Genomic DNA, 72089 nt, shown 5'->3' with positions numbered 1-72089 from the left:
TCGGTTTGTCGAGTCTTTTCTTGAAAACTCTCAGCTCACGTGGTGTATACATTCGACCGTTGGTGATGGTCGCTCCTCCCTTTGTCCCCGTGTGCATTACACCAAAATGTCTAGCTAGCACACGGGAACAAAGGAGAAGCGACCCCCACGACAACAGTCGGGATTCTTCGTCCTCTCATATATATATGGTGGAACTCTCCCTCACTGATTCCTCTCTGACATTTGCGACCGTCGGTGATGCCACCACACCACCCCGCATGTATGAGGGCCCGGTGCGACGCTCAGGTGGCATTGCTACCCGCCTAGGGCCCCCGTCCCGCCTAACCCTGTAGCGTTTGACCACGGGATCTAGGCCTTTGACTTTGCACTGACGGGCTTTGAGCAGTGGACCTATCCACCCGGTTGTGGTAGGTCAGCCCATAGGAACACTTTGGAGCAACATCCGAGCCAGACCCACAGCAAGATCCCCTCCGTGTAGACCCGACGCGTCCGTTTCCCCCCTCCAGGTGCCGGCGGTGGCGCCGTCCGTGAGGGGGGGCACACCCCGGAGACGCGTGCCGGGCGTTTGCACCCGCCACAACACTTCCAGACTTGTGGGAGGCCGCCTACGCAAGATTTGGCGGCATGCTAGCCCCCAGAGGCCGGCGGACACAGTCGTAGACACGCGAAGAGCAATCCGCGTAGAGGGAATTGTTCAGATACTACTCCATCATGAACAATTATGAAAAATTACCATCAGTCCTACAGCACATGAGCCCACGTCGTGTAAAAACCTCATGATTTTATCGCGCTCTGAGTATTTAATAATATTCACGCCGCATCGTTATCGCAGAACGTCTACTACCGTGTCATCGCCGTTCGTGAGGGGGGGCACACCCCGGAGACGCGTGCCGCCTCTTCGGACATGCCAGCACACCACCCCGCATGTATGAGGGCCCGGTGTGATGCTCGGGTGGCATTGCTACCCCCCCCCCCAGGGCCCCCGTCCCGCTAACCCTGTAGCGTTTGACCACTAGATCTAGCCATTTGACTTTGCACGGACGGGCTTTGAGCAGTGGACCTATCCACCCGGTTGTGTTAGGTCAGCCCATAGGAACACTTTGGAGCAACATCCGGGCCAGACCCACAGCAAGATCCCCTCCGTGTTGACCCGACGTGTCCGTTTCCCCCTCCAGGTGCCGGCGGCGGCGCCGTCCGTGAGGGGGGGCACACCCCGGAGACGCATGCCGGGCGTTTGCACCCGCCACAACACTTCCAGACTTGTGAAAGGCCGCCTACGCAAGATCTGGCGGCATGCTAGCCCCCGGAGGCCGCCGGCCACAGTCGTAGACACGCGAAGAGCAATCCGCGTAGAGGGAATTGTTCAGATACTACTCCATCACGAACAATTATGAAAAATTACCATCTGTCCTACAGCACATGAGCCCACGTCGTGTAAAAAACTCATGATTTTATCGCGCTCTGAGTATTTAATAATATTCACGCCGCATCGTTACCGCAGAACGTCTACTACCGTGTCATCGCCGTTCGTGAGGTGGGGGGGGGGCACACCCTGGAGATGCGTGCCGCCTCTACGGACATGCCACCACACCACCCCGTATGTATGAGGTCCCGATGCGACGCTCGGATGGCATTGCTACCCCTTAGGGCCCCCGACCCGCCTAACCCTGTAGCGTTTGACCACAGGATCTAGCCATTTGACTTTGCACGGACGGGCTTTGACCAGTGGACCTCTCCACTCGGCTGTGGTAGGTCAGCCCATAGGAACACTTTGGAGCAACATCCGGGCCAGACCCACAGCAAGATCCCCTCCGTGTAGACCCGACGCGTCCGTTTCACCCCTCCAGGTGCCGGCGGCGGCGCCGTCCGTGAGGGGGGGCACACCCCGGAGACGCGTGCCGGGCGTTTGCACCCGCCACAACACTTCCAGACTTGTGGGAGGCCGCCTACGCAACATTTGGCGGCATGCTAGCCCCCAGAGGCCGGCGGCCACAGTCGTAGACACGCGAAGAGCAATCCGCGTAGAGGGAATTGTTCAGATACTAGTCCATCACGAACAATTATGAAAAATTACCATCAGTCCTAGAGCACATGAGCCCACATCGTGTAAAAAACTCATGATTTTATCGCGCTCCGAGTATTTAATAATATTCACGCCGCATCGTTACCGCAGAACGTCTACTACCGTGTCATCGCCGTTCGTGAGGAGGGGGGGAACACCCCGGAGACGCGTGCCGCCTCTTCGAACATGCCACCACACCACCCCGCATGTATGAGGGCCCGGTGCGACGCTCGGATGGCATTGCTACCCCCCAGGGCCCCCGTCCCGCCTAACCATGTTGCGTTTGACCACGGGATCTAGCCCTTTGACTTTGCACGGACGGGCTTTGAGCAGTGGACCTATCCACCCGGTTGTGGTAGGTCAGCCCATAGGAACACTTTGGAGCAACATCCGGGCCAGACCCAGAGCAAGATCCCCTCCGTGTAGCCCCGACGGCTCCGTTTGCCCCCTCCAGGTGCCGGCGGCGGTGCCGTCCGTGAGGGAGGCACACCCCGGAGACGCGTGCCGGGCGTTTGCACCCGCCACAACACTACCATACATGTGGGAGGCCGCCTACGCAAGATTTGGCGGCATGCTAGCCCCCGGAGGCCGGCGGCCAGAGTCGTAGACACGCGAAGAGCATTCCGCGTAGAGGGAATTGTTCAGATACTAGTCCATCACGAACAATTATGAAAAATTACCATCAGTCCTAGAGCACATGAGCCCACGTCGTGTAAAAAACTCATGATTTTATCGCGCTCCGAGTATTTAATAATATTCACGCCGCATCGTTACCGCAGAACGTCTACTACCGTGTCATCGCCGTTCGTGAGGAGCGCCCGGTGTGACGTATGAGGGCCCGGTGCGACGCTCGGGTGGCATTGCTACCCCCCGAGGGCCCCCGTCCCGCCTAACCCTGTAACGTTTGACCACGGGATCTAGCCCTGTGACTTTGCACCGACGGGCTTTGAGAAGTGGACCTATCCACCCGGCTGTGTTAGGTCAGCCCATAGGAACACTTTGGAGCAACATCCGGGCCAGACCCACAGCAAGATCCCCTCCGTGTAGACCCGACGGGTCGGTTTCCCCCCTCCAGGTTCCGGCGGTGGCGCCGTCCGTGATGGGGGGGCACACCACGGAGACGCGTGCCGGGCGTTTTCACCCGCCACAACACTTCCAGACTTGTGAGAGGCCACCTACGCAAGATTTGGCGGCATGCTAGCCCCCGGAGGCCGCCGACCACAGTCGTAGACACGCGAAGAGCAATCCGCGTAGAGGGTATTGTTCAGATACTATTCCATCACGAACAATTATGAAAAATTACCATCAGTCCTACAGCACATGAGCCCACGTCGTGTAAAAAACTCATGATTTTATCGCGCTCCGAGTATTTAATAATATTCACGCCGCATCGTTACCGCAGAACGTCTACTACCGTGTCATCGCCGTTCGTGAGGGGGTGGGGCACACCCCGGAGACGCGTGCCGCCTCTTCGAACATGCCACCACACCACCCCGCATGTAGGAGGGCCCGGTGCGACGCTCAGGTGGCATTGCTACCCGCCTAGGGCCCCCGTCCCGCCTAACCCTGTAGCGTTTGACCATGGGATCTAGCCCTTTGACTTTGCACGGACGGGCTTTGAGCAGTGGACCTATCCACCCGGTTGTGTTAGGTCAGCTCATAGGAACACTTTGGAGCAACATCCGGGCCAGACCCACAACAAGATCCCCTCCGTGTTGACCCGACGTGTCCGTTTCCCCCCTCCAGGTGCCGGCGGCGGCGCCGTCCGTGAGGGGGGGGGGCACACACTGGAGACGCATGCCGGGCGTTTGCACCCGCCACAACACTTCCAGACTTGTGAGAGGCAGCCTACGCAAGATTTGGCGGCATGCTAGCCCCCGGAGGCCGCCGGCCACAGTCGTAGACACGCGAAGAGCAATCCACGTAGAGGGAATTGTTTAGATACTACCCCATCACGAACAATTATGAAAAATTACCATCTGTCCTACAGCACATGAGCCCACGTCGTGTAAAAAAGTCATGATTTTATCGCGCTCTGAGTATTTAATAATATTCACGCCGCATCGTTACCGCAGAACGTCTACTACCGTGTCATCGCCGTTCGTGAGGTGGGGGGCACACCCCGGAGACGCGTGCCGCCTCTTCGGACATGCCGCCACACCACCCCGCATGTATGAGGGCCCGATGCGATGCTCGGGTGGCATTGCTACCCCCCAGGGCCCCCGTCCCGCCTAACCCTGTAGCGTTTGACCACGGGATCTAGCCATTTGACTTTGCACGGACGGGCTTTGAGCAGTGGACCTATCCACCCGGTTGTGTTAGGTCAGCCCATAGGAACACTTTGGAGCAACATCAGGGCCAGACCCACAGCAAGATCCCCTCCGTGTTGACCCGACGTGTCCGTTTCCCCCCTCCAGGTGCTGGCGGCGGCGCCGTCCGTGAGGGGGGGACACACCGCAGAGACGCATGCCGGGCGTTTGCACCCGCCACAACAGTTCCAGACTTGTGAGAGGCTGCCTACGCAAGATTTGGCGACGTGCTAGCCCCCGGAGGACGCTGGCCACAGTCGTAGACACACGAAGAGCAATCGGCGTAGAGGGAATTGTTCAGATACTAGTCCATCACGAACAATTATGAAAAATTACCATCAGTCCTAGAGCACATGTGCCCACGTCGTGTAAAAAACTCATGATTTTATCGCGCTCCGAGTATTTAATAATATTCACGCCGCATCGTTACCATAGAACGTCTACTACCGTGTCATCGCCGTTCGTGAGGGGGCACACCCCGGAGACGCGTGCCGCCTCTTCGGACATGCCACCACACCACCCCGCATGTATGAGGGCCCGATGCGACGCTCGGATGGCATTGCTACCCCCCAGGGCCCCCGTCCCGCCTAACCATGTAGCGTTTGACCACGGGATCTAGCCCTTTGACTTTGCACGGACGGGTTTGAGCAGTGGACCTATCCAGCCGGTTGTGGTAGGTCAGCCCATAGGAACACTTTGGAGCAACATCCGGGCCAGACCCACAGCAAGATCCCCTCCGTGTAGACCCGACGCGTCCGTTTGCCCCCTCCAAGTGCCGGCGGCGGCGCCGTCCGTGAGGGGGGCACCCCCCGGAGACGCGTGCCGGGCGTTTGCACCCGCCACAACACTTCCAGACTTGTGGGAGGCCGCCTACGCAAGATTTGGCGGCATGCTAGCCCCCGGAGGCCGGCGGCCATAGTCGTAGACACGCGAAGAGCATTCCACGTAGAGGGAATTGTTCAGATACTACTCCATCACGAACAATTCTGAAAAATTACCATCAGTCCTACAGCACATGAGCCCACGTCGTGTAAAAAACTCATGATTTTATCGCGCTCTGAGTATTTAATAATATTCACGCCGCATCGTTACCGCAAAACATCTACAACCGTGTCATCGCCGTTCGTGAGGGGGGGGCAAACCCCGGAGACGCGTGCCGCCTCTTCGGACATGCCACCACACCACCCCGCTTGTATGAGGGCCCGGTGCGACGCTCGGGTGGCATTGCTACCCCCCGTGGGCCCCCGTCCCGCCTAACCCTATAGCGTTTGACCACGGGATCTAGCCCTTTGACTTTGCATGGACGGGCTTTGAGAAGTGGACCTATCCACCCGGTTGTGTTAGGTCAGCCCATAGGAACACTTTGGAGCAACATCCGGCCCAGACCCACAGCAAGATCCCCTCCGTGTAGACCCGACGGGTCCGTTTCCCCCCTCCAGGTTCCGGCGGTGGCGCTGTCCGTGAGGGGAGGGCACACCACGGAGACGCGTGCCGGGCGTTTTCACCCGCCACAACACTTCCAGACTTGTGAGAGGCCGCCTACGCAAGATTTGGCGGCATGCTAGGCCCCGGAGGCCGCCGGCCACAGTCGTAGACACGCGAAGAGCAATCCGCGTAGAGGGAATTGTTCAGATACTAGTCCATCACGAACAATTATGAAAAATTACCATCAGTCCTACAGCACATGAGCCTACGTCTTGTAAAAAACTCATGATTTTATCGCCCTCCGAGTATTTAATAATATTCAAGCCGCATCGTTATCGCAGAACGTCTACTACCGTGTCATCTCCGTTCGTGAGGAGGGGGGAACACCCCAGAGACGCGTGCCGCCTATTCGAACATGCCACCACACCACCCCGCATGTATGAGGGCCCGGTGAGACGCTCAGGTGGCATTGCTACCCGCCTAGGGCCCCCGTCCCGCCTAACCCGGTAGCGTTTGACCACGGGATCTAGCCCTTTGACTTTGCACAGACGGGCTTTGAGCAGTTGACCTATCCACCCGGTTGTGGTAGGTCAGCCCATAGGAACACTTTGGAGCAACATCCGGGCCAGACCCACAGCAAGATCCCCTCCGTGTAGACCCGACGCGTCCGTTTCCCCCCTCCAGGTGCCGGCGGTGGCACCGTCCGTGAGGGGGGGCACACCCCGGAGACGCGTGCCGGGCGTTTGCACCCGCCACAACACTTCCAGACTTGTGGGAGGCCACCTACGCAAGATTTGGCGCCATGCTAGCCCCCAGAGGCCGGCGGCCACAGTCGTAGACACGCGAAGAGCAATCCGCGTAGAGGCAATTGTTCAGATACTACTCCATCACGAACAATTATGAAAAATTACCATCAGTCCTACAGCACATGAGCCCACGTCGTGTAAAAACCTCATGATTTTATCGCGCTCTGAGTATTTAATAATATTCACGCCGCATCGTTACCGCAGAACGTCTACTACCATGTCATCGCCGTTCGTGAGGGGGGGGCACACCCCGGAGACACGTGCCGCCTCTTCGGACATGCCACCACACCACCCCGCATGTATGAGGGGCCGGTGTGACGCTCGGGTGGCATTGCTACCCCCCCCCCAGGGCCCCCGTCCCGCCTAACCCTGTAGCGTTTGACCACGGGATCTAGCCATTTGATTTTGCACGGACGGGCTTTGAGCAGTGGACCTATCCACCCGGTTGTGTTAGGTCAGCCCATAGGAACACTTTGGAGCAACATCCGGGCCAGACCCACAGCAAGATCCCCTCCGTGTTGACCCGACGTGTCCGTTTCCCCCCTCCAGGTGCCGGCGGCGGTGCCGTCCGTGAGGGGGGGGCACACCCCAGAGACGCATGCCGGGCGTTTGCACCCGCCACAACACTTCCAGACTTGTGAGAGGCCGCCTACGCAAGATTTGGCGGCATGCTAGCCCCCGGAGGCCGCTCGGCCACAGTCGTAGACACGCGAAGAGCAATCCGCGTAGAGGGAATTGTTCAGATACTACTCCATCACGAACAATTATGAAAAATTACCATCTGTCCTACAGCACATGAGCCCACGTCGTGTAAAAAACTCATGATTTTATCGCGCTCTGAGTATTTAATAATATTCACGCCGCATCGTTACCGCAGAACGTCTACTACCGTGTCATCGCCGTTCTTGAGGTGGGGGGGCACACCCCGGAGACGCGTGCCGCCTCTTCGGACATGCCACCACACCACCCCGTATGTATGAGGTCCCGATGCGACGCTCGGATGGCATTGTTACCCCCAGGGCCGCCGACCCGCCTAACCCTGTAGCGTTTGACCACAGGATCTAGCCATTTGACTTTGCACGGACGGCCTTTGACCAGTGGACCTCTCCACTCGGCTGTGGTAGGTCAGCCCATAGGAACACTTTGGAGCAACATCCGGGCCAGACCCACAGCAAGATCCCCTCCGTGTAGACCCGACGCGTCCGTTTCCCCCCTTCAGGTGCCGGCGGCGGCGCCGTCCGTGAGGGGGGGCACACCCCGGAGACGCGTGCCGGGCGTTTGCACCCGCCACAACACTTCCAGACTTGTGGGAGGCCGCCTACGCAAGATTTGGCGGCATGCTAGCCCCCGGAGGCCGGCGGCCACAGTCGTAGACACGCGAAGAGCAATCCGCGTAGAGGGAATTGTTCAGATACTACTCCATCACGAACAATTATGAAAAATTACCATCAGTCCTAGAGCACATGAGCCCACGTCGTGTAAAAAACTCATGATTTTATCGCGCTCCGAGTATTTAATAATATTCACGCCGCATCGTTACCGCAGAACGTCTACTACCGTGTCATCGCCGTTCGTCAGGAGGGCCCGGTGTCACGTATGAGGGCCCGGTGCGACGCTCGGGTGGCATTGCTACCCCCCGAGGGCCCCCGTCCCGCCTAACCCTGTAGCGTTTGACCACGGGATCTAGCCCTTTGACTTTGCACGGACGGGCTTTGAGAAGTGGACCTATCCACCCGGCTGTGTTAGGTCAGCCCATAGGAACACTTTGGAACAACATCCGGGCCAGACCCACAGCAAGATCCCCTCCGTGTAGACCCGACGGGTCGGTTTCCCCCCTCCAGGTTCCGGCGGTGGCGCCGTCCGTGAGGGGGGGGGCACACCACGGAGATGCGTGCCAGGCGTTTTCACCCGCCACAACACTTCCAGACTTGTGAGAGGCCGCCTAAGCCAGATTTGGCAGCATGCTAGCCCCCGGAGGCCGCCGGCCACAGTCGTAGACACGCGAAGAGCAATCCGCGTAGAGGGAATTGTTCAGATACTAGTCCATCACGAACAATTATGAAAAATTTCCATCAGTCCTACAGCACATGAGCCCACGTCGTGTAAAAAACTCATGATTTTATCGCGCTCCGAGTATTTAATAATATTCACGCCGCATCGTTACCACAGAACGTCTACTACCGTGTCATCGCCGTTCGTGAGGGGGGGGGGCACACCCCGGAGACGCGTGCCGCCTCTTCGAACATGCCACCACACCACCCCGCATGTATGAGGGCCCGGTGCGACGCTCAGGTGGCATTGCTACCCGCCTAGGGCCCCCGTCCCGCCTAACCCTGTAGCGTTTGACCACGAGATCTAGCCCTTTGACTTTGCACGGACGGGCTTTGAGCAGTGGACATATCCACCCGGTTGTGTTAGGTCAGCTCATAGGAACACTTTGGAGCAACATCCGGGCCAGACCCACAGCAAGATCCCCTCCGTGTTGACCCGACGTGTCCGTTTCCCCCCTCCAGGTGCCGACGGCGGCGCCGTCCGTGAGGGGGGGGCACACCCCGGAGATGCATGCCGGGCGTTTGCACCTGCCACAACACTTCCAGACTTGTGAGAGGCCGCCTACGCAAAATTTGGCGGCATGCTAGCCCCCGGAGGCCGCCGGCCACAGTCGTAGACACGCAAAGAGCAATCCGCGTAGAGGGAATTGTTCAGATACTAGTCCATCACGAACAATTATGAAAAATTACCATCAGTCCTACAGCACATGAGCCCACGTCGTGTAAAAAACTCATGATTTTATCGCGCTCTGAGTATTTAATAATATTCACGCCGCATCGTTACCGCAAAACGTCTACTACCGTGTCATCGCCGTTCGTGAGGTGGGGGGGCACACCCCGGAGACGCGTGCCGCCTCTTCGGACATGCCACCACACCACCCCGTATGTATGAGGGCCCGGTGCGACGCTCGGGTGGCATTGCTACCCCCCAGGGCCCCCGTCCCGCCTAACCCTGTAGCGTTTGACCACGGGATCTAGCCATTTGACTTTGCACGGACGGGATTTGAGCAGTGGACCTATCCACCCGGTTGTGTTAGGTCAGCCCATAGGAACACTTTGGAGCAACATCCGGGCCAGACCCACAGCAAGATCCCCTCCGTGTTGACCCGACGTGTCCGATTCCCCCCTCCTGGTGCTGGCGGCGGCGCCGTCCGTGAGGGGGGACACACCCCGGAGACGCATGCCGGGCGTTTGCACCCGCCACAACACTTCCAGACTTGTGAGAGGCTGCCTACGCAAGATTTGGCGACGTGCTAGCCCCCGGAGGACGCCGGCCACAGTCGTACACACACGAAGAGCAATCCGCGTAGAGGGAATTGTTCAGATACTAGTCCATCACGAACAATTATGAAAAATTACCATCAGTCCTACAGCACATGTGCCCACGTCGTGTAGAAAACTCATGATTTTATCGCGCTTCGAATATTTAATAATATTCACGCCGCATCGTTACCGCAGAACGTCTACTACCGTGTCATCGCCGTTCGTGAGGGGGGGCACACCCCGGAGATGCGTGCCGCCTCTTCGGGCATGCCACCACACGACCCCGCAGGTATGAGGGCCCGGCGCGATGCTCGGGTGGCATTGCTACACACCCAGGGCCCCCATCCCGCCTAACCCTGTAGCGTTTGACCACGGGATCTAGCCCTTTGACTTTGCACGGACGGGCTTTGAGAAGTGGACCTATCCACCCGGCTGTGTTAGGTCAGCCCATAGGAACACTTTGGAGCAACATCCAGGCCAGACCCACAGCAAGATCCCCTCCGTGTAGACCCGACGGCTCCGTTTCCCCCCTCCAGGTTCCGGCGGTGGCGCCGTCCGTGAGGTGGGAGGGCACACCACGGAGACGCGTGCCGGGCGCTTTCACCCGCCACAACACTTCCGGACTTGCGAGAGGCCGCCTACGCAAGATTTGGCGGCATGCTAGCCCCCGGAGGCCGCCGGCCACAGTCGTAGACACGCGAAGAGCAATCCGCGTAGAGGGAATTGTTCAGATACTAGTCCATCACGAACAATTATGAAAAATTACCATCAGTCCTAGAGCACATGTGCCCACGTCGTGTAAAAAAGTCATGATTTTGTCGCGCTCCGAGTATTTAATAATATTCACGCCGCATCGTTACCGCAGAACGTCTACTACCGTGTCATCGCCGTTCATGAGGAGGTGGGGAACACCCCGGAGACGCGTGCTGCCTCTTCGAACATGCCACCACACCACCCCGCATGTATGAGGGCCCGATGCGACGCTCGGATGGCATTGCTACCCCCCAGGGCCCCCGTCCCGCCTAACCATGTAGCGTTTGACCACGGGATCTAGCCCTTTGACTTTGCACGGACGGGCTTTGAGCAGTGGACCTATCCAGCCGGTTGTGGTAGGTCAGCCCATAGGAACACTTTGGAGCAACATCCGGGCTAGACCCACAGCAAGATGCCCTCCGTGTTGACCCGATGTGTCCGTTTCCCCCCTCTAGGTGCCGGCGGCGGCGCCGTCCGTGAGGGGGGGGCACACCCCGGAGACGCATGCCGGGCGTTTGCACCCGCCACAACACTTCCAGACTTGTGAGAGGCCGCCTACGCAAGATTTGGCGGCATGCAAGCCCCCGGAGGCCGCCGGCCACAGTCGTAGACACGCGAAGACCAATCCGCGTAGAGGGAATTGTTCAGATACTACTCCATCACGAACAATTATGAAAAATTACCATCAGTCCTACAGCACATGAGCCCACGTTGTGTAAAAAACTCATGATTTTATCGCGCTCTGAGTATTTAATAATATTCACGCCGCATCGTTACCGCAGAACGTCTACTACCGTGTCATCGCCGTTCGTGAGGGGGGGCACACCCCGGAGACGCGTGCCGCCGCTTCGGACATGCCACCACGCCACCCCGCATGTATGAGGGCCCGGTGCGACGCTCGGGTGGCATTGCTACACCCAGGGCCCCCGTCCCGCCTAACCCTGTAGCGTTTGACCACGGCATCTAGCCATTTGACTTTGCACGGACGGGCTTTGAGCAGTGGACCTATCCACCCGGTTGTGTTAGGTCAGCCCATAGGAACACTTTGGAGCAACATCCGTGCCAGACCCACAGCAAGATCCCCTCCGTGTTGACCTAACGTGTCCGTTTCCCCCTCCAGGTGCTGGCGGCGGCGACGTCCGTGAGGGGGGCACACCCCGGAGACGCGTGCCGGGCGTTTGCACCCGCCACAACACTTCCAGACTTGTGAGAGGCCGCCTACGCAAGATTTGGCGGCATGCTAGCCCCCGGAGGCTGCCGGCCACAGTCGTAGACACGCGAAGAGCAATCCGCGTAGAGGGAATTGTTCAGATACTTCTACATCCTGAACAATTATGAAAAATTACCATCAGTCCTACATCACATGTGCCCACGTCGTGTAAAAAACTCATGATTTTATCGTGCTCTGAGTATTTAATAATATTCACGCCGCATCGTTACCACAGAACGTCTACTACCGTGTCATCGCCGTTCGTGAGGGGGGGGGGGGCACACCCCGGAGACGCGTGCCGCCTCTTCGGACATGCCACCACACCATCCCACATGTATGAGGGCCCGATGCGACGCTCGGATGGCATTGCTACCCCCCAGGGCCCCCGTCCCGCCTAACCATGTAGCGTTTGACCATGGGATCTAGCCCTTTGACTTTGCACGGACGGGCTTTGAGCAGTGGACCTATCCACCCGGTTGTGGTAGGTCATCCCATAGGAACACTTTGGAGCAATATCCGGGCCAGACCCACAGCAAGATCCCCCCCGTGTTGACCCGATGTGTCCGTTTCCCCCCTCCAGGTGCCGGCGGCGGCGCCGTCCGTGAGGGGGGACACACCCCGGAGGCGCGTGCCGGGCGTTTGCACCCGCCACAACACTTCCAGACTTGTGAGAGGCTGCCTACGTAAGATTTGGCGATGTGCTAGCAACCGGAGGACGCCGGCCACAGTCGTAGACACACGAAGAGCAATCCGCGTAGAGGGAATTGTTCAGATACTACTGCATCACGAACAATTATGAAAAATTTCCATCAGTCCTACAGCACATGTGCCCACGCCGTGTAAAATACTCATGATTTTATCGCGCTCCGAGTATTTAATAATATTCACGCCGCATCATTACCGCAGAACGTCTACTACCGTGTCAACGCCGTCCGTGAGGGGGGGCACAACCCGAAGATGTGTGCCGCCTCTTCGGACATGCCACCACACGACCCCGCATGTATGAGGGCCCGGTGCGATGCTCGGGTGGCATTGCTACACACCCAGGGCCCCCGTCCCGCCTAACCCTGTAGCGTTTGACCACGGGATCTAGCCCTTTGACTTTGCACGGATGGGCTTTGAGAAGTGGACCTATCCACCCGGCTGTGTTAGGTCAGCCCATAGGAACACTTTGGAGCAACATCCGGGCCAGTCCCACAGCAAGATCCCCTCCGTGTAGACCCGAGGGGTTCGTTTCCCCCCTCCAGGTTTCGGCGGCGGCGCCGTCCGTGAGGGGGGGGCCACACCACGGAGACGCGTGCCGGGCGTTTTCACCTGCCACAACACTTCCAGACTTGTGAGAGGCCGCCTACGCAAGATTTCGCAGCATGCTAGCCCCCGGAGGCCGCCGGCCACAGTCGTAGACACGCGAAGAGCAATCCGCGTAGAGGGAATTGTTCAGATACTAGTCCATCACGAAAAATTATGAAAAATTACCATCAGTCCTACAACACATGTGCCCACGTCGTGTGAAAAACTCATGATTTTATCGCGCTCCGAGTATTGAATAATATTCACGCCGCATCGTTACCGCAGAACGTCTACTATCGTGTCATCGCCATTCGTGAGGGGGGGGCACACCCCGGAGACGCGTGCCGCCCCTTCGGACATGCCACCACACCACCCCGCATGTATGAGGGCCCGGTGCGACGCTCAGGTGGCATTGCTACCCACCTAGGGCCCCCGTCCCGCCTGACCCTGTAGCGTTTGACCACGGGATCTAGCTCTTTGACTTTACACGGATGGGCTTTGAGCAGTGGACCTATCCACCCGGCTATGTTAGGCCAGCACATAGGAACACTTTGGAGCAACATTCGGGCCACACCCACAGCAAGATCCCCTCCGTGTTGACCCAACGCGTCCGTTTCCCCCCTCCAGGTGCCGGCGGCGGTGCCGTCCGTGAGGGGGGGCACACCCCGGAGACACGTGTCGGGTGTTTGCACCCGCCACAACACTTCCGGACTTGTGAGAGGCCGCCTACGCAAGATTTGGCAGCATGCTAGCCCCTGGAGGCCGGCGGCCACAGTCGTAGATACGCGAAGACCAATCCGCGTAGAGGGAATTGTTCAGATACTACTCCATCACGAACAATTATGAAAAATTACCATCAGTCCTACAGCACATGTGCCCATGTCGTGTAAAAAACTCGTGATTTTATCGCGCTCCGAGTATTTAATAATATTCACGCCGCATCGTTACCGCAGAACGTCTACTACCGTGTCATCGCCGTTCGTGAGGGGGGGGCACACCCCGGAGACGCGTGCCGCCTCTTCGGACATGCCACCACACCACCCCGCATGTATGAGGTCCCGGTGCGACGCTCCGGTGGCATAGCTACCCCCAGGGCACCCGTCCCGCCTAACCCTGTAGCGTTTGACCACAAGATCTAGCCCTTTGACATTGCACGGACGGGCTTTGACCAGTGGACCTCTCCACCCGGTTGTGGTAGGTCAGCCCATAGGAACACTTTGGAGCAACATCCGGGCCAGACCCACTGCAAGATCCCCTCCGTGTAGACCCGACGCCTCCGTTTGCCCCCTCCAGGTGCCGGCGGCGGCGCCGTCCGTGAGGGGGGGCACACCCCGGAGACGCGTGCCGGGTGTTTGCACCCGCCACAACACTTCCAGACTTGAGGGAGGCCGCCTACGCAAGATTTGGCGGCATGCTAGCCCCCGGAGGCCGGTGGCCACAGTCGTAGACACGCGAAGAGCATTCCGCGTAGAGGGAATTGTTCAGATACTACTCCATCACGAACAATTATGAAAAATTACCATCAGTCCTACAGCACATGAGCCGACGTCGTGTAAAAAACTCATGATTTTATCGCGCTCTGAGTATTTAATAATATTCACGCCGCATCGTTACTGCAGAACGTCTACTACCGTGTCATCACCGTTCGTGAGGGGGGGACACCCTGGAGACGCGTGCCGCCTCTTCGGACATGCCACCACACCACCCCGCATGTATGAGGGCCCGGTGCGACGCTCGTGTGGCATTGCTACCACCCCCCCCCCCCCCAGGGCCCCCGTCCCGCCTAACCCTGTAGCGTTTGACCACGGGATCTAGCCATTTGACTTTGCACGGACGAGCTTTGAGCAGTGGACCTATCCACCCGGTTGTGTTAGGTCAGCCCATAGGAACACTTTGGAGCAACATCCGGGCCAGACCCACAGCAAGATCCCCTCCGTGTTGACCCGACGTGTCCGTTTCCCCCTCCATGTGTCGGCGGCGGCGCCGTCCGTGAGGGGGGCACACCCCGGAGACGCGTGCCGGGCGTTTGCACCCGCCACAACACTTCCAGACTTGTGAGAGGCCGCCTACGCAAGATTTGTCGGCATGCTAGCCCCCGGAGGCCGCCGGCCACAGTCGTAGACACGCGAAGAGCAATCCGCGTAGAGGGAATTGTTCAGATACTACCCCATCACGAACAATTATGAAAAATTACCATCAGTCCTACAGCACATGAGCCCACGTCGTGTAAAAAACTCATGATTTTATCGCGCTCCGAGTATTTAATAATATTCACGCCGCATCGTTACCGCAGAACGTCTACTACCGTATCATCGCCGTCCATGAGGGGGGGCACAACCCGGAGACGTGTGCCGCCTCTTCGGACATGCCACCACACCACCCCGCATGTATGAGGTCCCGGTGCGATGCTCGGGTGGCATTGCTACCCCCCCCCCAGGGCCCCCGTCCCGCCTAACCCTGTATCATTTGACCACGGGATCTAGCCATTTGACTTTGCACGGACGGGCTTTGAGCAGTGGACCTATCCACCCGGTTGTGTTAGGTCAGCTCATAGGAACACTTTGGAGCAACATCCGGGCCAGACCCACAGCAAGATCCCCTCCGTGTTGACCCGACGTGTCCGTTTCCCCCTCCAGGTGCCGGCGGCGGCGCCGTCCGTGAGGGGGGCACACCCCGGAGACGCGTGTCGGGCGTTTGCACCCGCCACAACACTTCCAGACTTGTGAGAGGCCGCCTACGCAAGATTTGGCGGCATGCTAGCCCCCGGAGGCCGCCGGCCACAGTTGTAGACACGCGAAGAGCAATCCGCGTAGAGGGAATTGTTCAGATACTTCTACATCATGAACAATTATGAAAAATTACCATCAGTCCTACATCACATGTGCCCACGTCGTGTAAAAAACTCATGATTTTATCGTGCTCTGAGTATTTAATAATATTCACGGCGCATTGTTACTTCAGAACGTCTAGTACCGTGTCATCGCCGTCCGTGAGGGGGGGCACAACCCGAAGATGTGTGTCGCCTCTTCGGACATGCCACCACACCACCCCGCATGTATGAGGTCCCGGTGCGATGATCGGGTGGCATTGCTACCCCAGGGCCCCCGTCCCGCCTAACCCTGTAGCGTTTGACCACGGGATCTAGCCCTTTGACTTTGTGCGGACGGGCTTTGAGCAGTGGACCTATCCACCCGGTTGTGTTAGGTCAGCCCATAGGAACACTTTGGAGCAACATCCGGCCAGACCCACAGCAAGATCCCCTCCGTGTTGACCCGACGTGTCCGTTTCCCCCATCCAGGTGCCGGCGGCGGCGCCTTCCGTGAGGGGGGCACACCTCGGAGACGCGTGCCGGGCGTTTGCACCCGCCACAACACTTCCAGACTTGTGAGAGGCCGCCTACGCAAGATTTGGCGGCATGCCAGCCCCCGGAGGCCGCCGGCAACAGTCGTAGACACGCGAAGAGCAATCCGCGTAGATGGAATTGTTCAGTACTACTCCATCACAAACAATTATGAAAAATTACCATCAGTCCTACAGCACATGTGCCCACGTCGTGTAAAAACTCATGATTTTATCGCGCTCCGAGTATTTAATAATATTCACGCCGCATCGTTACCGCAGAACGTCTACTACCGTGTCATCGCCGTTCGTGAGGGGGGGGGGGCACACCCCGGAGACGCGTGCCGCCTCTTCGGACATGCCACCACACCATCCCGCATGTATGAGGGCCCGATGCGACGCTCGGATGGCATTGCTACCCCCAGGGCCCCCGTCCCGCCTAACCATGTAGCGTTTGACCACTGGATCTAGCCCTTTGACTTTGCACGGACGGGCTTTGAGCAGTGGACCTCTACACTCAGTTGTGGTAGGTCAGCCCATAGGAACACTTTGGAGCAACATCCGGGCCAGACCCACAGCAAGATCCCCTCCGTGTAGACCCGACGCGTCTGTTTCCCCCTCCAGGTGCCGGCGGCGGCACCGTCCGTGAGGGGGGGCACACCCCGGAGACGCGTGCCGGGCGGTTGCACCCGCCACAACACTTCCAGACTTGTGAGAGGCCGCCTACGCAAGATTTGGCGGCATGCTAGCCCCTGGAGGCCGGCAGCCACAGTCGTAGACACGCGAAGACCTATCCGCGTAGAGGGAATTGTTCAGATACTACTCCGTCACGAACAATTATAAAAAATTACCATCGGTCCTACAGCACATGTGCCCACGTCGTGTAAAAAACTCATGATTTTATCGTGCTCCGAGTATTTAATAATATTCACGCCGCATCATTACCGCAGAACGTCTACTACCGTGTCATCGTCGTTCGTGAGGGGGGCCACAACCCGGAGACGGGTGCCGCCTCTTCGGACATGCCACCACACCACCCCGCATGTATGAGGAAAATTTAGTGGCTTGTCTCTGATCTACAGAGGAAAGTTCCCATAGATATGCATGTACGCAAGTGCTTTTTGCTTGACCAAACAATAGGGATCGGACCAAGCAGATCCTGTGTTCGTGAGAGGATTTAACAGCTGTAGAATAGTCTTGCACCACCTGGCAGCTACTCCAGTTGGAATCCTCCGCAGCAAGAGCGGGCGGTGTGATTCTACTTAAAAGTGGCGTCAGTAAACCTCCTCCTCCTGTGCCACGCCAACAATCTCGATGTTGTATTGCAGTTTGCAGTGAGGTTGGAACTTTAAATGTGAAGAGATTAAAAGGTCAGAGATGAAGGGATTGGTGAGAAGCTAGATTGAATCGTGGGTTTAGTGGAACATTGGTGTACTGGACGATCTGACAAAGAGCCATGTGAGAGCTTATTTTCTGGTGCCTCTACAAAATCCACAAATGAATTGAGAGTTGGGACCCTTGATCTAATTTTTATTGACTAACGTAGACATGTTGTCTGTCAGGTTATTCTTGGCGGCGGCGGCTACAGCTGATTGAATTGTACCCGAGGAAGATCAAGCTCTTGGCTCTTGGCTCTTGACGAACGGATCGAGCTCGAGGCTTCCATGAACAGGATGGCGTGTTGGAGGAGGCAGTTCTTCGTACCCATCTTCTGTGCTTGTTTGCTGTTGACAAATAGATCGAGGGTTGGAGGCCTCCACGAACAGGATGGGGTGCTGGAGGAGGCAGTTATTTGTATCCTTCTTCTGCGCCTCTTGCTTTTGACGAACAGATTTTCTTTTTTGAAATCTCTTCACGAATAGATGTGATGAGGATGATTCCTCCGCTGGTCCTTATAGTTGGATCTCATTGCGTATATAGTTTGGATACTGTACGATCTAGGCCATTATAGCTCATCTATAAAAAGAAGAATTATAACTCAGACTCACCTGATGGAAGGATTTTTTTTCTGTTTTTCTTTCATTAATTCCAATCTGAGCCGTTATAATTTGGTCCCACCAGATTAACGGTTGTTCATTACTAATTAACGTGGGAATTTCTTGGGAGTCTATAATTAGTATCTTCTTGGGAGTCTATAATTTCTTGGGAATTTCTTGGGAGTCTATAATATATATAGATATAGATATAGATAGATAGGATCTTCTTGGGTTAAGAGTTATTTGATCTTGCTGTAACTTCCAGAAACTTTGCGCTTAGTGCCCGAATTGTAAAAAATCACCAGAACGTGATAAAATACTGATTCCAATTGCTGCTGATCAATAAACAAATTATCTAGGTCGTCCTATTTTGGTAGAATTGTTTGGGTTCAGAAGTTTGCGGTAGTTACAGATTACTACAGACTGTTCTGTTTTTGACAGATTCTGTTTTTCGTGTGTTGTTTGCTTATTTTGATGAATCTATTGCTAGTAAAATAGTTTATAAACCATAGAGAAGTTGGAATACAGTAGATTTAACATCAATATAAATAAAGAATGAGTTCATTACAGTACCTTGAAGTGGTGTTTTGTTTTCTTTCGCTAACGGAGCTCATGAGATTTTTCTGCTGAGTTTTGTGTTGTGAAGTTTTCAAGTTTTTGGGTAAAGATTTGATGGACTATGGAACAAGGAGTGGCAAGAGCCTAACCTTGGGGATGCCCATGGCATCCCAAGATAATCTAAGGACACCAAAAAGTCAAAGCTTGGAGATGCCCCGGAAGGCATCCATCTTTTCGTCTACTTCCATCGGTAACTTTACTTGGAGCTATATTTTTATTTACCACATGATAAGTGTTTTGCTTGGAGCGTCTTGTTCGATTTGAGTCTTTGCTTTTTAATTTACCACAATCATCTTTGCTGTACACACCTTTTTAGAGAGACACACATTAGTCGGAATTTGTTAGAATACTCTTTGTGCTTCACTTATATCTTTTGAGCTATATAGTTTTTGCTCTAGTACTTCACTTATATCTTTTAGAGCACGGCGGTGAAATTGTTTTATAGAAACTATTGTTCTCTCATGCTTCACTTATATTATTTTGAGAGTCCTAAAAACAGCATGGTAAATTGCTTAGATTGGAAAATTGTGCTAATAAACGAAGGAAAAACTTTCTTATGAGTGTGATGAATACTAGGAAAAGTTTGATGCTTGATAATTGTTTTGAGATATGAAGATGGTGATATTAGAGTCATGCTAGTTGAGTAGTTGTGAATTTGATAAATACTTGTGTTAAAGGTTTGTGATTCCCGTAGCATGCACTTATGGTCAACCGTTATGTGATGAAGTCGGAGCATGATTTATTTATTTATTGTCTTCCTTATGAGTGGCAGTCGGGGACGAGCGATGGTCTTTTCCTACCAATCTATCCCCCTAGGAGCATGCACGTAATACTTTGCTTTGATAACTTGTAGATTTTTGCAATAAGTATATGAGTTCTTTATGACTAATGTTGAGTCCATGAATTATACGCACTTTTCTCCCTTCCACCATTGCTAGCCTCTCTAATACCGCGCACTTTTCGCCGGTATCATACACCCACCATATACCTTCCTCAAAACAGCCACCATACCTACCTATCATGGCATTTCCATAGCCATTCCGAGATATATTGCCATGCAACTTTCCACCGTTCCGTTTATTATGACACGCTCCATCATTGTCATATTGCTTAGCATGATCATGTAGTTGACATCGTATTTGTGGCAAAGCCACCGTTCATAATTTTTTCATACATGTCACTCTTGATTCATTGCATATCCCGGTACACTGCCGGAGGCATTCATATAGAGTCATGTTTTGTTCTAAGTATCGAGTTGTAATTGTTGAGTTGTAAGAAAATAAGAGTGTGATGATCATCATTATTAGATCATTGTCCCGAGTGAGGAAAGGATGATGGAGATTATGATTCCCCTACAAAAAAAAGAAGAAAAAAAGAGGAAAAAAAAGAGGCCATAAAAAAGAGAGAGAAAAGGCCCAAAGAAAAAAAGAAAAAATAAATAAATAATGAGACAAAAAGAGAGAAGGGACAATGTTACTATCCTTTTACCACAGTTGTGCTTCGAAGTAGCACCATGATCTTCATGATAGAGAGTCTCTCATTTTGTCACTTTCATATACTAGTGGGAATTTTTCATTATAGAACTTGGCTTGTATAATCCAATGATGGGCTTCCTCAAAATGCCCTAGGTCTTCGTGAGCAAGCAAGTTGGATGCACACCCACTTAGTTTCCTTTTGTTGAGCTTTCATATACTTATAGCTCTAGTGCATCCGTTGCATGGCAATCCCTACTCACTCACATTGATATCTATTGATGGGCATCTCCATAGCCCGTTGATACGCCTAGTTGATGTGAGAATATCTTCTCCTTTTTTGTCTTCTCCACAACCACCATTCTATTCCACATATAGTGCTATATCCATGGCTCACGCTCATGTATTGCGTGAAGATTGAAAAAGTTTGAAAATGCCAAAAGTATGAAACAATTGCTTGGCTTGTCATCGGCGTTGTGCATGATTTAAATACTTTGTGTGGTGAAGATAGAGCATAGCCAGACTATATGATTTTGTAGGGATAACTTTCTTTTGCCATGTTATTTTGAGAAGACATAACTGCTTAGTTAGTATGCTTGAAGTATTATTATTTCTATGTCAATATTGAACTTTTGTCTTGAATCTTTCAGATCTGAATATTCATACCACAATTAAGAAGAATTACATTGAGAATTATGCCAAGTAGCATTCCGCATCAAAAATTCTGTTTTTATCATTTACCTACTCGAGGACGAGTAGGAATTAAGCATGGGGATGCTTGATACGTCTCCAACGTATCTATAATTTTTGATTGCTTCATGCTATATTATATACTGTTTAGAATGATTATTGGGCTTTATTATACACTTATATATTATTTTTGGGACTAAACTATTAACCGGAGGCCCAGCCCAAATTGTTGTTTTTTTGCCTATTTCAGGGTTTCGAAGGAAAAAGATATCAAACGGAGTCCAAACGGAATGAAACCTTCGGGAACGTGATTTTTAGAACGAACATGATCCAGGAGACTTGGACCCTACGTAAAAGAAGCTTCCAGGAGGCCACGAGGTAGGGGGCGTGCCTACCCCCTGGGCGCGCCCTCCACCCTCGTGGGCCCCATGTTGCTCCACCGACGTACTTCTTCCTCCTATATATACCTACGTACCCCCAAACGACCAGATACGGAGAAAAAACCATAATTCCACCGCCACAACCTTATGTATCTGTGAGATCCCATCTCAGGGCCTTTTCCGGCGCTCCGCCGGAGGGGGCATTGATCACGGAGGGCTTCTTGTAGGAGATATGCCCTAGAGGCAATAATAAACGATATTATTTATCTCCGAGTTCATAATTATGTTTATGTTCCATGCTATAACTGCAATGATTCTCGAGTCTGCAATATCCACGAGGCTCGGAGGAAGACTCATATGCACGTGTGGAATAATAAACGGTAAGAAGTATTCCTAGTCTGGCCTCTAAGACTAGCTCAAGTGTTGCATGATGATTCTGTTTTCCTGGTCATGGGCATGTCTATGCCAGCAACTTTGAGGGCACAATGTTAATAGAACATTTGTGTTGAATCGACCCGGATTGATGTTATGCTATGAGATTCATTCATCACCAGGTTATTGGTACATAACACAGAGATGGTTAATGTTTGCATGATTCCTTAGACCATGAGAGTATCGAGTTTCTTCATGCTTGCTTCATGAACTTTGGGGTTTGTTAAACGTCATCCGTAAATGGGTGGCTATTACGGCGGCTTACGGGTTCATGGAAAAGTGTGTCAAGTAACTTGATAGCTCAAGATTAGGATTTGCTCCTCCGACGATGGAGAGATATCTCTGGGCCCTCTCGGTGTTACGGTATCCATCATCGTCTGGCCAGACACTTTGTGATTTGATCACGGGGATGCCGGAACACGATAACGAGAAAAGAGAACAATACCGGTAACGAGGTAACTAGCATAGTGGACAAGTTGTTGATCCACGGGAATGCCAACATGTCTCACCTTGGGTCTTTGTAACATATCGTGAAGCAACAGGAATAGCACACGGCAACTGGAGGTTCACTCGAATATTTATTCGTGTGGGTATAGGGGTCAATATGGGTGTCCACGGCTCCGATGTTGATCATTGATCGGAAGGGGTTCCGGGTCATGTCTATACTTCACCGAACATATAGGGTCACACGCTTAAGGGTCATCTATCTGCTGAATACTAGACAGGGAGTCTGAGAGAAAATCACCAAAAAAGTTTCGGACACCGAAAAGTTTCGGAGAGCGGAATCGTACCGCAGAGAGAGGTCATCGGATAAGTTTCGATGATACCGAAAAGTTGTTTCGGGATACACCATTAAGTCAAATTGGTTTCGGCACATGCCTGATAATTCTTGGAGGATGCCAGAATAATTCTGGAAGCTTTTTGGAATTTTCTGAGATAAAAACCGGAAATGTTCTGGAGCTGCCAGAGCCACTTCAGATGCGTTTCGCAGATGAAAATCACTAAAACCGGAATTGTTTCGGAACGCGTTGACAATCATTTTAGTGGGTACTGGAAATGTTCTTAGCCCACATAAATATTTTCAGTTCGATCAGACGCTGAAAAATGTCGTCGTGAATAGTGAAAATCAGCTTTATGGTTACTTTATGGAAAGCCACCTTTTGGGGCTTTGCTCCAAAAGATCTTGGTGATGACATGGATGGATAGGAGCCATTTTTTGGCCCCCTCATGGGGGTGTGGCTGGCCACATGGGGTATCCCCCCTTGGGGACCCTCTTGTTCCTTGGTTTCACTCCTAGGTCCTTGTGGAAGGACTTCATTCATGTGCATTTTGGGTTTTTTGTGAAACTACCCTACCCCCTTGGGATTTCCTATAAATAGAGGTGGAGGGGCAGCCCTCCACACTCATCCCTTGCTCTCATACACATGCCATGCATTATCTGGCTTCTTCTCTCCCTCCCACGAAAAGAGTTTCGTAGAGCCGTAAGGCTGTCTGGGTTCCGGCAGGAACTAGTTCTGGACGGCGAAGCCCTGCCGGATAGATGACACCGTATGTGTGCAACTCTGTAGAGAGATCGTAGTTTCGGTCTTAGTTCATGAGTGCCTCCCGAAGGGCTGTCCGTGTGACCGTCCGAGTTTCGAAGGTCCTCCCGAAGGGCTGTCCGAGTGACCGTTCGAGTTTCGAAGGTCCTCCCGAAGGGCTGTCCGTGACACCGTCTGGGGGGCTGTTCGACCGCCTCCCAGAGGGCTGTCTGAGGAGCAGATGAGGGTATACATCCTCGCGGTTGGGAGATTGTAAATCCTAGCTGCGGAGATCTGCACCGCCGATCGTCATCGACTCTACTTCCCGCTGCGCTACGAGTCGGTAACGAAAAAGATCAAACCATGTATGCAGTCTCCATAGTGGTCCTGGGCTGGTGCGTATGTCGGAAATTTTTTGTTTTCTGTCGCGTTCCCCTACAGTGGCATCAAGAGCCGTGCTATGCGTAGATGCAGGTTTCGATCTAGAATACATGGAGATGTATGGGTATTGCATAATATAATTAGGTAGTAGATGAGATCTATTGCTGAAAATTATTTATGCGGGTGACAGATGAAATCTGTTACCCGAGGTTCTTGTTGCTTCCCTAGAATTTGCGTTTGCTCAATCTCGAGACAGCATGGTGGAATTTGACAAAGTTCTGGCAATCCGTGATCCTGATTGATCATGGAAGTGCTATCAGTTCTTTGGGTTCTGCCGTAGTCAAAAGAAAGATGAAATTCACAGATGAAAGGGCATTGCAGATATGATCTGCACGGGGTTCATGCGTATGACGAAGTTTAGTATGGGGCTCGGGATTTAATTATCCCGTGTTTCATACACCCCGAGATGTTAATCTAGCAACCTGAATAATCATACTTGATGATAAAATGCTGGTAGCTGCGGTTTAAGTCAAAACCTTAGAACCCACGGAAAATAAAATTTTGCATAAACCGATTAGAGGCGTCTAACTTGGTTTTGCAGGATGTGCATGTGATGTGGTATGGCAATTCTCATATTCAATTTGATTATGTATGAGATGACTACATTATGTAATTAACATGACCTGTGTGTCATGATTCGGCATGATGGCTGGAGCCATATGATTGTCACTTTAATGACCCGCGTGTCAACCTTAAGTAATGCACTTATTTTATTAGCTATAGAGATAGCAATATTATCTGGTGCATCGACAAGGTGGTGGCAATCTTCGTGAAGGTGAACACCGACGTGAATGCCGAAGACGAAGAAATGAAATACTTCTCCGTCAGAAAGGGCTATACCATATCATGCTATTATGAATTGCCTGAGATGTTTATCCCTTATGATGCACCCTTCTTGATTGCGCGGTAGTCTCTTTTTATTAGGGTGATCTCTCACTTAAAATATCAAAGTAGTTAGTGTTCACCCAAGTGTAGCACCGTCTGAAATTCGTATCTTTTCGGGGTGCGCCATGTACACATGAGCATGAACGAATCGAGAGGAATGAGGCGGGTGAGGTCAGACCTCGCAGCAAGATCACTTGGTTGTCTTTGACGTTCAGGCAGGAGAGTCCTGAGCTCGGAACACGCCCATCGAAAGATGAACAAGAATCACATAGAGATGTGATGGGCAAGTTGGCCTACCAATTGAAATTCGTGTCATCAGTGATGAACCCGTCAATGGCATCGAATAGAAATATGGATCTTGAATCATTCTAAATCAATTATGAGAGATATTGATTTGAGTGGGAGCGCACTGTTGAATTAACATGTTTAATTCTCAGTGCAATTAATTATGAACACTGTCTATATGTTTCTTGCAAAATAGTTGTAGAATAATGGCTCGCATTTCCACCTTCCCTGTTAAAATTGAATAGCTGTTAAATATCTGGTTAAAACTTTACGTTTGGTAATGTAATGTGAGGATTGTCCTCAAAAGTGCCGAGAAGGACTTTGTCCTATCGCATGCTTTCCGTATCCTCCCGCTAATGCTATGGATCATGTGACTGTCGTCCTTCGATCCAAAAGCTAGAATTCTGTTACGGTCAAGTGGAATATGTTTGCTTCCATGAAACCCAAACTTCGAAAGTTGGGATAGTTATATGATATTCATGGAACTGAAAATTATTTTCAGATACAAACAAAGCAATGTTTGTTTGCAAGTATTAGTAAAAGTGTTTACTATGCATTTGACTGTTGGGAAAGGGATCCAGAAGAACGCCTGTCATATAATGAAAGGTGAATAAAACAACAACTTAAAGAGAAAGGAAGTGTCCAAAGGGTGTTAGTATGACTTACACGCCTAGGAAGTCCGGGGCTAATGCCACTCTTAAGTTGGGTGCTTCTTCTGAGGGTAGGAGAAATACTAAAAGTTAAACTGCTAGAAGTATAAAGGCAAAAGGAAAGAAGACTGGAATATCCAGCTCATGTATGAATGTCATACAAGTTTTTGATGTATAGAAGGCTGGTCAAAGATATAGTTCTTGCGAATTATGGTTAAACATGTTAATCACTAATTCTTGGGTATTGTGAGTTCATCACAAAAATGCCCGCTCGATTGCATTCTGTTGCAACTCGATGTAAGAACTACTATGGCCTGAAAGACTAGCTAGAAATGAGGTTAAGGTATACACAGGGAACATAGTAAATGTTACTATACCTTCCATCGGTGTATTGTCGTCTGTATTTATTTTCATAATTCATTTAGAGTTTTACAAACTCTATCCCATTGCATATGGTATCTCGCAAGAAGGTTGTTCATAAGAGAACTTTTTATGTTCGATGTTATGAATAACACAAGGGCCATACTTTCATTATGAATGAGATGTATGTTATGAATATTGATAATAATACAATACCTCTGGGTTTACTTTCATAATTCATTTTAGAGTTTCATACACTCTAGCCCATTGCACAATGTTTGTTGCAAAAGAGTTGTTCATAAAAACAACAATTGTTGTTAAGTATTATGAATAACATAAGGGCCATACTTCCATCATCGATGGGACGTATGTTATGAATATTGAGGGTAATATGATACATCCATAACACTGACGCTAAATGTCGCAAGACTAAAAGAATACCACACAAGTGTGGCACTACATTTGGTCACATTGGAGAAACCCACATGGAAAATTCCATTATGATGGATTTTGAAGTCTTTTTGATTTTGAATCATCTGACACTTGCAACTTTCCTCCGAAAAGTGAAGTGACTAAAATACCGTTCACAGACCATAAGGAACGAACAACAAACTTATTAGTCATCATACATTTGATGTGTGTAGTCCGATAAGTGTTGTTAGTGGTGGATTTATTTATCTTCAGAAATGACTCAAGTAGATATATGGATATTTACTTGATGAGACGTAAGTCTGGATCTTTTGAAATCATTCGAAAGGTTCTCAAAAATGAAGTAGAAGTTATTGTAACAAGAAAATTATGTTTCTGCAATTTGATTGCACAAAGGAATATTTGAGTTACATATTTAGTGAATGTCTGATGAGTTGTGAAAGGGGTTTCATAAACTTGCACCTCCCGGAACACCACTGCAAGTGGAAAGTCCGTGGAGATGTAATCAAACCATTTATGACATGGTAAGGTCAAAGATGACATAAATAAATTTGCCATTATCCCTTTTAAATTGATGCTTTAGAGACTGCGGCTTTTACACTGAAAAGAGCTACATCGGGTCTGTTGAAATGAAGCCATCGTATGGTACGCCCAACCATGTTATATATTTTCTTAACATTTGGAATATGGGGCTTGTGTAAAAGGTTACAAACCTATTCCAAATCAGACAAGTGCTACTTTGTAGGTTATACCAAAATGTTGGGTATTCCTCCCTCACTATACCGAGGCAAATAGTTTTGCCGCGAAATGGTGTGCTTTTAAAGAGAATGGTTCTTTCTAAAAGGTGAGTGGGAGAATAGTGCAACTCGACGAGATAAACAGTATCTTCATCAGATCAAAGGAAATAGACCTTGGAAGAAATTCCAGAGTTTCCTACTGCGACTGATACAGAAGTCTCTACAATAAAATGTATGAACTTCGGTTGAACTTGCAGCTGAACCACGTAGGCAAGGCTCGTGCAAACCTCTCAGGTGCGCAAACGAGATATTGTTGTTAGACAACATTATACCTATGATACACAAGGAAGCGTTGATGGGCCCTGACTCCGGAATTGGCTAAATGCCAATACAACCCGAGTTAGTTTCCATATAAGTGATTCAAGATTAAAACCTTGATACACCTTTCGGAAGACTTAGAGTCTAACGAATATTTATGGAACTTAAAACCGATACGGATAAAAATGTTTTATCCATATAGCTCGACTTGTTGAAATAACAAGTTCATGAGTTGACTACGATGAGGTTGTTTTCATCATAGCGATGCTTAAAGTCGGTTCGGGTTGAACTAGCAATTGATACATATTTCAATCATGACATATGAAACATGGATGACAATAGGATTTCCATCTGATGGAAATGAAACCAAGGACTTGCATGTGTTACAGTCCAAGGCATTTTGTCTATCCAGAGGATGCTAGTAAAGGTGCAAACTTCAGAGTTCCAGCGATGGACAGAAGAGAGCAAAATGGAGTTGGAATCTTCGTGCTTTGATGAAATGGTCAAAGGGGTTTGACTTCATCAATGGGTAACGAAGATGCTTGTAATTCAAGAAAGTAAGTGGGAGCGTAATAATATTTCTAAAAACCTTGTGTGCTTGACACATTGTTAATTGGAAATAAATTTCTTGACACGAATTAGGACTTCATTTGAAATTAGTTTTTTGATGAAGTGCTTAGGCTAAATAGCCTCAATATTAGGCATAATGATCTATGGAGATAGATTTACCTAATAGGGCTAAGCAATGTATACATATTGACAAGGTGCTAAAACCTTTTAGCATTTAAAACCGCCAAGGAGTGATTCTTGCCGGAGTCACATGGAAGAGTTTTTTGCAAGACTCGGTGTCCCAAAACACTGATGAGCAAAATACATGATGCAGATTCCACACACTTTTGTGTTTGGATTAATCATGTATTCCATGGTATGTAAAACAACCAGATATGTCCGATACTCCCAAGGTGTTGCGAGTATGGATACCAAAGTGATCAAATTACTGATCATGGGACAACAGTGAAAGATGTCACAGAGTACTAGAGTAAGTACTGATGACATGGTTTTCTCGCAAGCAGAGATCATGAAGAGTTCGTTGTAAAATTTTACATCGATAGAGTCTTCATCTTTTCTCCATGCGATTTTCGATTTAAATTAAGGGTTTTGTGTAACACACAATGTGGTGGCATAGTTAGTTGGAATTTGTTCAAACTAGTTACTGTGGCGAATTCTATAACAAGGGCTAAGTATGTTGACGCTTTAGAAGCGACAAAACAAGATGTTGAATCATATAGTTCATTCATGAACTTAGTATGGTTCCAAGATGGCTTTTGTCAATGGGACACTACTGCAGGTAGTTGCTCCATAACTCAGTCTGAGGAATCCAGGTTCGACCTATGATTCACATACATACAACGCCAAGTCCACACAAAATATGAATTTTGTGAAAGCATGAAAATGCGAGGATATGCAGAGATACACACGGAGCTGAAATTGTCAGATCCGATGGACATCAGGCTATACCACATGCGAAACATTTTTTACACCAGTATGCCATAGGTGTGAAGTGCATTAGCATAAGCTAGATTATTGACTCTAGTGCAAGTGGGAGTCTGTAGGAGATATGCCCTAGAGGCAATAATAAATGATATTATTTATCTCCGAGTTCATAATTATGTTTATGTTCCATGCTATAACTGCAATGATTCTCGAGTCTGCAATATCCACGAGGCTCGGAGGAAGACTCATATGCACGTGTGCAATAATAAACGGAAAGAAGTATTCCTAGTCTGGCCTCTAAGACTAGCTCAAGTTTTGCATGATGATTCTGTTTTCCTGGTCATGGGCATGTCTATGCCAGCAACTTTGAGGGCACCATATTAATAGAACATTTGTGTTGAATCGACCCGGATTGATGTTATGCTATTAGATTCATTCGTCACAAGTTTATTGGTACATAACACAGAGATGGTTAACGTTTGCATGATTCCTTAGACCATGAGAGTATCGAGTTTCTTCATGCTTGCTTCATGAACTTTGGGGTTTGTTAAACGTCATCCGTAAATGGGTTGCTATTACGGCGGCTTATGGGTTCATGGAAAAGTGTGTCAAGTAACTTGATAGCTCAAGATTGGGATTTGCTCCTCCGACGATGGAGAGATATCTCTGGGCCCTCTCGGTGTTACGGTATCCATCATCGTCTGGCCAGACACTTTGTGATTTGATCACGGGGATGCCGGAACACGATAACGAGAAAAGAGAACAATACCGGTAACGAGGTAACTAGCATAGTGGACAAGTTGTTGATCCACGGGAATGCCAACATGTCTCACCTCGGGTCTTTGTAACATATCGTGAAGCAACAGGAATAGCACACGGCAACTGGAGGTTCACTCGAATATTTATTCGTGTGGGTATAGGGGTCAATATGGGTGTCCACGGCTCCGATGTTGATCATTGATCGGAAGGGGTTCCGGGTCATGTCTATACTTCACCGAACATATAGGGTCACACGCTTAAGGGTCATCTATCTGCTGAATACTAGACAGGGAGTCTGAGAGAAAATCACCGAAAAAGTTTCGGACACCGAAAAGTTTCGGAGAGCGGAATCGTACCGCAGAGAGAGGTCATCGGATAAGTTTCGATGATACCGAAAAGTTGTTTCGGGATACACCATTAAGTCAAATTGGTTTCGGCACATGCCTGATAATTCTTGGAGGATGCCAGAATAATTCTGGAAGCTTTTTGGAATTTTCTGAGATAAAAACCGGAAATGTTCCGGAGCTGCCGGAGCCACTTCAGATGTGTTTCGCAGATGAAAATCACTAAAACCGGAATTGTTTCGGAACGTGTTGACAATCATTTTAGTGGGTACTGGAAATGTTCTTAGCCCACATAAATATTTTCAGTTCGATCAGACGCTGAAAAATGTCGTCGTGAATAGTGAAAATCAGCTTTATGGTTACTTTATGGAAAGCCACCTTTTGGGGCTTTGCTCCAAAAGATCTTGGGGATGACATGGATGGATAGGAGCCATTTTTTGGGCCCCTCATGGGGGTGTGGCCGGCCACATGGGGTATCCCCCCTTGGGGACCCTCTTGTTCCTTGGTTTCACTCCTAGGTCCTTGTGGAAGGACTTCATTCATGTGCATTTTGGGTTTTTTGTGAAACTACCCTACCCCCTTGGGATTTCCTATAAATAGAGGTGGAGGGGCAGCCCTCCACACTCATCCCTTGCTCTCATACACATGCCATGCATTATCTGGCTTCTTCTCTCCCTCCCACGAAAAGAGTTCCGTAGAGCCGTAAGGCTGTCTGGGTTCCGGCAGGAACTAGTTCTGGACGGCGAAGCCCTGCCGGATAGATGACACCGTATGTGTGCAACTCTGTAGAGAGATCGTAGTTTCGGTCTTAGTTCGTGAGTGCCTCCCGAAGGGCTGTCCGTGTGACCGTCCGAGTTTCGAAGGTCCTCCCGAAGGGCTGTCCGAGTGACCGTTCGAGTTTCGAAGGTCCTCCCGAAGGGCTGTCCGCGACACCGTCCGTGGGGCTGTTCGACCGCCTCCCGGAGGGCTGTCTGAGGAGCAGATGAGGGTATACATCCTCGCGGTTGGGAGGTTGTAAATCCTAGTTGCGGGGATCTGCACCGCCGATCGTCATCGACTCTACTTCCCGCTGCGCTACGAGTCGGTAACAAAAAAGATCAAACCATGTATGCAGTCTCCATAGTGGTCCTGGGCTGGTGCGTATGTCGGAAAATTTTTGTTTTCTGTCGCGTTCCCCTACACTTCTACATCAACACCATAGCCCCTCCGATGATGTGTGAGTAGTTTACTTCCAGACCTTTGGGTCCATAGTTATTAGCTAGATGGCTTCTTCTCTCTTTTTGGATCTCAATATAAAGTTCTCCCCCTCTCTTGTGGAGATCTATTCGATGTAATCTTCTTTTGCGGTGTGTTTGTTGAGACCGATGAGTCGTGGGTTTATGATCAAGATTATCTATGAACAATATTTGAATCTTCTCTGAATTCTTTTATGTATGATTGGTTATCTTTGCAAGTCTCTTCAAATTATCGGTTTAGTTTGGCCTACTAGATTGATCTTTCTTGCAATGGGAGAAGTGCTTAGCTTTGGGTTCAATCTTGCGATCTCCTTTCCCAGTTACAGTAGGGGCAGCAAGGCACGTATAGTATTGTTGCCATCGAGGATAACAAGACGGGGTTTATTTCATATTGCATGAGTTTATCCCTCTACATCATCTCATCTTGCTTAAGGCGTTACTCTATTTCCATGAACTTAATACTCTAGATGCATGCTGGATAGCAGTCAATGAGTGGAGTGATAGTAGTAGATGCAGGCAGGAGTCGGTCTACTTGTCTCGGACGTGATGCCTATATACATGATCATACCTAGATATTCTCATAACTATGCTCAATTCTGTCAATTGCTCAACAGTAATTTGTTCACCCACCGTAAATACTTATGCTCTCGAGCGAAGCCACTAGTGAAACCTATGCCCCCCTGATACGTCTCCAACGTATCTATAATTTTTGATTGCTCCATGCTATATTATCTACTGTTTTAGGCAATATTGGGCTTTATTATCCACTTTTATATTATTTTTGGGACTAACCTATTAACCGAAGGCCCAGCCCAGATTTGCTGTTTTATGCCTATTTCAGTGTTTCGAAGAAAAGGAATATCAGACGGACTCGGAACGGAACGAAATCAACTGGAGAAGTTATTTTCGGAAGGAAAGCAACCCAGGGAACTTGGAGTGCACGTCAGAAGATACGGGAGCTGCCCACGAGGGTGGGGGGCACGCCCACCCCCCTAGGGCGCGCCCCCTGCCTCGTGGGCCCCCCGCAGCTCCACCGAGGTACCCCTTGCACCCATATATACCTACGTATCGTAAAACTTCTAGAAGAGAACCTAGATCGGGAGTTCCGCAGCCGCAAGCCTCTGTGGCCACCAAAAGTCAATCGGGACCCTGTTCCGGCACCCTGCCGGAGGGGGGATCCCTCACTGGTGGCCTTCTTCATCATCCCGGCGCTCTCCATGACGAGGAGGGAGTAGTTCACCCTCGGGGCTGAGGGTATGTACCAGTAGCTATGTGTTTGATCTCTCTCTCTCTCATGTTCTTGATTTGGCACGATCTTGATGTATCGCGAGCTTTGCTATTATAGTTGGATCTTATGTTTCTCCTCCCCCTCTTCTCTCTTGTAATGGATTGAGTTTTCCCTTTGAGGTTATCTTATCGGATTGAGTCTTTAAAGATTTGAGAACACTTGATGTATGTCTTGCCGTGCGTATCTATGGTGACAATGGGATATCACGTGCCACTTGCTGTATGTTTTGGTGACCAACTTTCTGGTTCCGCCCATGAACTAACGCATAGGGGTTGGCACACGTTTTCGTCATGATTCTCCGGTAGAAACTTTGGGCACTCTTTGAGGTTCTATGTGTTGGTTTGAATAGATGAATCTGAGATTGTGTGATGCATATCGTATAATCATACCCACGGATACTTGAGGTGACAATGGAGTATCTAGGTGACATTAGGGTTTTGGTTTATTTGTATCTTAAGGTGTTATTCTAGTACGAACTCTAGGGCTGTTTGTGACACTTATAGGAATAGTCCAACGGATTGATTGGAAAGAATAACTTTGAGGTGGTTTCGTACCCTACCATAATCTCTTCGTTCATTCTCCGCTATTAGTGACTTTGGAGTGACTCTTTGTTGCATGTTGAGGGATAGTTATATGATCCAATTATGTTATTATTGTTGAGAGAACTTGCACTGGTGAAAGTATGAACCCTAGGCCTTGTTTCCTATCATTGCAATACTGTTTACGCTCACTTTTATTGCTTGTTACCTTGCTGTTTTTATATTTTCAGATTACAAATACCCATATCTACCATCCACATTGCGCTTGTATCACTATCTCTTCGCCGAACTAGTGCACCTATACAATTTACCATTGTATTGGGTGTGTTGGGGACACAAGAGACTCTTTGTTATTTGGTTGCAGGGTTGTTTGAGAGAGACCATCTTCATCCTACGCCTCCTACGGATTGATAAACCTTAGGTCATCCACTTGAGGAAAATTTGCTACTGTCCTACAAACCTGTGCACTTGCAGGCCCAACAACGTCTACAAGAAGAAGGTTGTGTAGTAGACATCAAGCTCTTTTCTGGCGCCGTTGCCGGGGAGGCTAGGTAAGTGAAGGTATATCTTTAGATCTTGCAATCGAATCTTTTTGTTTCTTGTTTTAGCACTAGTTAGTTTATAAAAGAAAATTACAAAAAAAATGGAATTGAGTTTATCTCACACGCTTCATCTTTTTAATATCTTTCGTGAGTATGATGGAAAGGATAATTGTGCTCAAGTACTAGAAGAAGAAATCTATAAAATGTTTGGCACTAAATCCTTGAATGATGAGCATGATTGCAATGCTGTTAGTATGAATTCCTTGAATATCCATGATGCTAATGATATGCAAAGCCACAAGCTTGGGGAAGCTATGTATGATGAAGATGATATTTTTTGTCCCCCAAGCTTTGATGAGCAAATTTACTATGATGAAAGCATGCCTCCTATCTATGATGATTATTGTGATGACACGTATGCTTTAAAGAATAATGATAACCATGAAACTTGTCATCTTGATCTTAATTTTCAATCACATGATAGTTGTTTTGTTGAGTTTGCTCCCACAATTGTTGATGAGAATAAATTTGCTTATGTGGAGAGTAGTAAAATTTCTATGCAAGTAGATCATGAAAAGAATGCTTTAGGTGCTGGTTATATTGTTGAATTCATTCATGATGCTACTGAAAATTATTATGAGAGAGGATCATATGCTTCTACATATTGCAATAATATCAAGTTTTCTCTCTAGGTGCTTAAAATCTTGAAGTTATGCTTGTTTTACCTTCCTATGCAAGATGATTCTTGTTCCCATAAGTTGTTTGCTCACAAAATCCCTATGCATAGGAAGTCGGTTAGGCTTAAATGTGCTAGTCATATTATTCATGATGCTCTCTTTATGTTTCAATTCTTATCCTTTATGTGAGCATCATTGAAATCATCATGCCTAGCTAGGGGCATTAAACGATAGCGCTTGTTGGGAGGCAACCCAATTTTATTTTAGTTTCTTTATTTTTGGTTCTGTTTAGGAATAAATAATCCATCTACCTTCTGTTTAGATGTGGTTTTGTGTTTTAATTAGTGTTTGTGCCAAGTAAGACCTATATGATCTTCTTGGATGATAGTTATTTGATCCTGCTGAAAATTTCAGAAACTTTCTGTTCACGAAAACAATTGTTTAAAATCATAAGAACGTGATAAAATATTGATTCCAATTGAAGAAGATCAATAATCAAATTATCTAGGACTTCCTATTTTGGTAGAATTTTTTGAGTTCCAGAAGTTTGCGTTAGTTACAGATTACTACAGACTGTTCTGTTTTTGACAGATTCTGTTTTTCGTGTGTTGTTTGCTTATTTTGATGAACCTATGGCTAGTAAAATAGTTTATAAACCATAGAGAAGTTGTAATACAGTAGGTTTAACACCAATATAAATAAAGAATGAGTTCAATACAGTAACTTGAAGTGGTGTTTTGTTTTCTTTCGCTAACGGAGCTTACGAGTTTTCTGTTAAGTTTTGTGTTGTGAAGTTTTCAAGTTTTGGGTAAAGATTCGATGGACTATGTGATAAGGAGTGACAAGAGCCTAAGCTTGGGGATGCCCAAGGCACCCCAAGGTAATATTCAAGGACAACCAAGAGCCTAAGCTTGGGGATGCCCCGGAAGGCATCCCCTCTTTCGTCTTCATTCATCGGTAACTTTACTTGGAGCTATATTTTTATTCATCGGTTGGCCAGCGCGATCAATTTCGATGATCGTGTACCTTTCATCCATGCACAACTTTTTCTTCGGGCCTCGTCTCGTTACCAAAGTGGTGCTCGATCCGGAGGGCTAGAAAAGAAGAAAGAAGAGAGTTAATATGTGTACATACCAAAAACAATTAATGCATCAATTAGCTATAGTCAGCACATGCTTAATTAATATATATACCTGGCCGGACTCCGTTCGGTCACCGGAGCTGTCATCATGGTGTCCTTCCTCCTCCATTCGGTCACCGGAGCCATCATCACGGTGTCCCTCCTCCTCCATTCGGTCATCGGAGGTGTCATCACAGTGTCCGGCCTCCTCCATTGTTTGATCATTGTCGTAGCCTGCTTCTTCATCCAGTCTTTCCAGACCATCGGTGCATTTGTCGTTGAGAAACGACAAGACAACATCACTTCCGTGTGCGATTATCTCCCCCAACACCGCTTCTGTTGCTTCATCTCGGGGGTGCGGATCCATAGTTTCTGCAAATATTTACAACATGGAAATTATTATTCAAACATGACAGATGGATATATTAGTGGCAAACGTAGAACTAGCTAGCTAAGCACAATAAGGAATCATATTAGTGGCCTGGCATCGACGCTTCTCTAGGGTTTGGGGTGGCCTCGGCAACACTTCAAGAGTTCTGGTCGAGCGAGAGGGCCGGGGGGTACTCCCGTGGTATAAGTTATCGCGGTCGAGAGGGGGTATATATACCGACCGCCCCTCATGTCGAAGTTATCGGGGAGAGGGGGTTATATCGACAACGACGACATACATACATGGGAAAATAATGTTATCGGGGAGGGGGTATATCGACCCCCCCCCTCATGTTGAAGTTATTGGGAGGGGGTATATCGACAACGACATACCCGATAAAAAATAAGAAGACGAAGAAGAAATAAAAAGAGGAGAAAAAGAAAGGAATAGAGGAGAAGATCGAAGAAAAAAAAAGAAAAAAAAAGAGGAGAAGAAGATCTATTTTTTCTTCTTCTCCTCTATTCCATTCTTCTTCTCCTCTTCTTTTTCTTCTTTTTTCCTCTTCTTATTTATTTCTCCTCTTCTTCCTCTCCTCTTCTTCTCCTTTCTTCCTCTTCTTATTTTCTTTTTTCCTATCCTTCTTTTTCTTCTTCTTCCTTCTGAATATCACTTAGCAACTTTTGCAAAGATAGGGGGGTGGGGGTGCTCCCGTGGTCTAAAATCGGTCTATGCACGATAGAAAATTCTGAAAAAATACATCTACAAAAATACATATATGATCCACATACATAGGGGGTAGGAGACCAACATCGTTTTTTTCTAGGTTTTGGGTGTCCTCGAGAGTCTTGATCGAGCGAGAGGGCCGGGGGGTACTCCCGTGGTATAAGTTATCGCGGTCGAGAGGGGGTATATATATGGACCGCCCTTCATGTCGAAGTTATTGGGGAGAGGGGGTTATATCGACAACGACGACATACATACATGGGAAAATAATGTTACCGGGGAGGGGGTATATCGAGCCCCCCCCCTCATGTTGAAGTTATTGGGAGGGGGTATATCGACAACGACATACCCGATAAAAAATAAGAAGACGAAGAAGAAATAAAAAGAGGAGAAAAAGAAAGGAATAGAGGAGAAGATCGAAGAAAAAAAAGAAGAAAAAAAGAGGAGAAGAAGAAAGAAATAGAGGAGAAGAAGAAAGAAATAGAGGAGAAGAAGAGAAAATACTATGCATTCCATTCCAAAGAGCGGTTTCGGTGGGTTGATACGATTTCCACTTTGACGGTCCTAAGTTGGCATTCTTTGCAAATAACTTCGATCTCGCCATAGACGAAAAGTACCCAATTTCATGCCAAGAGACCATGTAAGGGTTGTACGACCCATCCATATGATAAAAAGACTCACAAGCCTAAGAGCAATTCCTTCCTTCCCTATCATTAATTAAGGACTGGCTTGCTTCGAGAGAAAGGAAATCTGAATTCCATAGCCGTCTTCCTCACGAGCTGGAACAACTAAAGGTGTAGGTTGGAAACATACTTTTTTTTCCGTTGGATTGTGCTCCAGAGAATGGAATAGTAACACGTGCTCCCGAGAGGCGGCATTAGTTTATGGTTCGAAAGCACGAGTCACTCCATCCAGCTATACTTGCATTGATATAGACGATTTGAGCCTTTGAATTTACTTACTACAAAACAAGCTATGTTCTCCTATATATTTCCTTGGGCTCGCTTTACAAAAGAAAAACAAACTACTCCTCTTGATGTGGTCAGAGCGAAGTACTAATAGCCACAGAAACAACAGGAATATCTTTCATTCATTTCATCTGTATGGTATGACACGACCTCTTTTTGCTCCCCATTTCGTTGGAACTGAGGCCTCTGTCTACCGGCCCGAAAGGAGGGTCTCATGCTTGTAAACTAGCATATATCTTGCACAGAATGAACCTTCCTTCAGTCACAACGAGAAGCACTATCGGGGTCTGAACGAATAGAAAACACAATCAACACTTCATATCAAAGTCAACCAACGTTTATCATATAGAGCGGAATCTTCATTCTAATTTGATTAGCCATCCCTCCCTCGAGTCGTATGCTTTCTGATCACCCTCCTATGCTGGTTACTTTTCTTTCAAACGTTACGTCGTTGCAGGTTCTCGCCCTTCAGGTTGAAGGAGATGTGTACTCGACTTCCTTTAAGTAAGTGGTGGCCCATAATAGTAGAGATGTATAACAATAGTAGCTTAACCAAAGGGATAGACTTGAACTCTTCCACACCCCCTTGCCAGAGGTTTTAAGAGAACAACCTTTTGGGGATACCAATTCCACCCATTCGCAGCAAAGGAACTAGCACTTGCTTAAGCTTTCCACCGTTCTTGCTTATTCCCCTTACTTACCCAATGAAAGATATAGATTGGAAATTGGAAGATGGTCGTCCATAGTTATCTTGTTGAAAATACCCTCCCTTACTCATCAAAATGTTGGAAGCGACTTGAGATATCTTTTGGGAAGAGAGAATAACTATAGATGCTCGATATGCATATTGATCAATCGATCTCCGCGTCCTGCCAGTTCGCTAAGTAGACTCACTCTACCGAGGGGCAGAAGAAGATCAAGCCGATAAGGGGAAGCGCTGAGAAAAATCTCTCTCTTATCTAAATATAAGAGCACGCTTTATCTCTATGCACACAGAAAAAGGGGATCTTGTGATGATGGAAATGATACGTATGTGGACCACTTTGGCTCCGCCCAAAAGCCCCTGAGCCGACTATCTCCTGGCACAGCCAAAGCATTTCCTCGCCCGAGGCCTGCTCAAAGCTAACTTGAATCCGAACAGCTTGCTGCTTCTCCGAAACCTTCACCAGCTTGTGTATCCTTGTAAGGTCGCGGACCCGGCGTAAGAACGAGAAACGCGAGTCTAGCATGACATAAACCCAAACCCCGGCACTTTTGATACTTCTCATCTCAGGACAAGTCACAGAAGAGGTAAGGCGCTATAGCCAGTGAAGGAACGGGAAAGAAGAATCAGTGGAATTGACCAATAATTTATACCATTACGACTTTGAATAATCGCTAATAGCTGACACCAATGGAATATTTTTGGACCCTAAGGCTCACGTTGACTCCGTCCTTTATTGAATAGCCAAGTCGTCGTGATTAAGCGTACGATCCATCACACAAACGTCCCTAAACCTCAGTAAGCCTTTCTAGATGATGCATTTCCCTTCTTATCTATCGATGTATTCATCTGAGGCCACAGGCAGGTATATATCTACGAGTGGTTTATATAAAGGAGGGTCCTGATAAGAATGCTGTTCGGAAAAGGCGAAACAAGTTGTGTTGACTGAGGCTCAGAATACGTTCTTGCACCACTCCTTTCAAACACACATACCCTTTCTTCTCACAAATGTGAAATTCCGGAACTCTGTGTGTAATTGTTGCAACAACGATAGGGACTCTGCCGAGGGCTCCCCGGTAGGTTCTAGTCTCTCTTTATACTGCGACTGGAGCAAGGCGTAATGGGCTATGTGGTATGTTGATCAAGGAGGTGCTGCATTGGCTGTAGCTGCAAGAGGTCTTGAGACAGAAATTATGCCATTATTGCTTCTTTCATTTAAAAGATTGAGTCGGTTCTATCTAGCTAAGTTATTCAATAAAGTAGATCGAAGTGTGTGATGCTTGTGAGTTTGGCAACTACTATATACGATATTTATAACAATACTTGATACTTGATTAATGACTTCCTCTACCTAGACCCACACCTACTTTGAATTTAACTTAACGGAGCGGCGGATCCAATAAAAAGGGACTACATTCCAATCCTACTTACCAGAATAAATAGTTGTATGGCATTCGAACCCCACCTTCATGGTTGTATTCTAATTAGCTGGAAATGTATGACCTAAGCTTCTCAACAGGCATTCACTCAACAGAGCACTTAATGAGTTTTCTAATGGCTTGAAAGACTACTATGTTTCTTTTAAGCTTAGTTGCAAAAGAAAAGCAAAGGGGAATGCGGGTCCATTTCGTAACGCTTACGGTGATAAAGAAAAGTAACTCCCATCCGCGTGAGAGGCATCGCTACCGGGCCGGGCCTCAATTCCTTTCCTTGTCTCCATTCTGATTGATTCGCTTCTTCGCGCAAGCACTTGGTTCGCCCCTTACTATAACCATCCCACTCAATCTTTTACACCGATGTTTCGTACTCTCTCGACCAGGTCATCATAAGAAAATACTGCCAAATCTTTTCGAAATGAGAGAAGGAGGGAAAGCGCGCTACAACTAACTGCTGAAAAATGCAAGATTAGCGCTAAGAAGCAACCCTAGTTTAAGTACTAGCGTCCCACCCCAACGTTCTTGTACTTCAAAATACTCTCCCCCGCTTGCTGCTCGCCTCAGCCAGACGTGGCTTATGTAGTGGTCGGCATTCCTACGTGCTCCGACTGATCCCCACTGGAGATTATATGAGGGGTCTTGGAAACTGCCGTGACGCTTTGGTGACGAAGGTCACCGGGGTGACTATGGAAGGATTCCGTGGTAGTCTCTGACTCCCTCCAACTCAATCAATATCAAGAACATGTCGTGAGCATGGGGTTTGGTTAGGCTTGGTTGAGTTTGTAAGAAAAGATAGTAGGTTGAGGGGCTTCATTGATTAGTAAACCTACGGTGCTGGTAAGGTCGGGACCGTGGTCGTCCGTCTTCGCTTTGCCGGCCGATAAGATCACTGAGATTGACCAGCCAGTTGGGTAGGTTTGGCTATTCCTTTCTACTGAAAAGGACTCAGCTGTCTGCGCGAGTCACCTTCCTTAGGCTCCGAGTCACCTTCTTCTAAGCTCTGCTGGACGACACGGCATTCTCGTTCTATAGGCCGGCCGTACTTGTGATGGTTCCCCGGGATCCAATAAATCCACTTAGGTCTACGTTGCCGCGATATTGTTCTATGGAAGCGGGTGGGCTGCTTTTTAGAAGTTCGGCCCGGTTTTTCATTAAAAAAATCAAAAGGGGGGGGGGGAGGGATTGACCTTTCTAACGCATATTCTGTCGTACCGGCATGGCCCCACTGATTTGTTTTCGATCGGAGCATCAAGCAGCGCAACCCGGTTCTACTTGACTAAGCCCCGTGCTCGTCCAAGGAGGGAGTTTGCTTTACCCAACTCCCTTTTTGATAACAAGGCAAAAACCTCCGACCCGACATTCATGAGTTTCAAATGAAGAATGAAGAGTGCCCTGCCCCTCTTTTTTTCCCTAAATCTTGGATTTGGAAGTTGGTAAAGACCCACCCCTTGTTTAAGTCAGAATGAGTCCCCGAGACATTGGCTTCCGCCAACAGTGAACTATTAAGGATCGCATCCCGCGCATATTCTACATTATAGCCTACAACTAATTCAGCTTCCGCTTCTGGGAGATCAGACGGAGCTCGATTAGTTTCTGCTAGACGAGGAATAAGGAACATAACCAATACGGGGAACAAGGGAATACCGGACCATATCTGCTTTTGCGCCATGACAATCTCACTCGAATTACAGGGACCTACACATATTAGTACAGTATACTGGGGTCCCCGGCCAGAACCACACGTGCAAGTTTCCCTGCATGTGGCTCGTCCGTGCTTTTATCCGAGGCGCTGCCTGCGACTCTGCATGGGAGAAGAGGGCTGAACTGCAAACTTTCGTGTTCAGAGCATTGCATTGTCTAAGGGAGTAGGGTGAGTAAGCTGCGCCTACCAAGCTAAGCTTTCGTCGAAAAGGCGTCACTGCTTCCTTTTCGGCGCCCGCCCTTTATTTAGATGTTGGGGCAAGGCAAGCCCAAGGAAAGTCTAGGTTGGCGCTCCATCTCGGCCGGCATCCTGCTCTCGAGAGGGTGTGGTCCTTGAGCGAACTAGTCATGTGCTGTGTTGCCCCAACGCAGGGGCATTTGGTGAGGAGCTACGGTCCGGTGGTTGACAAGCCGCTGATCGGAGGCGACTGGACTGGAGTGCTTTCATCAAATGATGCATGTGGGCTGAGCCATTCCCATCCCAAGTGGTGGCCCGATTCGGCCTGGCCTGGTCGGAAAGAGATTCTAAATCTCGAATATGCGCACCGAGAATAGATATCTATGTTAGCTAGCGGGGGCGGGCTTTCCCCTGGTAGTCCCGCTGCGTCCTCTGACAGTCCGTCTCGTCTCATCTTTCTTTGGCTATACTTGTAGCCAGCCATATTAGCTCCACATTCCACCCTTTTGGATTTCTGACGAAAAAGGCAGTCATCAGTCGCCCCCTTTCCTATTTAGCTTTGCTTGCTGCCTATTATGAGAATAGGTCCCGGTTCAAGCGGCCCGCCTTTCATCATCATCTATACCAGCTGCCACGCACGATCCCATAGGAACGATTTCATCGCCCTAAGAAGCAGAACGCGCCATCACCTACAGCCCTTTCCTCTGCCGGGGACTTTCACGAAATGAAAACGGGCGGCATCATCGTATGCTCGACATTAGTTGCCCTGGTGTATATCCCGGAGTACTCCTATGGCCGATCTGTCACCCATACATGAAGGCCTTGGCCCCGTCCCGTGTGGAGAATGCCCCCTTACGGCACGGCTTAGTCTGTTATTTTCTTTTGTCAGAGTGGATTCGGACCGCCACTTCTCTGAAAGCATGGTTCTTGCCTCCCTCTCTCTTCCCTCCTTGGAGCTCGTCCATTCGTTGGGTGATCCCTTGCTCTCACGTTCGAGTGTTTGCTCGTCGTTTAGGCCGGTGAGTTACATTTTTGCTCATTGCAGTCGCCTCCGGGGTTCTTCGCACCTGGGTAGTACCAGGACCCTTGTGCCCCGGACTGCACTGCCCGCCCTATGACCCAAAACTCAAAATGAGCCTTGCGACGAGACGCGGACATTCCTCATGCTGCGGTTCCCTCCGGTCCGTTCCCGGGTTGGGTTAGGGGAAGATCTGAGCGATTGCCTTCGCGGATCCAAACGTGCTCACAAGGCGCACAATAAGAATAAGACCAATAGAGACTTCATAAGGGACCATTTGATCTGCAGATCGTAATGCTCCTAGAAAGGCATATTTCGAATATAGAGGACGTTCCCAACAATCCACGAGAATATCATACCCAACTATGAACCGTACGAGCACATCCTATGTCACCCCCACGGTGCTTACGGCTCTATACCCCAACCCAACTTGCTCTGGCCCTGGGTCCTCCCGCATCTCTTCCTCGGTAAGCGGACCATGGAAGCTGGGGAGTATCCGCTTGGGACTGATAGAAAACAGCATATCTTTTCCCTCCTGACCCCTATAAAAATCTAGTGGAAGTCCGGTCGCGTCGGAGACATCTTTATCTAATTTTGAGGCTTCGTCGTCCGGCTCCTCCAAAATTATGTTAGGATCGGCTGGCTCATCCTCATCATCCGAAAAGAAAACAGAGACAAAACAGATTTGTTTCAATGACATATCTAATCAGACTGAAATTGATGTCGAAGACACGATCATTCACATCAATTGAAGCAGGCAGGAAGGGCGCGGAAGCTACCGTTTAACGAATGCAATGCAAGCAAGGTAGCTTGCTTACTCTCCATCTAGCGTGCGTTGGCGGCAAGGAAGGAGGCATTGGAAAGACTAGACCATACACATTAATTAGTACAAGAAAGAGGCATTCGGGAAGCGACTAGTCGCTTCTGGCGAAGCTTAACAAAGGCCGACTACTACATAGAGACAACTACTACCAGTCATGAGCGATAGTGAAGCCATCAGAGGCAGAAGCTGTCGCTTGATGGACGAAGCCGAGCCGATACGATAGGTGGGCGAAGTGAGCGAGACCAAGACGGGCCAGACGTGGAGTGGCGAAGGGGGCCTACTATACGTATACGTGATTAGTAAGCGGTTCAAGACATCGAACGAAAAATCAAGTGAACTAATGAACAGTGTGATTGATCAGACAAGTACCAAGGAGCAAGAAAACGTATGCGCTTTAGCAAGGGATGAGCGCGAAATCCATTGCTTGTTCTTTCGGTAGCCTTCTTTCATTTCCGAATTTGCTTGCGAGCAGTCCTTGCATTAGTATGAGTTCGTTGGCCGCGTAAGGGCGATCCATCTTGATGACGAATTCCACGATAACGAGAAATAGAAATTAATCGTTCGATGTCTGCTCGTTCTCCCCTCTTCAATTCCCAATGAACAACATGATCTTGAGCTATCATTTGTTCAATTTGGTCGATCTGATACTTAGTTAACTCATTCATCTTGATGTTCCCACTGATACCTAATCGATAACGAAGCTGAATGGCTTTTTTCGGTCCAATTCCATCCATTTTTGTTGAGGCAATTCTGACTTGTTCATCGGGAAGTGATCTAGCTCCTGAGATATATGACATTCTTTATCCTTATCTTTTCCTGGTCTTCTCGGCTGGAATCTACAATCTACACCTCTCCAAACACAAACGCAATATCTTGAGTACCCGGAACCATGTTCAGTGCTGCAAAAGCGCAGCTGTAGCCCCCTAGAATCTTCGGCTCCTCGTTTTTATTCAATTATGAAATGACTCATTTTGATGGAGATTTGTAGCATCATTCAAGTAAATACAAATTGAGATCGTAGAAACATGAGCTTGTGATATAGCTACACCTAATTCCAGACCGGTTAATGCTAGAACTATAAATAAGGGACCAAGATCTCCTATGAAATAGAAAATATTATTCAGAAATAGCATAGTCCAAGCAAACCCACTTAAAATCTTTCCTAAACTATGACCGGCCATCATATTAGCAAATAAACGTATTCCTAAGCTTAATGCACGAAAACAATAAGAGATTAGCTCAAGGAGTACTAAGAAAGGTGCTAACGGCAGTGGGACTCCCGCAGGTAATAAGAAGCTAAAAAATGAAGCCCATGTCTTTGAAATCCAACGATCGTAATGCCTATAAAAATGGAAAATGGAAGAGCCAAAGTAATGAGAAAATGACTTGTCACTGTGAAGCTAAAGGGTATCATACCCTGGGGATTACGAAATAACGAAAAAGTAAAAGTGAACGAGATGCGAGGGAAAAACTTTTGTTTCACATTTCCGGAAAGACCACCTATTTGTTTGTTTACCAGGTTCAGCACGAAATCATAAATAAGCTCGACCAAGCATTTGGCACTGACTTTCCACCTCCCTTTTTCGTAACAACAAAAAACAGAAAAACGACCAAAACGACAGTGAGCAGCATATACAAGACTGCATTTGTAAATGTAAAATAAAAGTTGCCCACATGAAGATCAATTATTGGGTAAATGGCAAATTGATCCAATGGGTTTTCCAAAAAAAGCTGATTCGGAGCACTTACAGCGCTACCCGGCGGGGAGTCTTCGGCCCTCCATATTTCGTTATAAAAATTAACAAAGCCCGTGTTCCAAGTTAAGCTTTCGCGCCCCTTGAAATGTAAATCTACGAAAGTATCCTTTAGATCCTTAAAAGAATCCACGCCCAGAAACTGGTTACAAAACCAGGTAACATCGTATGCAGGTGGCAAAACCAAATTTGCCTGCCGCATGTATGATTCTACCATTTTTGTGATTTCAAAAAGCAAAGCCTGTGTATTTCCGGGCGCAATTCCATACATTTTTAAAAGGAGGTCCCTGTCTTTCGAGGTAGGTGCCTCCACCCCTTCCAAAAGCCGGTTCACAAGCTGCGGATCCAACGCAGGTTGGGAAAAATCAAAAATAAAAGAATGGACGTGAGAGACGCTTTGTACTGTTTGTGTTATTAAATCGAATTTGTTCATCTCCAGGTAACTCCATCTTTTTCAGCTCTGCTCGCTCACTTTTGACAGGAAAGGAGACTGATCTTGACGTCGGCGTTGGTTTTTCCAACGAAACGAAGAAGTTTTGGATTGAGATTTCACATAAGCATTGCACAATGATCCGCATTAGGCGGGGAGCAGCAATGATACCGCCGGCCAGGAATAAGTACTTATCCCTCTTATACTTAAGAAAAGAGAATAGAAGTGGTTCCTTTTCTTTCTATACGAAATTCGACGATTTCGTTTGTGTTCATGTTGGCATAGGAGAACTACTAACTTCCGCCATCTGCATTAGTTACGTTAGCGTAGGTAGGCGGTTCTCATGCCAAAGGGGAAGATCTCGCTCAGCCAAGTGCACAACCTGAGTAAGTACACTTATCGAGGAGTGATAGGGCAGCAGAGTTTGAGGCAAAAAAAAAAGATTTGGGTGGCTATGGGTGATATGGGGAATCTAACAATTAATTGACAATGATTTCACCGTGATGTGCATTGGTAGCTTCAAGATGAAGGCATTTTCCATATGTAAGCCACAATTTCAGTATCTTATTCTTCTGAACCAGGAAAAGCGTTCCGGTAAGGAGGATGAAAGAAGAGTACAAAAAAGGAAGTCAAAAGTAGTAGTCTTTAACAAGGCTTTCCTTCATCAGCGTAAATATCTAAAGTAGAGGCTTTGGTATAAACATAAATCCCATAATAGAGGGATCGATCATCACATTCTGCTTTGTTAAGAAAGAAGGATAACCTAGATAGATAAAGGTGGAATGGACTACGTGCAATCCCATCCATGGACATATTTTATTTACTGTATAAATATGTATGATGTGCTACTAGGAAATCCGCCATCGCTTGCCCTCTAATGGCCTTCTGCGGCACATACACAATGTCGAACTCAGTAAGGATGATGGCCCCATCTTGCCAATCTTCCTGTAAGCATTGGTCTTGTCATGAGATATTTAAGTGGGTGAACTTTGCAGATGAGGGTGACCCGATGTGCTATCATGTAGTGCCGTAGCTTCTTGACAGCGAACACCAGTGCAAGGCAATGTTTTTCGATAGGAGAGTACGCATGTTCAGCTCCTACGAGCACACGACTGAGGTAATAGAGGGCATTCTCTTTCCCGTTTTCATTTTCTTGTGCCAATAGAGCCCCAAGAGATTCATCCAAGGCCGTGGTTTAGAGTATAAGCTCCTTCCCTGGTATCGGCGCAGCCAGGACTGGCGGATTGAGGAGATAGCTTTTGATGCCATCTAGGGCTTGTTGGCAGTTTTCATCCCAAAAGAATGGAATGTATTTTTTGGTTTTTCTTGTAAAAGGTTGGATTCTTCCTACAAAATTGGCTATGAATCGCCTGATGTATGCCAGGTGCCCTTGAAGCGAACGCAGCTCCTTAAGGTTTTGAGGAGGAGGCATTTCGAGTATGGCCTTGATTTTACTCGGGTCGATTTCTATTCCCCGATGTCGAATGACAAACCCTAGGAATTTGCCTGACGAGACCATGAAGGCGCACTTCAACGGGTTTAACTTGAGTGCATGTTGCCTTAGGCGGTCGAATACGATTCTGAGATGTTGAAGATGTTCTTCATAGGATACCGCCTTTACAACGAGATCATCTACATAGCACTCGACAATCTTATGTATTATCTCATCGAAGATCTTAGTCATGGCGCGTTGATATGTAGCACCGGCGTTTTTGAGACCTTTGGGCATAACCTTGTAACAATATATGCCTATTGGAGTGCGAAAGGCTGTGCTTTATCAAGGCAAGCTTCTCTTTCTTTCGCCAATGAAGTTCATATAAGTGTATAGAAAGCCTTCTTTTCACAACCATGCACAAACCAAAGTGCTGCTGAAACGTGAAATCCATGCACCAACAAGTTCCAGTTCATAAGCAATGAAAAAGCAGAGTATATGGGAGGATAGTGGCTAAACTGTTCACTTGAGGAGAGTGGGAAGTGACTAGTCCGATAGGAGAAGAGCGGAAGTGCGATCTTTCGATCCAATCTACGTCGACTAAAATCCATGTCTCATGGCACGAGGGCCATTGCAAGTTGATGTTGTTGCTTTACCGTCACAGTCTGTCCTCAAGAGAGGCATCCATTCCTGGCCAGACAAAGTTCCTATTAGTTCTCTTATAGGAAGCTAGTATACCTGAATGGCCTCCGGTAGCTGTCCCATGCAGTTCTTGTGCTATCCTGGCTCTTGCATTTCCAGCGGTCCCCACATAAAGCCTCCCTTTTTTCCTTAATACCCCTTCCTCCTCTTCCCAACCATCTTGTCCTCCTCTCGCTTCACTAATGCTCTTCTTAACTTCTTCAGCTAATTTTTATCCTTCGTAGCTTTGTTTCACTTCTCCTATCCAATCCGGCAACAACTTGCTCACAAGGGTGCAACCACTGAATTTGTAACGACACAATGATTTGAAAAAAATCAAAAGATATGTAAAGAACACAGACAGTAAAGGTAGAAGATCATTTCCGGGTAGATAGGAGAGCTATTAAAATCCACAAACATGAATCAGAGTTTCGACTGGGTTCTCCAGATTTAACCAAAAGAAGACTTTTCTACAAATAAGAGAATTTCTCATTTTTTGGTTTATACCGAGCCAAAACATAGAATTTCCATTGAAGAAGGAAGTAAGGATGCTAGCCGGAGAATCAAGAAATAAATACTTCCCATTCCGATTCTTTTTTAGTTCCCAAGATAGAATTTCTTTGTTTTTGGTAAGAGCGGTGGGTGACAACGTGCAAGACTAGATAGGTTTGGCTTTGATCTGATCAATAGGAATAGGAGGAAGCGTTGGAGAGGTACCAAATGACTGAAGAGGGGAACCCATCTGACCACATGTAGAGCCAGCCCATAAGTAAATTCAAGAGAATTTCTTCATCTTCCAAAGTATGTGAGTGAGGTCAAAATTCCATGGATCGATCTCATCACTCACATCCAACAACTAGTGAAAGATGTAATGATGAAGCTATAGGAGAAGAAAAAGCGTTGGTTTTGATTGGTAATCTTGAGTTGTCATCTTTTGAAAGAGAGTAACTTGCTGGATGGAGAGCAGCTAGGAGAATAAAGTTCATCTTTACCCCATCTTTCATTCCAACTCTATTTTCTTGTGTGCGATCCTTCTTTCTGGTTTGGAATCCAAGAAGCTCAATGGGCTAGTTTCAAGTTCGATCAGACACGAAATCTGGTATAGCCACCAGCCTAGATAGAACGGGCGGGGGAAGAAAAACTAGGAGCGAGCCACATTCAAGAGGGTTGTCAAAGGCCCTCTCAATAGAGCTATTTTGTCATTGAATCGATGGAGGGAAGACTCCTTCGGTAGGTGCCCCCGACTCTTCCAGTTTCTGGGTGGGATCTTATGGCTTAATCTCTGATTGCACAGGATTCATCTTTGTTTGGTAACCTCAGACCCTGAACCAGGAGTTGGAAGCGCCTTTGCCAGACTTTCCAATTGAACACGATGCGGGCGATGCAACTCGGCAAGGAGAAGGCTGAACCCTGGTGCTATACTATAGCAGAAGCTTTGGCAGTTTACCATGGCTTGATGTTCTAGTTGTCATGCTAAAGCCGTTGATAGCTACTTCGCTTGACGAGCTAAGTAGAAAGACTTTGTGGATGAATCCACAACTGATGGTGCTTTAGGTTGATCTGATCCCTAGAAGGAAGAGTTTTGGGCTTAAGGCATAATTGCTCTATTGCGGCTACCCTGGCTATGTCATCCGATGCTGTTCACAAAGCGGCTCTTACTATAGACCCGGCTATCTCCGAGTTGAAATCGAACCCAGCCCCGGGTTTCCGTCCATCAATCCAGAGCTCAAGACAACCGCGATAGTTAAATCGCTCAAATAGCCACCTTAGACGGACACAGCCATTAGAAGAAGAAACTTAAACTCGATGGAGTACCCTAAACCAGAGATCCTCGACAAAGGAAGTCTCGATTCGAGGAACGAAATATCAATAGAGGAACGAAAACCGCAGGGTATGAAATTTGGGTAGGGTTGGCAGGGAAAGTCCAACTGAAACTTTCTTTGATTACCTTTTTTCTCCAACTGGCTCAGAGATTGCATTTCCCCTTAACCGGTAACCTCCTTTGAATCCTTCGTTTAGACCCTCTCTATTGGTATTGGCATTGGCTCAAGAGAAAGGACCTTATTTGATCGCTTAGAACTTGATGGAGGGAAACTCACTCGCTCGAGATATGCTTAAGCTAGCTTAGGAAGAGTACTAATTTTATATGCCTTAAAGAGGGGATTCAAAGAGTAGCCTTTTACTAGGGCTTAAGTGACTCGTTTCATATTGCTTACTATGGTCTGGACAGTGAGGAAGGTGAGTTGGAAGATATACCTAATGTCAAATGAGACTTTCTCCTCACCAAATTGAAGCGTGAGCTTAGCATCTTTCACATCGATGACAGCCCATGCAGTAGCTAGAAAAGGTCTCCCCAAAAAAAAATAGGAAAGCTCTTATCCTACATCTCCAAGACAACAAAATCAACTGGAAATGCGAAGTTACCAACTATCAGGGATATCACCCAAAATGTCTGCCGGATCCTGATCGGCAAGGTGGAGAGTGATGCTAGTCGGCCGTACATCACCCAATGGTAGTGGCTCGTAGACAGTGAAGGGAATCACAGTAGACCCAAGACCACATAAAGCATGGAAAGTTTGACTTCCTATCAAGCATGGAATACTGAAACTGGCAGGCTCATCTAAGTTGAGAGGTAGTTTATTTGAACGAGTGCACTACATTCCTTAGTAAGAGTAACCAGTTCTGGCTCGTTAATGTTTCGCTTCTTTGCGAGCTGGTCCTTAAAGAACTGTGTATACATCGGCACCTGTAAGACACCATCAAGGATGGGGGTGGTAATCTGCATATCTGTCATCATATCCAGAAACTTTGCAATCTGCTTGTCTTCATTTGACTTCACAAACCGTTCTGGAAATGGCAGCTTCGGGTTGACAGGTGAAGCAGATTGATGATGGATCATTAGGAGCAATAGCTGCTGGTGTAGAAGAACTAGGCTGTGCAGCAGAAGTAGTGGACTGTTGAGGTCCCTGCGGAGAAGGTATTGGGCCGGCTAGGGTAGAAGGCAGGTGGTACATACAACGCTGGCATTGGGGAAGAGGATCGGTTGTCGTCTTACCACTCCGACTAGTAAAGGCTCCACGTGGGTGAACTTCAGGTTGAGGTGGAAGTCTCCCTTGTAGATGGTTGTGAGGCTACCATACGAGTGGTCAATGTTTGCATAGAAGAATCCTTACACCCAATATTGTCACTCCTTTTAGAATACCTGTCTACACCTACATCAGCAAGATGTAGTTTTATTAAGTCGGCTTCCATTCCTTATTCGGAAGGCGTTGGATACTTGATATACGCTATGCTATGTACTCGGCCCACCATTGCGCATGCTGTTTTAGGAAGCATATTTTGATCCTTATTCAGGGAAAGCTCATATCCATCAAAACCAATCGAAGTCCAGCTTTATCCCGAGCATCCGTTGTTTGCCCCGATTGAAGATCCGACACGACACCCTCTCTTCCATCTCCGGCTTCCTAACCAGATCCGTTTACCCCTGCTTGAAAAAGTGTTTCCATTCGTAGTTCGGGGTTTCCTAGTCCCAGGTTTATTCGTAACCGGCTCCCTATCCAGGTCTTCCTCCTCAACAGCTATCTTTGTTTGACGGTGTTCGTTGCCAATGCAATAGTAATATATGCTTGCTTTCTTCCTGTTCGCATATCCATATCGAAAACTCTTCTTTCGTAGGCACATTTACTTCAATTCAACTACTTCATTGATGAATCAATTTGAGGAAATTCAAAAATACCTTGCTCGCCTTCGCAACTGCCTTCTTTTCTGTGCCTTCCTAGTTTGCCAACCCTATGTTTGATTGCGAGTTCCGGCGGGGTGAGTACCTGGACGGACAAGGGGTTCCTTTTCGATTTCCATTTTAGAGCTTCTCTCTAGTTCGAATATATAGAACTTCCTTCTTAGAAATGGAATACCTTCACCTTAGAAGGGTGTTCTTCCTACTAGTGAAACCAGATCTGCCTTTTTCGGCTAAGCCGATTCCAATGATCGGACGGACAATACTTGCTTAAACCTAGCACCCTGTTGCCTTGCTTTTCCTCCAGCCGTACCTGCCTCGCCGCTCGTGATACCCAAGAAGGGCATCCCTCACTTCCCAGATCGTCTCGCACTTCTTTTGTCACTGGCACACACGCTCTCGTGGGTCTATCACTGAGAAATCCCTTTTCGCCGGGCGGTGCGGTAAGTAAGACTAGTCGATGGACAACTGCTGACTGAATAGGGAGAAGATGCTTTTTCCTAGGCTCTTTCTACTTTGCTCATTGGGTATAGCCGTCAGTGATCCACAGATACGGCGCTTTTGGATTCCTAAAGGGATAGGATAGTTCTTTCTGGGCTTTAGAGGTCTCCCCTTTAACCTAGTACTCTTAGGAAGGCCGGGTTAACCTTCTACTAGAACTGTTCTATCTACGAAATTAGAAAGTAGGGTCAACTTGCCATAATATATAGCCCAACTTGATCCGTCTTAGAGTAGCCGCCTATGGAACCGCCCCCGAGTCAACAATGCACCCGATCGCGAGCCTTATATGAGTTTCATAGTCAGCCTGCTCTTTCAAGAACGTGCCTTCTAAACTCGTTGTTCCGCTTGCAGATTGGAGTTTCCTACTGACTATCCGGGTTCTTGATACCGCCGGCCGGGAATAAGTACCTATCCCTTACGGGAATCGAACCCGTGTCTTCGACATGAAAAGACGATGTCCTAACCTCTGGACGAAAGGGACCAAAAAGCTATTTTTCATATACTTAAGAGAAGAGAAGTGGTTCCTTTTCTTTCTATACGAAATACTTGATGCACTTATTGAATGGAAACTTGAATTGAGAGAAAAGGTGTGCTACGCTTCTTCATTCTCGTAACTCAATCAATATCAAGAACATAAAGAGTTTGTATAGAGATGGATTTCTCTTCAGTTCCAAGACTTTTTTTTAATGGCTCGTGTTGCGCTAGTGACACGAGGGTAAAACGCTCGAGTTGGCTTGCTGACTCGAGGAGGGAAAGGCTCCATTTGCTTTAGTGAATGGAGGAAGAAACAACCATAGTAACTATCTATGAAATTGATTGATGGATATGAGAGTGGTGCAAGACCGGGACTGGATTCTCTTTCGGATAGGCCCTGAAAGGAGAAGAAAGGCTGAAATGCCAACGGACGTCTGTCTATTCTCTAATTCACCCGATCCCTATCCGCTTTCCAAAAAGGAAGAATGCATGAACCACGGCAGAGGAGAAAGGACGGATCACCTGCCGATCTTTTACAAAACTATGCCAGAAAGGATATAAAGATTGACCGGTACAAAAGCCATCTCCATCAATCTACGCTCATTAAGGAGAGGGTTCCTTAGAGAATAAAATGGGGAGCGAACGAAAAAGATGTGTGGCTGAGGTGTTGGGAGCTCCCAATAGAGAAGGACGATGCGGAAAGGGATGATGGGAAAGTGACAAGACTGGACTTCGACTCGTTTAAAAAGAGTTGTAGCCGTACGGAATTCCAATTGGAATGGACCCATCTCATGATACAAGTTACCCTGGATTTCTTTCTATTCCTATTTCGCTGGGCAATTCTAGTTTTTGTTATGATGATCTCATGGCTAGTAGTATTGAGTTCTATAAATAGATTGATAGTAGGTTTTAAGATAGCTCACTACAACAAAAACGGCTTGTATGGTCGCTTTTTCTGAGACGCTATTTGTCTTCGTCTCTATGCCCATGAACACTAGCAAGCTAAAGACGCTTCTTCAGACGTTTATGGGGCGTCACAAACTTTTGCTTATAATTGGCCATTTAGAAAATAGGTATATAATTTTAATTAACTTAGAGACGATTTGTGAGACGTTTATATGCGACTATAATCTAATTTTGTGTACTTAAAAGGCAAATAAAATTGTAGTTGTGGTAAAATTCGAATGGATGACCCGAGTAATTGCACGAACAAATTGACCAAGAGGCATTTTGTTATTTGATTGCGACCTTAATCATCACATTCATAATATTCTTCTAAGTAATATTATATTAATATTCTCATGTTAAAACAAAAACCTTAATCATCTCTCCTTGGAAAAAAATCCTTAATCATCCGAAAGATACAAGGGATTTGATGATTTGCCCTATTATAGTTTGGCACTTGATGAGTTGCAACATTTGATTTAGACTTATATATACTTTACATTAATTTACTGATCATTTGCCCTGAGTGGCGCTTTGCTGAATTTCAATTTATTTAACTTGATAAATCCTACTGGAATGACATATATACCCTTTGGTATTTTTGCAATCTGCTTTATACTACTATACGCGGCTCCTGGACTAAACAAATCGATCTACTATGAGGGTTCGTCCTTAGCGCCGCCGCTGCTCGGCACCTCGGCACCAGCCGCCGCTCTCCCGCCGCCGTTTGCCCCTAGCCAGAGCTCTCAAGCCGCCGACGGTCGCCACCTATCATAGATCTGACGCAACCGCCACTCACCCCTAGCCTCAACTCCTGCTTCGCTCCACTCTGCTCCCCCGCTGCTCGATGGTTGTTCCCTCTGGCCAGAGCTCCCCCGCAGCCCCTCGCTGCTTCTCCCAGCCAAGTTCCCCAACCGCCATATGCTGATATCCTCCCTCCAGCCCAAGTTCCCCTGCCACCCGACGCCGGTCTCCCCCTAGCCCAAGTTCCCCCGTCGCTTGACGCGATGGCGGAGCTGGGGGTCTTCCTGGGAATTCCGGGCAGATCCTATATGACGCCCGTGTCCGTCCGTTCGTCGCTGCTTCGCTGAAGCGAAGCGAGCGAACGAGGCGCACGGGCCGACTCACTTCGAGCGAGACCTGGTTTTGGGAACCTTCTAGTAGGTTCCTTAAACCGAGTTTTTTTCTTTTGCTAGTTTTTCCGTTTTTTACTTTTTTTAAACCTTTTTGTGTCCTTTTTCTGTTTCTTTTCTTTCATTTTATCCTTTTTCGTTTTACTTTTATACTTTGTTTTCAAGAAAATGATTCGAATTCCAAATTTTGTTCATGATTTTAAAAATTGTTCATGGATTTATTTTTTTTACTTTAAAAAAATGTTCAAAATTTAAAAAAAGTTCAGCGTATATCACAAAATGTTCAATATATATTTAATATTGGTTTAGTGTATATAACAAAATTGTTCCATGTGTAGTTAAAAATAGTTCAACGTATATTACAAAAATGTTTAATGTATATTTAAAATTTGTGCATCATATATCACAAAAATTTACACTGTGTAGTTAAAAAATTGTTCGGCATATATTCAAAAAAAATTCAATGTTTATTTGAAACTTATAAAAATTCAACAAATGTTTGGAGTTTCATCCGTGGTCAATAATTATTCACGTTCTTTTTTTGTAAAAATCACGTTTTAAAATTTTGTTCGAGAAAACGTTATTCATTTCTTGAAGGAATGATTAAAAGGCGGATCTACCTCTGTACATAATATCTATCTTTGAGCGTTGTAATTTAACATATGGTGAGTCGCTGGTGCAGTGGGGAACAAAGCTGCTATATCGCGATGGGTCGCGGGTTCTAGTCCATGGAACGCTCCATTTTTTTCGTGGCATTTCTCTTTTTAGGTTCGCTCGTTGGAATGGCCGGCCCTTTTTGCACTAATCCTTGACTACGAAAAAGTTTTGGAGTTTTGTGCAAAACAAATACTACATGTATTATAAGGTAATGAGTGACTAGGCCGTTGGCCCATGAGCCCAAACACAACCAGGCAGCCACGCTTGTTACCAGACACGAGGGACGTGGTGGTATGGTCAGGCGCGCGAGTAGCCGACCGTGTTTCCCTTCCTCGATTCCAACTTTTCCCCAACCTAGCGCTAGCTGAAGGCTCTGGCGGCGGCGAGCGATTCTTGGTCCGGCGGCGGCGGCCGGCTCTCCTGCCTCTCCCTCGGTCCCTCCGCTCCCCTCCCCTCCCCTCCATCCGGCCATCTCACTCCCCTGCCCTCGGCCTCCGGCGCCCAGCCCTCTCCTCCGCGGCTCCCCCAGGCGCCAGGCCACCAGTCCGCCTCCGGCCTCCCGAGCGCGGCGGCAGCCGGCAGCGCCCTCCAGGCTCCAGCCACCGTCCTCGGGCCTCCCCGGCGCGGCGGCAGCAACATCCAGCAGTCCGGCCTCCGTTCCTCAACAGCCACAATGTAGTGCATCTATTCTTTCCCTCCGTTTCTATTTTCTAAACAAATTGAAGATTATTCTGTGATTGCTTGTAAATTTAAATCGAACTTGATTCATTCGCTGCGTATGATCATAAATGATTGCTACTTACTAATTACTATGTGATTCATTTGCTTCTTACTATGGAAATTGAAATGTTTATCCAATGTACATCAGACCCGGACGCCGGTTGGCCCCGCCAAAACGCAGCTCCCCGCCAACGCCCCTCTCTCTCAGCTGCCGACCTCGGCAACGAGCTCACCCACACGCCTTTGCTGCCAGAAGATTGCCCGCAGGTTGTTGTTTTCTTTTTTTATATCTCTGCATCATGTGGAACATAGCTCGAATTGAGATATATCACTTGTGTTTTCCCTTTCTATCTTACTGTGATGCACTGTATTATTGCAATTTGAAAATTGTTGTTAAAAATCGGTGAACCTTTTTGGTGGTTGAGTAACAATTGTTGTTAAAAACAGTGGTACTGTTGATTGGATGGCGCTCATTTATGACATAATATTCTTAAGTCGATCTGGTTAGGGGGAACTGCTTATGAATGCCAGAGAAGAATATTCAGCAGTGTGATGCAAAATTTGAATTACCTAAGTTGTGTGTCATCTCTACTTTTCTTGATTTATCAAAGCGAAACTAGTGGATATTACTTACTCCCTCCGTTTGGAATTACTCGTCCAAGAAATGAATGTATCTAGATGTATTTTAGTTGTAGATACATCCATTTTTGTGACAAGTAATTCCGAACAGAGGGAGTAGATTTTTAGTAACTAGTTACACCAGCTAGCCTTCTGCTGTTTGTCACTTGAATGCAGAAAAAAATCAAGCATTGGAGACATCCATTTTTTGTCATCGATGAAAACTTCTTTATGTACTTCACATAAATTCTTCTAGTAAAGACACTTCTCGATTTATGTTTTGTAATGTAAGGTGAATGATTGCGATAAATCATATTATACAATTTGAACCTAAGTATCGAATGTATAGTTTAAATATGCTTGCCCGTCTTGTGGTCCTTTCACAAGATCATATTAGCTAAATAAGAGTAAGAAATTTTGTTATATGGGTCATCGCCGATGGCTACCACAGAATCATGTATTTCGGAGACGAAAGAAGGAGTTTGATAACACCGAAGAGATGGAACTTGCACCTATAACAATGAGTGGTAGCTCAGCTTTGAGGATGTTGCAGGGCAGAGTGTTTGTCTTAGGAAAAAAGGTTGTTGTGGCAAAGAAAGGGAAAGGGAAAAAGAAGGGCAAAGACAGTGAAAAAGGAACTGAAGGTCCTGAAAAACAGAAGCGTAAAAGAGCGCCTAACAAGAAATCAGGTAACGTCGCACGTAAACCTGAAAAGAAGCCTGAGGATTGTTTCAAAAAGAAGTCGATATTCTTTGATTTGGAATACTGGGAGCACAACAAGTTAAGGCACAATCTAGATGTCATGCATATTGAGAAAAATGTCTTTGAAAATTTAATTGGAACCTTACTGGATATTGATTCTAAAACAAAGGATGGCCTTAATGCATGACTTGACTTGGGAGAAATTGGAATTCGATCTAGCCTTCAACCTCATGAAGGTGATAAGGGTAAAACTGAATTGCCGCATGCACCTTTTAATATGTATAAAGAAAAGAAGGAGATTCTTTGTACAGTGATTAAGAATTGTAGGACACCTGATGGTTGTGCATCAAACTTTTCAAGGTGTGTGAACATGAAAGAATTGACATTGACTGGCCTCAAAAGCCACGACTGCCATGTTATTCTACAAGACATCCTTCCTGTGGCACTTTTACACTGTTATCCCAGTAAAGATGTCATGATATTAGTTGTTGAGCTGGCTAATTTCTTCAAGAAACTATGCTCCAAAGTGTTAGATTTCTCTGAGCTTGACAAACTGCAAGAGAGTATTGTGAAGACACTTTGTAATATGGAAAAGGTTTTTCTTCCATCATTTTTTACTGTCATGGTACATTTAATGGTGCATTTAGTTGAAGAAGCTAAACTTGGTGGCCCGGTGCATTACAGGTGGATGTACCCTCTAGAGAGGTATGCTACTTTGATTGATTTGTTATTTTCCACAGTGCATCTAAGTATATGATTTGATTTATTGTTTCCCATTATGCATATAACATTGTTGTTTTATGATGTTCAGATCATTTGTTTGGCTAAAGTCACTTGTGCGCAATAGAGCTTATCCTGAAGGTTCTATTGCTGAAGGATATACTGTTGAAGAATGCTTGACCTTTTGTTCAAGATTTCTAGAAGGAACCACACGTTTCACAAGAACATCTAGGAACCCTGATCCTTCAGATAATACAAAGGGCATGTACATGTTTGATAGTGTTGGTGAGCCAATTGGAAAGGCTGTCACTATAGGCCAATTGGACGATCGGCTTCTAGTTCAAGCACATCGATGTGTCTTGCGACACTGATGAGCTTGATGATCTCCGTAGGTGTGCTTCAATGCTATCTCCTATTTCTTTTATTTTTCACAAGTTGGAAAAAATCATGATGTTATTTGTCTTATTATTACAGAGAATTTGTGGACCAAGAGAAGAGGAAACCGGGTAACTTAAATTTGACGGACGATGACAATGAGGATTTGATTAGTAGACACTTTGCTGACTGGTTGGAACAAAAGGTATAATTCACCTTTAGCATGTTCCTTCATTGTAGTTTCATGTGAACTCAATGTAACCACTCTTACATACAGGTTATACTAGATGATGGATCGGATATCACAGAAAAGATAAGAGCATTAGCCGCAAAACCAAGCAAATGCGGGGTGTGCTATAGTGGCTATATAATTAAGGGTTTCAGGTTTCATACTATCAGTCGCAAGACAGGACGCGTGACACAAAATAGTGGTGTCGTGAACCTTGCTGAAAATGGTGTGTCCTATTACGGTCGGTTATCTGACATCTTTGAATTGTCATACAAAGATTACAAGGTGGTCTTCTTTACATGTGATTGGTATGATCATCACAAAGCTGGTATTATAAGAGATGAGTTTGGATTCACTCATGTGAACTTCTCCCGAAAAATACATACAGGGGAGAAGTTAGAGGATGATCCTTTTGTATTTTCTTCCCAAGTGGACCAGGTCTTCTATATTCAAAATCCGAGAAGTGAGAATTGGAATACCATGGTGAAATTCAAACCTCGTGATATTTTTGACATGGGTGGAGAACCATCTTCAGATGAAAGAGTAGTCTTTGTGCTTTTAGCTTGTTACTGCAGCTAAGATATAGGTTGAGCACTTGTCATCCATGCTCCTAGGTAGAATTACTCCAACATAATTATTCCAGCTGGGTGGATCTTCTTCAGAATGTATTGTTCCCTATGTGACTCTGTGATGAACGAGCCTATGGTCTTTTTTTTTAATGTGTATGTTCCCTTTTGTTATGAATGAACAGTTGTATGGCTATCCGTTTAGTTCTTTGAATAGTTTTTTAACATTCACGTGACAGTACTACTGCTAAATTTTGGAACCTTCTGATGAAGTGTGCTTCAGGTTCACTTGTTCTGATTGGATGCTTCTTTGTGCTAGTTTATAGAAAATGAAATTAGTCTAGTCAATATTTCAATAATATTTTGCAAGTGCATGACATCGACTTTGCACGATTGACATCCCAGTTAACCAGAAAAAATTATAGGCAACAAAGATGGAGAAACTGGAAAATCATAAAAATCAGAACGAAGATGGAGAAACTGGAAAATCATAAAAATCAAAAGCAGTAAGGGATATTTGGTGAAACAGTGAAGTGTTACAGTAACTAGTACATTTCTTTTGTTATTCTTAAAATCCTGGGAACGGCCACATATGGCCACTGACATTTGTAAAAAGTTAATTTTTGGGGGGAAAATCAAATTTGAAAATGTTTGCGGTCTTGAAAAAAAACATGAATTTGAAAAAAGATTCACACCTTCTGGACATGTTCATGAATTTGAAAAAAAGTTCACCAATTCAAAGAAATATAATCACAAACTAAAAAAATGAATTTAAAAAATATTGATGACCTTTAAAGAGTTTGAGTATTTGAAAAAGTTTCACAAATTTGAAAATGGTTTATGGTTTCAAAGGTTTTTTGCAAAAAATTGGAAATTTTGACAAATTAGGGAACAATTCACAAATTCAAGAAATGTTTGTGAACTTGAAATTATTGTGACTTTGAAAAATGTTAACGGTTTGAAAAAAAATTACGAATTAAAAATTGGGAATTCTAAAAAAAAGTTCGCACATTTGGAAGAACATGAAGAATTAAAAAAAAGACAGAAAGGGAAATAGAAAAATAGAAAGGAAAAATAAATAAAATTAAAACAGTAGGTAAAAAATAAAAGATAAAGGGAAAAAAAGGAAAACCTAGGAAAACATAGTAAAGCTTGACCGAAATAAACTGAAATAAAAGATAACCGACTTAAAAAAACTGACAAGCTTCTGGATGATTCCTAGAACCCAACCATGGAAGCTTTTGGGGGCCTCGAAACCCAGGAGCAAGAGGGACGTTCGCGCTTGTGCTTTAGTTGGGCCGGTCATTTATAACAAAAACACCATGGTGCGAGATGCTGCAACCGGCCACGCCGAGAGTTGGAAATGGTGACGATGGCCCTGTTGGACGCTCGAGCCAGCCACACGATTTGTTGGAATCGGTGTGGCAGGTGTATTTCGGACTAACGTCATTTTTTGCTCCAACCGGAGTTGGATGTGGACTACGATCGGCGGCATGAGATGCTGGAAATGAGTGGCGGCACGGTGCTTCAAGTGAGGTACTACGTTGATCACTGCTACAAGCATAAATGAACACGGGGACTGAGAAGCCTACTCCGGTCGATGCGTCACATTGAAGCAGTGTCGGTCTGCCTGCCCTGGCTACTTAAGCACGACACCAACACTGGCCAATAAACATGTTGAGGAGGAGCCCTCTCCCCTCTAATGAAATTGCTGAGACCAAACCGGACGTCACGGAAAATAGGAGCCACCCCCCTTGCGGAACACGTTTGACTGTTTCGACAGACTGGCATCACCGCCGCGCCGCAACTGGCGTGACAAAGGTCGTGAAGGAGGAGGAGCCATCCAGGGTGCCTCGTCCATTACCTCCACATGGTGACGACACATCGTCACACAACACCCTGATGTCGGCCAAGAGGGTGGCACAGGAGGACGAGCGAAAGGAGTGGCGCAATGTCGGGCCACGTTTGCCACATCGGACGCCGACACCGCATCAATGACCAGCGGGTCTAGATCGTCTTGGAGGAGTTGCTGCACGCTGCCACCCCCGTCGCCGACAGGGCTAGGTGAAGGGATGGCACGCCGGGGCGCGTCCGCAGTCGACACGGCAGCGCGCGGAGGAGTGGCAAGCCCAACTTCGATCTACCACTGCGTTTATTATTTTTATTAAGCTATATCGATATTACTTGGATACATATATTACCCAATGAAGTTTGATATTTTTTGAAAAAAGAACAAAGCATACGGATTTATCCAATAAAGGATACACCTAAAAAAATTATTTATCGATTATGTGTTTTTTAACACATCCATATATGTGATTACTTAGAGCTCCCAAACTATTCACACTTAATTAAATTTGGCATTCCCGGAATATTTTTTGCTTAACAAAATTTGGCGCTAAAGATGTTTTCTTTACCGCGAAAGAGTTCCCACGTCTCTGCTATTTTTCCTCGTCTCCATCTTCCCCACCTCCCCATTATCAACCTCCCGATTACAGTATGCTGAACCTGCGCGCCGCCATTCCCGCACACCGCGCGGTGGCAGCCTCATCCTCAAGCGCGGCCCTCAGTTGCTAGCTCCGCCCGCCGCCGCTAGCTCCTTTCGCCGACGAATACCTTCTTCCTCCATCAACAAGAGGTCGCTAGTTGGAGCCTCGTCGGCGTCCGTCGTCCTCACCATCAGGAAGGCGTGCTCCTCCCGACTTCGTCCTCACAGCCACGAAGCCGCATCCGAGCTGATCTCAGCCTTCACACGAAGCTCTGCCATTTGTCCATCGGTACACTGTTCAGCCTCCACCACGTCAAGCAGGTGATCCCTTAAATCCCATAGCCCCTACAGTTTTATCATTAAATCAACCGAAGTGGCTCCTTCATTTATATGCATCTCAAATCTTGATCCTCTTCTCATTCGTCTCCTTACTTCCTTCATGTAGGCAATGCACTCTAAGTGTTTGTTGAATTGCTTGCTTGCCTAAAAATCAATTCTGACAGATTTTCTTTAAAATATGTGAGCAACTGTTTGGTCCAATCAAAATTTATATGTTAAAAATCAAAAGTAGTACAAGTGGTGTTAGATAGATTGGCCAAATAACCCCACATTCCATTCACGCTGGAGCATAAAACTGATAGTGTTTGGTTCCACAGGCTGCAATGTACTCTGCTATTTTGTAGTATTTTTAGTCTGTCCTATTTCCTACCTCATCTTAGTGCAGTCCCACTATGTTTTAGTTTTGATTCTTGCATCTTAGCTGAAGGGAGGTTTCAATCAGCAGCTCTCATATTTTTTTTTGAGAATGACTACCTGAATTACAATCATAGAGCACATTCAGATAGCATAAGCGGACGCAAGTCTTCTGGCACATCCGCAATGATTAGCGAGTCTCCTTTTCGCCTGCCCCTATCAGCCAACTTGTGGGCTAGTTTGTTCTTGCCTTTTCTAACTGCATTGACTTTGATAGCACTGAAGGTCCCAGCCGTGCTGTTGATGTCACTAACAACCGAGAAGCACGCCGACCTGTTTTGGTTACTCTCGCATAATTCCTCTGCAATCCTGGAGCAGTCTGTCTCAATGATTAGAGATCCGCAATACATCGCCGACAGCGCAGTGAGCCTAGTCAGGATCGCTTGTCCCTCTGCTTCCTCTACTGACGAGCACACAGGCATTGATCTGCTAGCTGAGAAGAGCACCTGGCCCTTATGGTCCCTCGCGACAGCTCCTGCTCAGGCCTGTCCCGTCTCTGCTACGTATGCTGCGTCTTTATTCAGCTTAATCATACCCGCGGGCGGCCGCTCCCACTCATCCGCTTCAGGTGTCCCCTCATGGCCCCGCGCTTGCTCTGTTTCAGCAGCCTTCAGAGACCCGTGCATCCCCTCCCCAACCAGCGATAATTTTCTGATTTCTTCCTCGTACCCAACCAGGAATAGCGTCGATCGAGATACTTATTCTCTCCCGTCTTGATGGACACAATTGTCTCACAGGAACCACGCACGCCACAGCAGCAGCAAAATATTGATTCTCATACCTGAATCATGTTTGTCTAGCAGTATCTGTAGCCAATCCTTCCCTGTGTACCAAAACTCTTTTTTAGCCGGGAGCTTCCATTCTTTTCTCATTGCATATCTCAAGGCTCTGCTCTTGGTGCAAGCAATTACCGCATGGTATTCATCTTCGTCACCCTTCCCACAAATTTCACACACACTGTCGTGGACAATGGTCCGTTTGAATTTGTTCTTCTTCATGGCCAGAGTGCACGTTGCAATTCTCCATCCAAATATCTTTATTTGTCTGGATATTTTTACAACAAATAAGCCATACAGTGCTATTTTTTTCAGTCAAATATTATTTTTAGGGAAATATACTTATAAACACAGCAGCTCCTTATTAATAATGAATTCAATTAGACATTAGGAATGGGGATTGGGAAGTGTGTACTAAAGATAATGGGCTGGGCGGCTGGCTTCTGCACGTCTCCACAATGTCCAGTTCGACGCTGGTTAGGTCTACTAACTGCTAGTTGGGCTCTGTTTTTTTTCTCAGACCCATCTCTATTATCCTATGGTATACGAGTCAAACCAAAATCTCAAGGTGTGGGTAGTGGCCCACCCTGTCCACCCTCTGTCTCCCCCTGTCCAACATATACCATTTGCTACAACTAGTTTCTATTCAAAAAACTTGTATAGCATAAAAATGCTATTTATCTAGTAGATGTAAGATAAACTGGACTGTGCCATCTGTGACATTGCTGTTACTATTTAGGACTAGACCAACTATGTGAGTTTGTTGGCAGTGTTATGTTATTAGCATTTGGAAGATAACTTTTCTTACACATCTTTTGCGAGGCAAATATAAGAATTGATTGGTTCCAACAAATTTGCGAAATCATATGCATGACCTTGACATATGCTTCGATGCTTGACCTTAACATATGATTTTAACATTGTTTGGTAAAGATATCATGTCGAGGATACCTCGACGGCTTCGAAGCCTAAACATCCCAGAGCAAGCTTCTGAAAGTGTACAACCAGATGAAGAAAATTTACAAGGCCCTCCAGAGATTGATGATCTAGTACCAAAAAAGCCTCCTGAATCTACTAGGAAAATTAAAATAATTTGTAAGCTCAATTTTCTTTTTCAAACACATATCTAGTATGATGTATATGGTCCAGTTATATGCCATTGTGATACTCTTGCATGCAGGGCCAAATGGATATGTGCGACAGATTATAGGGGAATTCCGAGGTAAAAATTTGTCAGAATTACGTGGGGGGGGGGGGGGGGGGGAGATAATTGTGGAGACTGACGGAAGTGGAGTTCCAAATGGAAGGTCGGCTGCCATTCTTGGTCAGCACCTTACCTGGCTTGCAGAAAACTCAACATTTGCACCATTGCATATTCCAAGACGGGACAATGAATTGTTTCTACAAAAACATGGGCAGATGATCACAGATGTGGAGGTAAAAAAATTATAGCACTGTTCAAGACTGTTCCTTTCACATTGCTAATTGTCAATTTTAATATTTGAAGGAGAAATTTAGCTACCCCAATGAGACTAGACAACTTACAAGAGACTGGATCCTATTGAATATTAACAAAAAATGGAGAGTGTATAAGTCTCGTTTGAAGAGTAAATATTTCAAGCGTGACAAGAAGTCTTTGGCTGAAATTGAAGCATGTGTTCCCAAAGGTGTTAATGAACATCAATGGGATACTCTTGTTGGGTTTTGGTGCCAGGATTCACACATGGTAATGTGTTATATTCTCATACTTAATCTGCCGTACATAATTAGTTTGATGACATTAATATTGACTAGATGTGTTGTTTTCCCAGAAATTATGCGAAAAGAACACTGAGTGTGCAAAGAAGCATAAGAATCCACATACAACCGGGAGAAAAAGCCATGCTAGGCCCAGAAAAGAGATGGTCAAACTTTTTCTTTCTAAAGATGGCTCAGAAAAGTTTTGTTAGGAAGAAAACTGAACATGTTCTAACAGAAACACTAACAGACATTCTAATTTACTTTGTTGAACAGGAAATTAAGAGCAATCGAAAGGTTAGCAAGATTGAACTATGAGATGAAGCTCACAAGCAGAAGAAGGACGGTGAATACAAAAATGCGAATACAAAGATAGTGATGGTATACTTCTACTTGTGATTAAAGTAAAGGTTTTAATTTAAAACTACTTAGTATAATGAGATGTTTGTATTTATTTCAACAGGAGAAACTGGAAGAAAGAAAGAAAGATAACAATGGGAGCCTTTCATTTAGTGATTATAGAGAAGTATTTAAAAGTGTGCATGGGGAAGAGGCAAAAAAACTTCGTTGGTATTATGGTGATAAGTATTGGAGCGAAATAAAAGTATCTCAGGGACTGACTTTTGTTCAGCATCCTGAGAAAGAAGGAAACGTTCAATTTAGACTGCGGGCACTAGGAGATAATGTAGAAAATGTGACAGATGAGTTGGCTATGATCCGTTCGTTCCTGAAGCGAAAATTCCCCACAGAGGATTTGAGAAATGAATTTGTAACTGCGGGAAGTGATGAAGTTAGTATCTAAACCACACCTCTTTCTGCAGAGATAAAAATATGAGTATTAATATACTATTATCCTATTCTTGTTTCAGGTTGATCTCAACGAAAAAGTTGTTGGCAGTGACCTCCCAAATGAATCACATAACGAAGCAGAAGAATATGCTCCATTGAGTGCTATGCAGGTGATGTAATAGTTTCTTCACTAATAAATATTCTACTGAGAGTGGCCTTTCAAGACCCGGGTGCCTAGACACCCTCATATCCAGACTGTCTGTGCAAAGAGCGTCGCCTAGAGATATGTGCCACGTCCAGTAATTAGCAGGTCTAGGATTTACTAAGCGCGGGGAGATAGAAATATTTAAAACGAAAATAGGCTAGACCCACACTGTTCATCATAGGCAGAATCCACCTAGCCTGTGACCGGCCAGTCTAAAACTGAATTGACATGTCAGCCTGCTATATACAGGAAATATAAACCCATTTGCCCGTTTCTTGAACAGGCGAAAAGAAATCTCGCCTTTCGAACCTGACTATATCGGCCAGTCTAAAAGTGTATATATGCTGTAGACCTTTGCATAATCTATATTCTAAACGCTTTACTACCCTCCGAAATGAAACAAGAAGGCGTTGATAATATTTTGATATGCAAACTGAAAGGGCGCTGATGTAGAGACCCTGGGGCCCTGCTTTCTTCTGACCAGCCTAAGTAATACGTGGCGGGATACATCTCCATGCGATACAGCGCATGCACCGTCCATTGGTTGTCGCTTCAATCTTTTTACTCTGTGTTGTCACTTCAATCTTTACCGGATTGACCTCCTATCGCGCCTACTCCCATGCACTGCCTGACCTCCTAACTGACCTACGCTTCCTGCTACAGCATAGGAGCGCCGCTGTTTGTCTGAATAAATTGGTTGATTAAATGGCCTGACACTGCAAATGCTCTGCTCCTGAATAGACGCTAGCACGAATCTTACTGTCACTAAGCGGAATAGACACCTTTTCGAGATTCTACTTCATTCTCATACTTAAACAATTGTTCATCATAAGTTGCAGGAACTACATTCTAGCGACTGAGCGAACCAAAGAGTGTTACACCGGTTTATCGTTACCACAAGAAAAAATGGTTGCTAAGGATAAATCAAGGGTGTGCAGAATTAACTTTACCGAACAAGACTAACCAGGAATTGCATCCTAGCAATTGCGCAAGAACCAAAGAGGGTTGCACCAGCTTATTTTCACCACATGAACACACAGTTGCTAAGGTGTGTGTGCACGCGTGCATAAATTTCTGTTGTGTTATCAAACAATGTCTATGTTTTCTATAAGTTTACTATCACCTAAACTGAACCTCAACTGTAGAAAGCACATGATGGTCCTGAAGCAAAGAATGGTCATGCTGAAAATAACAATGCGACCAAGCAAGGTGGTCCTGAACCAAGTGTGCAACTTCATCGCATCACTAAGCAGGTATATTATATATATCTGAATGACAATGGTTAGAATAGTTAGTTGGTCTAATTCCATGTGCAATCATCCCTTTCTGCTTAAAGTGAAATCTTCCATGTGTTGTGATAATGAATGCTTCATTTCTTGAAAAAATAGGATAAAATGAAAGTTTTTTTGTTTTCGTTGAACCCGAGAAGCAAAGATAAATTTGTGGCCGAAGGAACTTTAGTGAGTAGAGATAAAACATACGTGGTTGGAGGAAACATGCTTGGAGAGCAATATGTAGCGGTTTCTGTTTGTGCTGTTTCCAAAATTTGAAAATCAGACACTGGTTAGACCATATGGACAATTGCAAATAGTAAGGGATGCTATTGGTCATGTTATTGCATGGCCTCTATCACATGTAAGTACACTTCCATGCAATCATCATATGCTCCAATGTGCGTGCTTAAGGCTTTATATTTAGGAAGATTCTGTGTGTTTTTTAGGTAAAAAAACCAAAATTAACCACTCCTGCACAACCTCAAAACAAGCCACCAAACGCTGGTATGGAACATCATCAAAGTAAATTTGTTCTCACACTATTCTTCAAGCTATGTTCTAAAATTTTCTCTGTTATCTTTCTTTTTCAGGGTAGCTCAAGATTTAGAAAAGGAGTGCATTGCAGGAGCCATGAGCAACTATAGAAGAATTAGTATTTAGATGGACAAATATTATGTATTATATAAAGATTTTATCTTTAGAGGAAAACTTAGTTCTACTTTGTATGATCTCTTCTTAATTATTTGCATATTTTATATGAAGATCTGATTTGATTCAGTTGTGAACCAAAAGTGTTTGTTCCTACTAAATGAAATTGTGCTAATGGGATTGTTGTGGATACAATTGGCGATATGGGTGGATCCCTTCATATAATGATATTGATTGCTTATGAATGTGATTGGTGATATGGTGGATGCTTTTATATAACAATATTTGTTGATCATTCTGCACAAGCATATGGCATGATAAAGTTACTGGATTTGAAATGGCGAAGTACAAATTTGGAATGAATCAAATATTATTTAAAATAAAATATTATGTGGTTAAAAAAACCTTTTGTATATTTAGAGATGAATATAACGTCTGTACATAGCGTGCATAGGAATGGGCCTAGGACCTATGGCGATTTAAATGGCCCTGTTAGTAGAGACGTACGAGCACATGTAGCACAACGACTCTACATGTCTAGAGACGCTTTTGAACGTCCAAATATAGCGTGTCATAACTAGAGACGCCTTAGGACGTCCCAATATAGCGTCTCATGCCATGTACAAACGCTTAGCCAGCGTGTCTATATGTTTTGAGACGGTCCGTGAGGAGACACTCCAAAGACGCTTTACTAAGTCGATTCTATGGTTGCCTAGAGATGAAATAACACGTCTCTAGGTATGGAATATGACGTCTCTACAGGTAGTTTTTGTTGTAGTGGCTTAGCCCTTGCTATGATTCAATTTGTATTGGAGAAGAGGGGCGCCAACCCTATGGGGAATGTAGCTATGCTGTACTTCTTCCTACTAGCTACGGTGCAGCACCTGTTCCTAGCTATGATGCTGCTCCTGTCCGCTACTTGATTTATCACCGCTTTGGTCTTTTATTGGTCATTGATTTATAGACGGGAGGATAAGTACCCTGGCTCGACCCCAGATATCGATTTAGCATTCCATTATCGGATCTCCGAAACAGGAAACAAGAAAAGTAATCGAAATCGTGTGCCAGCGGGACATACGAAATTCACACTTTTTGACTCTCAATCCACAGGTGGAGATACCAGGGGTGGGTTTTCATGGCCTATAGTCTCCCCTGCCGACGAAGCACGAACTAAAAACATTGAAAATTGGTATTAGGCATAATATAAAACGACAAAGGAATAAAAATATACAAATCGAAAGTAATATCCAATTATATATTAAGGGAAACTTAATACATAAGAAAAAATAGAAAGTAGTAAAGCGGGTAGTGGAGAAGAGCCATCGAACCAGATTTGTCATTTGCTTTTCGTTTTGAAAACTTGACTTATCAGAGAGGGGCCAGGGGGCTGGAAGAGAAGAACTTGAATACTAAACGCTGGAAGAGAAGAACCTTAATACTAAACCAAGTTTCGGGAACTTCTTGGTGACTTGATTGGTTCCCTTCCCCCAATTTGCAAAGGATGATTCCCGTGAAGGTGATCTCGATCACCATTCTATGATATTTCTGGATGCTTTTGAGAAGCTTTTCCTTTTACCTAATGCCGGCTACCGACAACTTACTTCATGCTATTACTAACACTTATGACTGAGCCGCACTTGCTTTCCAAAAGAAATTGAAACTATCATGCCTGAGACTAGCCAATAGAAGAAAGAGCCACAAGCAAGCCATAGCAGCATCCTTTTTCTTCGCTTTCTTCAACAATGCGAATCTACCTCACTCCTCATCATAACTCAAATAAAAATTCAAGTTCCAAATTGATATTTCCTCACGTAAGCAATAAAATGTGAAACCAATATTCATCATGAAACTTCAGACACTGATGATTGTGAGGTTCTGGAAGAGAGACGACGTAGGCTGATTCAAAGTAAACAGAAAACCACCCCTTAAACTCATTTGCTCAACATTCTTTCCACAGCAACTAGAAAAGTGGAGAAAATCCAATAAGGGGAGGTCCCGGTGAATACAAATCAATTGGAAACCGAACCCCGCATTCATGTCTCTAACAAGGCTGTCTAAGCTAAGCGGCCATGGACCCATGGACCCGGGGAATCTGAACCATTAGGTAGAGTTTCAGCTGAAAGAAAACCAAAATAAGAATGAGGAAGAAAAAGATATCGTGATGAAAAATTCTCATGGGGGAGACTCATTTTAGGACCGCTATTTCCTGCACATGGCCTGTGCTTTTAGTGGTTTTCCGCTCATTAAACCACAGTGCCGGGGCGATCCAATTACCCGGAGAAGTTCTCTTTGTCTTCGAGCTTTTATTCCTCAATCCACTTATTCGTTCCCTTCTTTCATATACCTCCCCACCAATAGATAGAGACAAATGGGAATAACCGAACCACGTCTACAAAATGCCAGTACCATGCAGCTGCTTCAAAGCCAACGTGATGCTTCTTGGTCAGATGACCAAGATATTGGCGAATACCACATACGATCAAGAAAAGAGTACCTATAATCACATGAAAACCATGAAAGCCAGTTGCTAAGAAAAAGGTAGAACCATAAATACTATCCGAAATAGTGGAGGGTGCTTGGTAATATTCCATTCCTTGAAAGCCAGTGGATACTAGAGCCAGTGAAACGGTTGCTACTAAAGCGTAAACTGCTCGTTTTTCCTTCCCCGCGAGTATAGCATGATGAGCCCAAGTTACGGCAGCTCCGGATGAAGGGAGAATAGGGGTATTAAGAAGAGGGATTTCCCAAGGATCTAAAACCCCAATCCCTTTTGGGGGCCAAATACCTCCGATCTCTACCGTAGGTGCCAAAGAAGAATGAGAAGAAGCCCAAAAAAAAGCAAAAAGGAACATAACCTCCGAGACTATGAAGAGAATAGAACCATATCGAGGTCCTAATTGTACAACTTTTGTATGATGCCCTTCCAACGTGGATTCACGTAGAACATCCCGCCACCATACGAACATGGTATAAAGGAGAAATATTAGGCCCAAACTGAGAAGTGTTGCACCCCCTTGAAATGAGTGCATGTACATCACACCTCCTACGGTGGTTGCCAAAGCTCCGAGTGAACCCGAAATAGGCCATGGACTTGGATCTACCAAATGATAAGAATGCCTCTGAGATTCAATCATAAACCACTTTGCCCCGGTTGTATGTAAACCCCCCTTCACCCCCATCCCCTAAAGTGGTAAAGAAGGAGGCTCTTTTTTGTCTCATTAGGACAAACAAATAGGAAGGGATAGTTCTTTCATTGCATTGATAGAAGTGAGACTATCAAAAGATCTCTCTATTATTTAGAGAAAAGAGTTGGCATGGGTTCTACCAACGAAACGAAGAAGTTTTGGATTGGTATTTATCATTCGGAACCCTCTCCGTATTAGTAAGAAAAGCACACCCAGACTCTGACTTCAATGGTGGGAACAACCTCAGCACTCCGGCGTGAACATGAACAATCATTCTATGCAAAATTTCATGTATGATAGTGGTCGATCCCTTGGGAGTGACATTCGTTACTTTGGATTTTGTTCACGCGGTGATCTTCTCTCTTTCCAAGAGTACTACCCTTTACGTAGTCTATGTCTGGGGAGACAGGTGCGGTAGAGAGGTCCCCCACTTCGATTCCTGTCCCGTTAGCATCTCCGATCCGAGAGTTGGGATGACTCCGTTAGTTTCGGTCGGGAGCCGGACGGTAATGGACCTACAACCCTTGCTTGTGGACTAGCTGCAGAGCTAACCTTTGTTCTATTGGTTTGGTGGTTGCTACCAAGACGATTTCTTTATGCCCATCAAAGAACCTCGAGATGCTAATCCACGAAAAACGATACGAGAAATGCGAAAGAACTCAACTACGGAACGAGGGCGACCCGTGAAAATACCTCGGTTTCTTACTCGTGCCATTGAACTCTTTCTTGGCAACTTGGACAACTTATAACGATGTTTGTCCCGCATATCAGACGGAAGATCGGGTTACAAAATTCGAAAGCTTTCGTCTCAATTCATATTTAGCCGCGAGCAATCTATGTTTGTGATCTCGTATATTTCGTCGCTTCTCCAGCATCTTACTTAGTTTCCCCCTCATCTTTTAGCAAAAAGCCGCTCCACAGTAGTAAAGTCTCATCTTTTGT

General features: G+C 46.4%; 1 protein-coding gene and 1 pseudogene across 3 annotated transcripts; one reads left to right on the top strand and one right to left on the bottom strand.

Annotated features, from left to right (window-relative positions):
• Nucleotides 1-44240: 44240 nt before the first annotated feature.
• On the bottom strand, nt 44241-46272 carry LOC141041870 (ATP synthase subunit a-like; annotated as a pseudogene).
• A 9402-nt stretch (nt 46273-55674) lies between these two features.
• LOC109750549 (uncharacterized) lies at nt 55675-59552 on the top strand. Of its 3 annotated transcripts, none has more exons than XR_012203663.1 (6): nt 55676-56037; nt 56231-58107; nt 58214-58514; nt 58597-58702; nt 58775-59011; nt 59115-59552. XR_012203663.1 is itself a non-coding variant. In XM_073509418.1 (6 exons), exons 2-6 carry the CDS (start codon nt 57680-57682, stop codon nt 59131-59133), a joined length of 816 nt encoding a protein of 271 aa, XP_073365519.1. In that variant the 5' UTR covers nt 55676-56037; nt 56231-57679; the 3' UTR covers nt 59134-59552. The 3 variants fall into 3 exon arrangements, 1 of the variants encoding a protein (XP_073365519.1); XM_073509418.1 differs by having other exon boundaries at nt 58214-58289; nt 58670-58702; nt 58775-59034; XR_005769618.3 differs by having other exon boundaries at nt 55675-56037; nt 58775-59552.
• The last annotated feature ends 12537 nt before the right edge of the window (nt 59553-72089 follow it).

This window comes from Aegilops tauschii, chromosome 2, assembly GCF_002575655.3.
Source record: "Aegilops tauschii subsp. strangulata cultivar AL8/78 chromosome 2, Aet v6.0, whole genome shotgun sequence".
In the NCBI taxonomy this organism is placed as follows: Eukaryota; Viridiplantae; Streptophyta; class Magnoliopsida; order Poales; family Poaceae; genus Aegilops; species Aegilops tauschii.
This window is presented reverse-complemented; position numbering and strand designations above follow the sequence as displayed.

Bases quoted from the DNA above. Each gene is read 5' to 3' on its own strand.
- LOC109750549 (XM_073509418.1), top strand. From the start codon at position 57,680: ATGTATAAAGAAAAGAAGGAGATTCTTTGTACAGTGATTAAGAATTGT. The intron at 58,108-58,213 runs GTATGCTACTTT...TATGATGTTCAG, and splicing joins TGGATGTACCCTCTAGAGAG to ATCATTTGTTTGGCTAAAGT. The intron at 58,703-58,774 runs GTATAATTCACC...TCTTACATACAG, and splicing joins CTGACTGGTTGGAACAAAAG to GTTATACTAGATGATGGATC.